The sequence below is a fragment of the Pezoporus occidentalis genome, unplaced genomic scaffold, assembly GCF_034315485.1.
Source record: "Pezoporus occidentalis ecotype Australia unplaced genomic scaffold, CSIRO_AGI_Poc_V1 ctg206, whole genome shotgun sequence".
NCBI classification, from domain to species: domain Eukaryota; kingdom Metazoa; phylum Chordata; class Aves; order Psittaciformes; family Psittacidae; genus Pezoporus; species Pezoporus occidentalis.
This window is the reverse complement of record NW_026913921.1, coordinates 409,640-481,728: the sequence shown is the minus strand read 5'-3', so window position 1 is coordinate 481,728 and position 72,089 is coordinate 409,640. Positions and strand designations below refer to the sequence as shown.

General features: G+C 40.0%; 1 long non-coding RNA gene across 1 annotated transcript; it reads left to right on the top strand.

Annotated features, from left to right (window-relative positions):
* Positions 1 to 19,218: 19,218 nt before the first annotated feature.
* Positions 19,219 to 67,227, top strand: LOC134163753 (uncharacterized). Its single transcript, XR_009964834.1, has 3 exons — positions 19,219 to 19,404; positions 23,520 to 23,596; positions 66,899 to 67,227. It is a non-coding gene; the product is annotated as an uncharacterized LOC134163753 (long non-coding RNA).
* Positions 67,228 to 72,089: the final 4,862 nt, after the last annotated feature.

Here is a 72,089-nt window from a genome sequence, read left to right as displayed (position 1 = left end):
GTTTTCTATAAATAAACTGTTGAGTTTTCAACACCAGGCAGAGGTGCTCTCCAAACGTGACTAGGCTGAGGCGACAGAGGAGGTGAGCTACCCTGCAGTGATTGTGCTCAGGTCCTTCACTTGAGGATAGCTATGTAGTAGTAATAAATACAGTCTACTTTTTGAACAGCATCTTTAAAAGGGTTTGCTAATAGTGTTATTCTGAATACTGTATGTACTCCTTTGTTCTGGGCATAGAAATGAGTGTCATTCAGAGACTATAAGCTACTTTCTTTGAAAGCTTGCTGGAGTTATTGATAACTGTTTGAGTTTTTATGTATGTGCTCTAAGGTTAATATTTTATGAAAATACAGATCAGGTCTTGATCTTCAGAAAAGAGTTAAAACAAATTCAGAAGAAAAAGAGTAGTGAAGTAAGTTTTTACATATTATACAACACTGCATATACATTCTTTCTTATGCTCGTGATGACATTGGTGTTACTGTTCCATAGAGCAGGAAAACCTGGGAGAGTATCTGGAAGGTGAGATGCAGGCAGGGGCTGCTCTGGCATCTCAGCCCATCTCATTTTCTATTTCCCCAATGTCAATGGCAGGGTAGCTACTCCTAACCCTTTATTTTCTGACTCATGCCTGCATCTGCACTGTGTTCTGTGCAGTGATGTTTTTGTGAACTGACACAAGTTACTAAAAAACCTTATTTGAATTGCTCTCCCAAGGGCTTAGATTGAGCTGCCAGAGACAGGTTCTGCACAAGCAGTGGTGATGCTGAATGTGGAAGCACAGCTATTGCCTGTCGATGGGTGTGCTGAAAAAAAACAGCCAGAGACCTCTTTAATCTATTGGCAGGATACTATTACTGATGAAAGCATGAAAATCAGCCCTCTTTGTTAAATTCTGCTCTTTGGGTGCAAAGCTGCTTCTACCTTTCATGTGTAAAGTCAGGCACAAAACATGGAAACTATTTGGTAGAAAATCTGCCCCTATGCTAATCTTTTCTCCGTTTAGAGATTCAACTTGATCCGTGTTTATTTGCTGCTCTGGAGAGATATTGTCCTCTCTTCCACACAGTCACATGCAGTTCTGTTAAGGGCTCATTCTGCCACTGACTGGGCAGTGGGGCTTAAATTCACTGCACAGTTAAATTAACACAGATTGGGAACAACTGGGTTGATGCTGATAGCACTGAACTTAAATTCTGTCTTGCTGCTTGAAGTAAAACTGCAAGCAGATACAGAAATTCTGGGCTTGTTTGGTTTTGTTTGTTTGTTTCCTTTAAAATTTCTTAATGAGATTTTTAAGTGTCCTGGGGAAAAAAAAAAACAACAACAGATTTTTTAAGGGAGTATTAAATTCATTTTACTTTTTAGCATAAAATGGAAATTTAAATTGGCTTTGCTGCTGGAAAAGGGCAATACTCTTTACGTCTCTGATCTTGCATACTTTGCTCAAGTTACACTTCTCCTTGATTGTGCTTTTGGGTAAGGAGTCTACTGTCTGGATCTCAGTAATTACATGATGCAAAAAGCATCTGTTCAGAGTCTTGAGTCCTGAAACATTCTAGAAGATGTCTGTATTCTTTTGATTTCAATAGGCATTGGGGACACCTAGACTTGAGTTACTGCAAGCTCTCTGGGGAAAGTCAACCATTTCAAAAGATCTTATTAAAATCGAAGATGAAATTGATCAGACTGAAATAAACAACATGATCTACTTCTCTTGGCTTACAGAATTACCTTGATTCTATAGCTGTTATATATGCTCTTAAAAAGAATATTAAAAGCAGCTGTCACATATTTTTTTCCATCAAGATGTATGAATTTTAAATAGCTCTTGCTATGAAAGCTAAGTCAATATTCTATGCCGGAATGAAGAAATAAGTCTACGTGTAAAGCAAAAGATAATAAGGATAATTTAAATATGTGTTTCCTAGGGAAAAAAATATGTTTTAATATGTATTTTATTTCTCTGGTAATAAGAAATGGCAGATAGGTAAAATCTGGCAAAAAGGAGTATCCCTGATGTGTTGCATCCAGTCTATATAAAACCCCTTGTATCAATAACAAGGCATTTCTTTCTGTTGAATTGCAGACATTGTTGAAAACGCACATCTCCTTTTCTAGTATACCTAGGTTTAGCATGTTAGTATTCAATGAAGCCTTCCCAAGCATGGATGCCAGACTGTTTGCTCATTTAATCTAGGATTCAGATTAAAGATCAGACTCTGGTTTTATTCTACTTAAATTGAGCTGTTCACCAGCTTCTTTGAGTGTGTTTGGGCTTTGTTCCCATTACCCTCAGTACTGCTTCAGATCCTGTCCTGATCACTATAGTTTCTGACCACAATCCAGTTGTGCACAATGAGACATGACTAATGGCTGTCATGTATAGTCTGGTTTGGTTTTCTTCTTGGTCTTCCCTTGGATTGTTGCAGGTCCTTATCATTTCAGCAAATCCTTCCATTTTTAGGAAGCCTCACCTTTTGTATTCTTCTGACTGTGTCACATCATAAATGAGGTATCATATCTGCATATGCTGACAGCAGTATCTAACATGCAAGATGCAAAATTTTGGATGCAGATTACTTAGTACAAAAATCTAAAATGCATGTGATATACCAAGTGTCTCAAAATCTGGCTCTGCAAGTGGAATTATCTCCAGACACTGGTAGAAGTGCCTCTTCTCATGCCAAAGGCAAAACCACCTTTAGAATCTTATAACTACTGGAGGAAGCACATTGCCAGCAGACTTGGGCACAGGGATCTAATAAGTTCTTAATTCATTTCTTCTAAGTCTCTGATGTGATACAATTTTCAGAATAAGAACAAAAATTAAATGGTGCAGTGAGGAACTTGTCTATTAACGCAAGAGAGCAGTTTGCTACAAACGGTGCAATAAGAAGGGAGGATTGGACCAGATGACCTCTGGAAGTCACTTCCAACATAAATTATCTGTAAGCCTATATTCTTTTTCAGTATCATTTGGCTGCCAGAATCTTTGTTTCCCTATATACTAAAGATTTTCTGATGTCTATGAGGTACCTGGGTCCATTCACACTTTGTCATTTGTATTTCAGAGCCAACTTATGATCACTGCAGCAGCACTATCTCTTTTTTCTGTTAAAAGTTAGCGCCAGCTGCAAAGCACTTCAGTATAATAAACAGCTCAAGGGTGATGGGGAGAACAACCGTACAAAACTGAGTAATTTGCCCACGTTCATAGAAAAGCTCTATAGCCAAGGTGGAAATATATTTTTTCTAATTCATGGATACTGCTCTGTAATCTGTGTTCACTCCTGACTATTTTGTCTCCAAATAAATTTAGGCCTAAAATTATTTTTGAAGCCAAATATCTAATTTTACAGCCAAAATCGTATGCCAAACAGTAGACTGTAAGCTATGTGATACTGTTGCAGACATAGGCACATTTTAAGAGGAAAGTTTTTGTTTGGCAAAAGAAATGAATTGCAATTGCACTGAATTGCCTATGCCTCTTCTTCCACTCATGTGTGATACAACTGCTGAAGGCAAATTGGCAAGATTTTTAGATTCTAGCACATTGTTAGGTTAAGAAAAGAGAAGTCAGACCACTTAAACCCATCTCCTTCCTGACATGGTCTATATATAGACAAATGGAAGTCCAGCACTTGGGGCAGGAGCAGCAGTACATGCAGGAGACTGGCTGGCAGGTGTTTCAGCACTGATCTGTAATGGTCCCACCTGCTTCTATGTGATGTCAGATGTTCTCACCATGATTCCTATTACCTGGAAGACTGCGTACACATTGGTAGCCAGATGTTGGCACAGGGTGCAAATCAAGTCAACCCACATTGATACCATGTTATACCTTTTCAGTGGTTTCAGATACTGTTCTGTGACTTGCTGATCCATGCCTGTGTGAAACCTCATCACACTCAGGTCTTGTTTGCACTGCCTTGCTGTCTGCAGTTCATTATTTTTAGGCACTCAGCCTTTGATCAAGGCAATGTTGTAATGCTCCCATGACACATTCATTTGCAACAGTGAGGGCAAACTCTCCTGGGCTGCATTAGCAACAGTATATCCTGAAGATCAAGGGATGTGATTATACCATTTGGCACTTGTTAGGCCATACCTGAACTATGATGTCTAGTTGGACTTCCTCCACTTCAAGAGACTCAAAAAAATTAAACAGTTCTACAAAGGGCCAGCAAAAGGATTAGAGGGCTTGTGAACTTGACATATGAAGAAAGGCTGAAGGAATAGGGTTCAGACAGAGAAGAGGAGCTGCCAGGGGAATCTAATAATGGTCCCCCAATGACTGAAATATAGTTATGTGGAAGATGGAAGTGCTCACTTCACAAGGATGCATGGTGGCAGGACAAGAAGCAACAGGCACAAGTTGCTTTAGGGGTGTCATGATTTAAGCCCTGTCAGCAGATATGTACCACGCAGCTGCTCATTCACTGCACTCCCTCCCTGGGTGTAATGGGGACAAGAACTGGAAGAAGATAAAACAAAGGGTTTGATATAAGTACAGTTTAGTAATTGAAATTAAGTCAAATATAATAGTGATAAAAATTATAACAACAATAACAATATGGAAATTAAAATAGGTGAAAAAAAGGTGCGATGAAAATTTAGGAAACATAAGTGATTCACAATACAATTGCTCACCACCCACTGATCGATACCCTGAGCAGAAGTCGGTCCCTTCTGGCCAGCTACCCCAGTTTATATACTGGGCATGACATGCTGTGGTATGGAATACCCCTTTGGTTAGTTTGGGTCAGGTATCCTGTCTGCTCTCTCCCAGCTTCTTGTGCCCCTCTGCCCTGGCAGAGCATGAGAGACTGAAAAGTCATTGATCAGGGTAAGCATTACTGAGCAACAACTAAAACAACGGTGTTATCAGCATTGTTCTCAGACTAAAGCCAAAACACAGCACTGCACCAGCTACTGGGAAGAAAAATAACTTTATCCCAGCTGAAACCAGGACTAGTGGAAATTCTGTAAGGAGATAAGAATCAAATTCATCCTAGGGACAATTTAATATGGGAGTCATGGAATCTGTCTTGCGGGAAACCTTCAAGACTTGGCTTGACAGGGCCCTGAATAAACCAGGCTAAAGGCTGCTTTCAGTAGAACGTTGGACCAGATCATTTTCAAAGATTCCTTTCCACTCAGACACTTGTACTATGCTATGATTATTTTATTCTCTGCATATTCATAAACCCTAAAATTGCTTGTTGCAGCAAATAATATCTTTTAGGAAATCACAGATTTATTCTGCTGTTAGCTTGATGACACTAGCAACTGACAAAAACTTATTTTAATTTTGTGACTTCTATTAATTACTCAGTAACCCTGCAAAAATTCCCATCGGCCTTTCCTGTATTGAAATCTCTTACATAAACTGGTTGGATCTTGCAGATTTTTTTTTACCTAGTACCTTACTATCCAATTAGAAAGATAAATAGACAGTGGAAAAATCAATTAAAGCAGAAAAGTTGTAATGTGTTAAACTAGAATTGATTCTGACCTGGAAGAATTTGGGTCATTATCTAAATATTCCCATGTCTTGGAATTACTTTCATCCTGTGGTTGAGCTCTGGTCCCACTGTACTTCTTAAGAAGATTAATCTAAATTTTATTTTAAAGTAGGAGTTCTGAAGAGTTTGAATTTTGCTATATTTACAACATCAAACAATATAGAGGCAAAAATGAATGACTTTATGCTTCTATTCAGACTTGTGAAATTATGAGGTCATGGAAAGAGAAGGGTTCTCTTGTTAACTATTTCCATAATTAACATTCATTTGGCTACTTGAGGTTTAACATGCTATTTCATTAAAATAATGCATTTGCAGATAGAGAAAAAAGTTTTGAAAGTATAATTGGTTTTCATTGTCAATATAACTTAAAATCCCATTAGCCACAAAATTTCAGGATTGTTTTCCTAATGACTTGCATAATTGGATCATTAAATTTCTCTCCTTTAAAAAAAAAAAAAAAAACAACAAAACAGCCCTCACTTGGTGGTTTTAAAGGTTATTATTTGCGTGAATTTTTCCCCCTCAGTGTTTCTGTTTCCACCAATGCTGACAGGTCAGAAACCTAGTGAGTTAAGTGAAATCAACTAGAGCTGTTACTTCACCCTCTCTCTGTTTTTTTGAGATACTGACAACTACTGGCAAATGCATGCATGTTGCTTTGATTTGAGATACTTGTCTACCTCAACCCATTAAGACAATTCAGAGAACTTATCCAGGTCTTCCATGGTGCTGTTCTCTCTTTTAAATGTGCCTGTGGTTAGTTTTGTCACTTCCTTACAAGAATTCCAGTGCACTCTTTCTTGACTTAAATGGAGACCATTTTGGAGACATTGAAAATGCAAAGTGTAACGAAGAGATATGGACAGTCATATCAATGTTTTCCAGAAGTACTCATTCATATCAGTAAACTAGATCTGCCATACATATTACTAGAAAAAATCCATTCTTATATTTCATGTGTCAGTGTTATCACAGGGGTTGTGCACATAAAGAAATCATGGAGAAATCACATTTCTGGAGGAGATTTTGAGAAATTGGCCAGTACAAACTCTTGCCCCAGGGCATGTTCAGCTCTACCTAAGCAGATGTTCCACTTACAGATCTTAAAAATCTCCAGTGTTGAAAAGTCCATCTTTTCTCTAGGCACATTAATCAAGTGTTTAACAATATTTACCATTCTTTCCTCTACTATAGATAAGTTAGATAACTTAGTGTCCTAGTTTCATCTGAGGTAGAGTTCATTTTCTTCCTAGCAGCTTGTACAGAGCTGTGTTTTGGCTTTAGTCTGAGAACAATGCTGATAACACACCAATGTTTTAGTTGTTGCTCAGTAATGCTTACCACAGATCAAAGACTTTTCAGTCTCACATGCTCTACCAGTGAAGAGGGGCAGAAGAAGCTGGGAGGGAGCAGGGACAGGATACCTGACCCAAACTAGCCAAAGAGGGTATTCCATACCATAGAACTTCATGCTTGGTATGTAAACTGAGGACAGTTGGCTGGAAGGGGTAGTTTTGCTGCTCAGAAATGAGCTGGGCATTGGTCAGCAGATGGTGAGCAATTGTACAGTGCTTCACTTGTGATTATTGTTTTTTATTCCTCACATTATTATCATCATCATCATCACCATCATCTTCATTATTATTATATTTTACTTTATTTCAATTATTAAACTGCTCCTATATCAACCTGTGGGTTTTATATTCTTCTTCTTATCCTCCCCATCCTACCTGTGGGTGGAGTGGGGAGTGAGTGAGCAGCTGCATGGTATTTAGTTGTCAACTGGTATTAAACCATGATACTTAGATCTGTATTGCTGTATTTTAGACTAACTGATTTGTGCCTTTCCTTTGTGAATTTCTCCTGTCCTCTGTGCAGTAATCTTTTAAAATTTTTGAAGACCATTCAAAGGCTCTTCAAATGCCACTTACCTACACTAAGCAACCCAACAACTCATTTTGGTTTGTCTGCAAATGTGATTTATAACCCTTTGATTTTTCTTGGCTTTTTAGTTGGTGTCCTGGCTTCAGCAGTAGCAGTCATTTTTTCTCCTCCTGAGTAGCTGGTGCAGTGCTGTGTTTTTGACTTTCGGCCTGGGAACAGTGCTGATAACACCGATGTTTTTACTTACTGCGCAAATATTTAGCCTGACCAAGGACTTTCTGAGTCTCATGCTCTGCCAGGGAGGAGGAGAAGCTGGGAGGAAGCAGAGACAGGACACCTGACCCAAACTAGCCAAAGAGGTATTCCATACCACAGCACATCATGCCCAGTATATAAGCTGGGGGCAGTTACCCACAAGGGCTAGTGCACTGCTTGGTTCAGGCTGGGCATTATCGGTCGGTTGTATTCTCTTCCCTTGTTATTTCCCTTATCCTTATTATTATTGGTGGCAGCAGTAGTGATTTGTGTTATACCTTAGTTACTGGACTGTTCTTACCTCAACCCATGGGAGTTACATTCTTTCAATTCTCCTCCCCATCCCTCCAGGAGCAGGGGGAGGAAGAACCGGGGGGAGTGAGTGAGCGGCTGTGTGATTTACAGCTGAGCTTAAACCACGACAGTTGGTCAGCATCTTTCCTGAAGATATCCTAAACCTAGACTTAAGATGAGTGGCAGAAAGTTTTTTTCCTATAACTTCTAAATGATTCTTTTGTTTATACCTTCCAGGCTAAAGCTTCCCTTTTGTCTTTGAAATAGCCTAGCAGTGCTGACTCATGCTCAATTTATGATCCACTATAGCCCATGCATCTTTTTTTCAGAAGAACTGTTGTTATCCCTCATTCTATAGTTGTGTAGACGTTTACTCTTAGCTAAGTGTCAGCTTTTGATTTTTTGCCCTTATTAAGCTGCATCCCAGTCACTTCAGACCATTTCTCTGATTTATAATGATCTGTTTGAATTCTAACCTCATCATCCACATGCTTTTGCAGCTTGTCCCAGCTTTGAATAATCTGCAAATATAGCAAGTATATTCCCTACTCCATCATGCAGTTTTTATTATTGGAAGTGTTCCATAGACCTAGACTTCAAATCAGTCCCCAGTGGACCTCATTGTTAGATCCTTCCAGCTGAACAGTATCCTTTTATGCACAGTATCCCAATCAGTTATGTCCCTACCTTATGGCAGTTACAGGAAGACTCTAGATAGCATAAAAAATGTCATAAAAGACACTGTCAAAAGCTTTACTAAAGTAAAGATATTTTTCTTTTCAATACACAGGCCTGTCACCATGTCATAGGAGAAAACTAGGCTGCTGTGACATGATTTGTTCTTGACAAATCCACATTGGCTAGTTCATATCCCCTTGTTACCATCCAGATGTTTGAATATTTGAACCAGTACTTTTATTTTTTTCTTTTGGTAATTAGATTGACTGATCTCCACTTCTTTTCAGTTTTTTTAAAGATAAGAACTATGATTGCCTTTTCTGTTTTCTGAAACTTTACCTGTCCTCACTCTCTTCTCAAAATAATTGCTAAGGCCTCTGAGATCACTTCAGCCAGTTCTCTAAGCACTCTCAGGTGAATGTCATCAGGACCAGCTAGTTCAAAAACATCCAGCTTCTAAAAGTAGAATTAAATCTCTGCTTTACCTTTTCCATCCTGAGTTCTTAACCTCTTGTCATTGATGCTAATTATGTTGGACATCTAATCACAGCCACTGTATCAAGACAGAAACAGCCTACATTCTACTCTTTGGCCATCTGTGCACCATTGAGCCGTCTCGTACTTGGGAACCTCTGAAATGTTTTGATAATCTCTACTTTTCATAGTGGAAGTGAAGAGTCTAATTTGAGCCAGCCATATGGGTGAGATTCATCTCATTCATTTTGAGAAATAAAAAAAAATTATATCTAATTTCAACATGCTCTTTAAGTGTCCCTCTGTAGTCAGTGGAAGACAGAAAGTGACTTCAAGGATCAGGGCTTCTGCTCTCTTTCCAGATACCTGTGTTAGATGAAACCCAACCTGTCAAGAACACATGATGATGCCAATGCAAGCAGACTTTGGGGACTGCAGTTTGGTGCTTGGAAAGTCTTTGTTGCATTTGATGGCCAGTGACTGTGAGTAAATGGCCAAGTTACATCATAAACCTTAAGACTGCATTGCCTTAGCCCCATCATTTATGAAAGTCACGATTTAGATTCTGATTCTCAAGATGTTTAATTTTGTGCACAGCATTGTGTTTGACACACCACTGGTTTTACTTTTTTAGTTAGGAATCTGAATTATGCAGGAATTATTCATGACTGTATGTATGTATATTGGTGAAAATAATCTCTTTCAAAATAATCTCTAAGAAAGGAAGTTGCCAGCAGGCATATATTGGCTACATCTCACTTCTTCTTGTGCCTGAAAAATAACTGTCAAGTCTAGGAAAAGATGTATTCCAGCCAGGTTTAAAATGGCTTCTGAAAGATGATTTTTTAAATAGTTTGGCTTATAGCACAGTATCAGTTTCAGGCAGCTTGACTTTGTATCATGTAACCATTTTAGTGACATCGTGAAACCAAGTCTGTTTTACAGGGCTAAATATTTTTGTATCACCAATGTAGTCAAACAGTCCAGCTTATCGCCTCAGTTTCCCCACTTTTGGAGGCTTGTTTATTCTGGGGCTCATTGCAGAATTTACATCTTCCTTTCCTTTCTTTTCCTGTACCTGACTAGAATTTGATGTAAGCACTGTGCATTATGCAAGTCTCTTTAGCTTGGCTACGTTATAATATGACTGTGTGTGTGTGTCAGTGTGTGTATATGTCTGTGTGTATGCATGGGCACACATACATGTGTGATAGGTCCCTGAAAAAAATAAAAACAGAGGAGGTTATCCTTTCATGCCAATTTGAATGCTTACCCCTACTTCATAAAGTCTGGCACATACCTTGGTGTTTCATATGAACTGTCACAATAACCTGACTATAATGCAGATCCCTGCCCCAGCCTCAGAAGGTTTGTGATAAGTCTCCTTATTCCATTAGCACTTTGTCATTTGCCCCTCTGATGCCACTGTTATATGGAGAAGGGGTTTATGGTGAGGTTCTCAATAGTGTTGAAGTCTTTTTGTATTGTACTCACTCTGTCTCTCTCACTCTCAGTTTGCACAATGCCTATTTATATGTTTCTGCTTATCTCATCAACTGATGTCTTGCATGAAGCTTCTGCAGCCTTATTGTGGAGGCTTATGAATTTAAATGTTTGGGGTTTATTTTGAACATGATATATAGTATAATAACAAGGCTGTTATCTGTTCAGTTCTGCGTAGTTCCTTATCAGTGTTTCAGAGAAGGACACTTCCTCTGACATGACAGTAAGAATTGGCTGAATGAGTTTCTGGAATGTCTATAAAGGAGGGATTTTAGCCACAGATTTCCTTCTGGGCTGGTGATCTCATTTCTGTGTGGGGTTTTTTTGTGCGATTCCTAATAAAGTCCATCTATTTCAGCCTGTCCCTACAAAGAAGGTAACAGGAGTGACTGAAACAGAGGAGTAAAAAACACAAAGCAGAAAGGAACTGCACAGTATTTCCTTCTTTTGGTTCACATAATTTTAAAGATATGCAAGACGTTCCTGTATTGAACTTCTATACCTCTATTAGGCAGCTATATTTAATCATAGTTAATGTTAATATTTATTATTACTGGTGACATCATATAAATATCATTTATATTACTTATATAAAATGACCATAAGCATATAATTTTTACTCTACATGCCAGTAATAAGATATTGCATATAAGGATGATGTAATATTTTTATAATTGCAGTGCAAATAAAGTTGATTAGAAAGACTTTGCCAAAGCATAGGAACAGGAGCCAGAAAAACATTACTCGAACTTTCTTTTCTCTACAGCTTAGTGCAAATAACTTCACTGCTCTGCCGCAATTTTCTGATGTCTAAATTGGGGACAGTAGCTGAGTGTTAGTCCTTGGCAAATGACTTAGACAAGACTACATTTCTGTGACTGAAATATAAGATATATTTGGAGATATTTTTGTTTTCTGTTGAATTTCTTCTTTTATTTTTCACATAATTTATTTCAATTTGCTAAATAACTACTTGGTTTTCAGCTTTTAAGGCTATATTGAATTATATTTATTTTTCTGATTGTATTTGAACTGGAACCCTTATCAACACAGGAAAAAAGGTTCAGATTGTAATTTGATGTAGTTGTGAATTTGTATGTGGCATTGTTAGTGCAACATGCCCAGTATCTTTGTCTGTGGAGGTTTGAAAAGCAAGTTGGAAGAAGCACCTTGTAGGACAGATTTAAGTTTAGTTTTGCTCCAACTGTGGAGACATAGCTAAAAATTAAATGCTCTGCTTTCTACCCCATTTTGTTACTGTAAGGCTTGTTTCACACACGGTGATGAGTGGTTTCCTACATGGTCTGAAAAGACGAGTCTGTTTACAAAACTGGAATAAATTCACTAGTTCTTTTCTCACAGATTTTTGGCTCAGTTGCATGGGGTCAGAGGGTTTCCTTGTAGAATAATTCACAATTTTGCTACATTTTATCTGTTTTGTTACATCTGTCTGTTGGAGGGACAACACAGGAGGGCATAAGCAATTGATGAGGTTCTTCAAGAGACAGACAGGAGCCAGTGTGTTGTGCTGGATGTTTTTCTCACAAACAAGAAAGATAGGGGAATGGCTTTAAACTGAAAGAGGGAAGATTTAGGTCAGATATAAGGGAGAAATTCTTTCCTGTGAGGTTGGTGAGGCACTGGCACAGGTTGCCATGAGAAGCTGTGGCTGTCCCATCCCTGGCAGTGTTCAAGGCCAGGTTGGACGGGGCTCAGAGCAACCTGGTCTAGTGGAAGGTTCCTTCCAACCCAAAGCATTCAATGATTCTATGATTAGGCAAAGCATAGGTACATGGTAAAGCCCTGGTATATACTGCATGGTTTATACCAATGTGCACCTAATGCATTAGTTCTCAGATACAACCTATCACTTTGTCTAGATATATTCTGTACAACAGAATGTTTAAAACTGATTCTTTCCCCACTGTAAAACTGTCCCTTGTTGGAAGAGATGATGGACAGTGCCCAAGCTCAAAGACAGAGTTAGTGGTGGATGCCAATGGTCCATACTTCTGCTAAAGCAGACGTGGTGTCAGTGGAAGCTTGATGTGGCTTAATCATGTTGTATTCCTCCATTGTTATTGTGAGAATCACAGCCTCAGACTCTGCTGGCATGGTAATAGGGTGACAGCTGCCATTTTAGTTGTCATTTGAGATTTAGTCCAGGAACATTTTGAACTTAAAACCAGAAGTATCTGCAGCTTGAGCTGAAAAGAAAGTGTCTGTAACCAAAAGAGTAATAGTTTTATATCCCTTTGGTAGACTGGGAACCTGTAGAGAGGTTCATGGGGTCACCAAGAATAGCTGTAACCCCAGTCTAAGTGGAATGTATACATGGTGGTGTCAGGCAATCTGGTAGTGCTTATCCCCATGCTTAGTGGCATAGCACTGTGGGAATTGGGAAGGTAAATGCATATTTGTCTGACTATACCCTTTTGGTAAATCTAGAGTGAACATATATTAGGAGTAGATTGCAGAACTTATAGTTGCCAATTCTTTTCTGTTAATCAGCATACAAACACCCAAACCTTTCAGCAATTAGAAAACTTGCAGAAAGTAATGCTACTAGTGGTGTCTATAGCTCAAGAGCAAATAAACAATCATTAAAACATTAAAATTCTTCCACAGTAACAGAATCAGATAGTGACTCAGAAGCAAGTGACTCAGAACAAGTCCAGAGGGCCACGAGGATGATCAGGGGACTGGAGCACCTCCCATATGAAGACAGGCTGAGGAATTTGGGGCTGTTCAGCCTGGAGAAGAGAAGGCTGCGTGGAGACCTCATAGCAGCCTTCCAGTATCTGAAGGGGGCCTATAGGGATGCTGGGGAGGGACTCTTCATTAGAGACTGTAGTGATAGGACAAGGGGTAACGGGTTAAAACTTAAACAGGAGAAGTTTAGATTGGATATAAGAAGGAAATTCTTTCCTGTTAGGGTGGTGAGGCACTGGAACAGGTTGCCCAGGGAGTTTGTGAATGCTCCATCCCTGGCAGTGTTCAAGACCAGGTTGGATGAAGCCTTGGGTGATATGATTTAGCGTAAGGTGTCCCTGCCCACGGCAGGGGGGTTGGAACTAGATGATCTTAAGGTCCTTTCCATCCCTAACGATTCTCTGATTCTAAGCAGTAAGCGAGAATAGATCATTTAGCTCCCTAATGAAGAAGGATTTATGCCAGCTAATAATTTTCTGTTTCTTTCCAAAAATAAGTCCAAGTATCCTGGGTTGCAGGGTGGGTAACTAATGTGAGCTGAATCACCTGTGTTCCGAACTTGATGCACGGCCAAATCCAAATGACAGTTTCTTTAATTACTGACATAGTCACCCCCACATATGTTTTTGGAATCCATGTTGACATTAATGGGAAAGGTAATTCTATGCGTACATGTAAGGCAAACATAGAGTCAAAAACTTTTCACATCTTTCCATCCTTGTTAGGCAGAGATGGAAAAAAGTTCCTATTGCTAGGTCCTCACACAGATTAAGACAAAAATGTGCTGCTTTTTCTCCCATCACATATAATCCTGGCTGAATGCAGGATGTTGGTTATGATGAATTATATAAATATTTCAGGTCTCTCTGGAAAACTCTGGAATGGCTCATTCATATCATACCATGCTAATATATTATTCTGTACCAACATATTTTGTTTTTCAACAGGAAATCTGATGTATCAGATGTAACTGAAGTTGTATCTGAAAGTTGCATGCTTTTTATTCAGCTGGATTTAAATGTTCCCAGTGAAGAGCTTTGAAAGAGCTGGCTGCATCTTTCTCTTGGAATACTTTAGCTTATTTTCCATAAATCTTGGAAAACTTAGCCTGAAAAAAACCCTCACAACCAAACCCCAGAAAGAGGTTTGAAAGAAAATAAATGCACACTATTGATAATTATGAGCCTGTTTACCTGACATTGATCTGAGGGACAGTAGTGAAATTGTTGATGCCGTTCAAATTAATAGAGTTAAAAGGGTTACCTCAATTATTGCCAAGCAACAACAGTATATCCTAATAGGATTTTTTAATCTCTGAGGCATTTGATTTGGTACAGAAATTAAGTAGAAAGAATGGTGCAAAATCATTCAATGGATTAATAAGTATGGAATAAAACTGGAACAAAAAATACAGTTGTGTACTGAGTCTGTCTGTGATGGATTTAACTTTTCCTTTGGCAGCACCCCATAGTGCTTTGTACTGGTAGCTAGAAAAGTGTTGATAATACACCAGTGTTTCAGCTATTGCTGAGCAGTGCCTACACAGCATCAAGGCTGTCTTTCCACTTTCCCCCACCAAAGGCCAATAGGCTGGGTGGGATGGGTGGGAGGTTGGAGGGGACAGGCTCACCAAGACTGACCAAATGGATATTCAATACCCTATGTTGTCATGCTCAGCAATAAAAGCTATGAAAAAGGAGTAAGGGGGCATTCATGATTAAGGCTTTTGTCTTCTGAAGCAGCACTGTGCATATCGAAGCCCTGCTTCCCAGGATATGGCTGAACATCATTTCCTGATGGGAAGCAGAAAATAAATCTTTATTTTTTTGCTTCCAGAAGCAGCATTTGCTTTCTTTCATTGGACTACCTATATCTCAGCCCACTAGGTTTTCATTTTATTTTCTCCCTCTGTCCTGCTGAGGAGGGGATATGAGAGAGTGGCTTGGTGAACACCTGTCACCAGCCAAGTTCAACCCAACACAAATTGTAAATGGGAATTATTAGGAAGCAGACGTTGTCTGAGGGAAGCTGCAGTAGGATCCATTCTTTACATGCATTGTCACAATTTGGAAAATAGAGAACTGTACCAAGAAAAATTGTACCGAGAAAAATACAGGGGATGAGGAAAAAAATGAAGAAAATAGGTCACTAAAATGTAGACAACTTGATTGCTTGGAACTGAGGCACTGTAGATTATTTCCCAGTATTGTCCAATACATAGTCACAGGGCAACTAAAAAAAAAATCAGTTATACATAGAGGACTGGAAATGTATTCTTGGGAGCAGAGAGTGTGAAAAGGACTTAGAGGTCATGGGAGTTAATCTGATGAAAATGAGCTGCTAAAGATAACACTGTGGCAAAAAGGTTAATGAGACCACTCCATGAATTCACAAGAGGATATGAGAAGTTATAGAGAAATTAAATTACTGTATTGTTGAGTTTTCCACTGACTCCTCTTTATTAGGATCATTTCTGATATCAAGTGAAGAGTGTTATAAAATGGGAGAAGATTTAGAGAAGGGGTATGAGAATGATTAATCATCTGGAAAACATGTTGTACTGAAGGACTATATTAGTTCCATGTATTTAGTTTATCAAAAAGATTAAGGAGTCAATGTCTGGTAAGCAAGCTGCAATAGTGCATTCTTAAATCTAACCAACAAAATATAACTTGAATATTCATCTGGACTTGAAGTTAGACATGTTAAGACTGGAAGTGTGAACATGTCTTTCAGAGAAGAATTGTTTGGTTTTAGCGCAGGTTACCAAGGGATTCTTCTTCAATGGTAAATTTAAAATCAGGATTGGGGTTTGTTTTCTAAAAGCTGTCTTCTTGTTGAGATACATCTTCTCATCTGAATCAAGAATTCACACAGGAATAAAGTCTGTGAGAAACTTAACAGTTGACCACAAAAGTATCTTTTGGCCTCATCATATAAAAATCTGACTCTGAAATGGGTGATTCCTTTAAAAGACTATAATTGATTAGTGCCTCTTGGTCGAAGACTGTAATCAGAATTGGTAGGACAAATTATTGATCTTTTTAAGTGCAAAAAGAATTTCTTTCCATGCTTGATTTCCTGACACTGTTCTATTTTTTCTGTATTTTTATTATCTTCATTTTTAATTACGTAGAATCACTGTTGAATGCTAATGAATCAGCACCCTTAAAAACATGAATATGGCATTCATTTACAACTTTCTGATACGTTGGTCCAAGAACATCATGAGAAGTACAGATGGTATTATTTGCTCCACAGCTCATCTCCTTGACATGTTCTGGATCTGTGCTCTGTCTCACTGATGAGTGTCTTTGTGGGAAGGTTATGTTCTGCCAGCATATTTGCAAATGCCCCCTTTGCCTTCACACTTAACTGAAAATTGATTAGTATGGTGAACTACTGTGCTCACTTCAGCTCACTAGTCCTAATCACAGAATGTCAGGCAAGGTTATGCCCTTTGCCACTATTATGGTTCCACAGACTTGTGGAATAGGGCCGGGGTGGGGGAATATGGGAGGATTTTTTTTTATATATATATTTTTCCATAAGAAAAGAAAATCAAAAAGTTCAAAAGACTGGGAAAAAAATGTTTTCACATTGTGTTCAATCTGCACTTCTGTCTTTGTTCTCCAAGATGTCTTCAGTACAACAGTATATAAATGGAAAGACAAGGAGATAAAACAGATCAGGACAAAACATTGAGCTAGGTAGAGAAAAAAAAAAAAAGAAAAGGTGTGATATGAATCAGATTGCAGTCAGCCAAGAAAAAAATCTTTTTTTTCCTACCAAAACCATGTTTCTGAATCTCAGTCTTCCATATTGTGCTGTCATCTCCCATAAGACAAGTATATTAGCAAAAAGGCTCTTTACCTATTCCATTTTTCAATTTGCAGAGTAGAACTTATGACCACTTGGTGGTGAGTGAAAAAATAAAGCTTCCAAAGCAATGGCATACGCCAGAAATCACACATAGTGACAGGGCACTGGCCGGAAAAGGAACAGTTGCAGTTATTGCTTGATGTTGCACAAGGAGAATCTCTGTCAATTCATTGAAGACATTAGAAGTCCTGTCATATACAATGCACATACATGCACAGTTGTCCATTACATGCTTGGAACTCAACCCCCCGAACTTCTATATGATTCTACTATAGAAAAAAGTGTCTATGTTTAGAAACATCTTATCCTTCAATAGTTGTATTTTTTAGGGAAATAATGAACCCTGTTTAGTGCTTTTAAGGAACATCTTAAGAAGATCCTCGCCCTGAAATGTCACTCTGCTATTTTGTTCTGCAAATTCTGTCTTTTTAAAACTTAAGAAGAAGACATGAGGAGGGAAGAACCATCCCCTCATTAATTTGTTTATGGAAGAACTCTAGTTTAGTAACGTGTTTTGCCTATTCTACTTTCTAATTTACCAGTCAAAATCCTACCACAGTTTCTGTCTTGAACTATAAGGCTGTCTGACTTTCATGAAACTTTTGCCTACTTCCCACATTTATTTTCAAAATGAGAATGTAGTTATAGGCCCCGGTTATTTAATAGATGCCTAAAAATGTAAGCAGCGCCTCTCATGCCCTGAGCCCAGGAAGCCTTAACCTCCACAGTCTGATTGCATTTGCATCCATTTTTTCCAATATTGCATGTTCTTACAAATTAAACTCAGTTTGAATTGAATTTCTTATTTCACTAGTGAGAATTTTTATTTCGTCCCTCCCTCCTTTTTTCTCTTTCCTGTTCTCTCTTCCCTGACCTTCGCCCTCCCTCTCTCTCCCTCCTTCACCTTCTCCTCCCTTTCCCCTCTCCTCCCATCTCTATCTCTCATCTCAATTTTTAGGAAACATAGGAGACTCTACATATGTTAGTGCTAACCCTTTTGATTGTGAATACAGAGCATAGGTTTTTTGAAGAGGCAACAGATAAACCTTAGGATGGAGGCTGCACATTCCTGATTCCCATGGTGCCACTGGAAATGACAACTGTCTTTTTAAAATTGAATAGACCTGGATGGGTGTAGAGGCGTAGGACATCAGGGATTAACTCAAAAGGTAGGGTCAGAGAAAAGAAAAGATAAGGTTTATAAAACATACAGATTAAAAAGAAAAGAATAAGATTAAGGGGAGAGACACTCTTATAAATCAGTACAGTCAGGAGTGAGACTACTGCATTCTCCTCACCAAAAAGCTAAAACTCCCTTTATTTAGAAATGTTCAGAAGTAATAAACAGTGCCTTGAATTCCTCTAGCCTCCTTTCTTTTAACCTTATCCTTCTAGTAAACCCTATGTTATGTCCACCAACGAGATCTTTGGCTCTTTCAAAAGCAAGTGGCTCAATTAGAAAAGAAGCAGCATTTGCTACACAGCCCAATGACTACCTCAGCCTCCTTTAATCCAATCTAAACTGAAAGCATTCATTTATGTCTGCTCTGTCACAATGGAACATATTGATTATCAATACAGGGACCACATAGTCAAGTCAGCTATAGGGTTCACTGTGTACAATTGTGACATGGTTTTGAAAAGATCCCTGCTTTGCGACATTTATGGACAGGCTCTCAATAGCTATTGTTTCCAGGGTTTTGTTACCTTTACTGGACCCCCTTTACTTTTCTGGCCCAAAGGGCAGTGGGACTGAGGTTTTCTTAATACCTAGGAACTGTCTTCTGTCATTTCATTAGCATACTGGGGTTGTAATCCATGAGAAAGCTGCTAATAACACTGTGGTAACGGAAGTACGTATAAACAGACAAAGGAAACAAAAAATATTGCTAATTCTTAATTAATCAAAAAATGTTTATACGTATTACTTTTAAATTCTATTCTGAAGATCCATTTCTAACTTGAACTGTCAAACCCAGGGTATTTGGGAGGCTTTTAGGTTTAGATTGCAAAATTTGTTATGTATGTTCAGCATTCCTGCCATAGCAGTTACTCCATTGAGCCATTTAATCGTATTTCTCTAACTCAAAATGACTTTTCCCTCCCTGTAGCCAAGAGGAAGTCTTGTCATTGTGGAAAGATCCAAAGAACCAAAATCTACCAATGATTGCTTCAACTGCTTTTCTGCAAGGTGTGTAATTTCCTCTGCATTTTCTTAATGGTCTGCCCATAGTTACATAAGTGCCTTATAGAAAATTAGAATCAAGGACATGAATGTTTTATTGGTGACCTTCAGAAACATGGTCATTTGTTTTGTCATGGGTTCTTTAACTGATATCTAGTTTCAAAGACTGTTCTATATGCTGTACTTAACAAATCTTCTTAATCAGCACTATCACTGATTTAACAAAACAAGCATAAATTGCACTGAGTCCCTTTAAGGGTAAGGCTGTAGTCTAAAGTGAGACCTGTTCCAATTTTGAAAAAAAAAAAATAAAATATACAAACAAAAAAAAAACAAGGACGTGAACCTGATTGTCTTTTTCCAAACTTCCCAAATTTTACTCCTGGACAAAATACTTTACTAGCGAAACAAACTTAAGGGAAAAAGAAAAAAAAAAAAAGCATTTCCAAAATATGAATATGAAGCAATTATTTGTATTTTAGTCTTTTCCTTTTGCCATATTTGGTGGCTCCTGGAGCACTTCTGGGTATTGTAGAATTAAGCAATTATTGACAGAGATAATTTTAGGCAAGGAAGAAGGGTTAATATTTGAGATAGTTTGAAGCACAGTAATGTGATTTTATACCTTTATGTTAGTAATTTGATGACGTAGTAGTAGCTGTGTGAAGCAATATGAATGCTTTCACACTTCTCTGTTGCTTCATTTTATCTTGGTTTAAGGATTTGGCCTCATGCTTCTGTTTTTACTGAATGAAAATCTTCATTTCTACCTGAGTTTCTGTGGCTCAGACAAGAACAACAGACACTTGCATGGGTCTGCTTTCAATCTGTCCCTAACTTAGTAAGAGTTTGTGTCACCTGGCATCTGGAGGGATTCCATTTCTAATTCAGATGCCTTATTCTAGATTTCTAAAAATGCTCTAGATGTCTAAGTTGATGGTCATGGCCACCTATGCTGTGATAAGTGCTTAGTTCACTGATCAGTTCAACGTGTCAGTCTTTGAAGCACCTGCTGATCAAGAGTGCGTTCCAAATGACTGGGTTCTCGTGTCTAGTGAAGAAATGGATGAGGAAGTATTTGGGAACCTTTGCAAAAGAGATAATTTAGAGATATCTCAATGCAAGATGGATTCTTCTTATGTAACTTCAATTGTCTGCATTTTGGCACCCGTTTAAGTCATTTAGCTAGACTTCTGGAATCAATGGGATAATAAATAGCTCTACAGTGTGACAAACATAGGTGTCTAAGAAAGCTGGGACAAGTAAGATGGATCCCATACGTGATTGCAAAATTTTCTTACTTTATCTTACCTGTTACTGTAGCCCTAAAAAGTCCTCAAGAGCTAAAAGGTTTCCATGTGAATTTAGAAATAAAATTCTAATTAGAAAATTTAGAATTAAAAAGATTGGGGTGTTTTTCATTCTCTGAAAGTTGATGATTTGTTGTTTATTGCAGGATTCAGAGGCTGTTTAGAACAAAGCAAAGTAATTGATTTTATACACATACCCCTTAGTTCCAGAGTCCTATTCCTTAATTATAAAATGGATGCTCCAAAAGAAAAACCACTAACACCAAAAATGAGTGGAAAATTACTTCAGACAAAAGTATGGCTGATAGGTGAGGGAAGTTTTAAAAAGTTGTGTTGGATACCTGAAGAAATTGCCTTTTGCAAGCACAAAAGTTATTTTCTTCATCTAAAAACCAATTCTGGCTAAGAGGGAGGTGAAGTCTGTGATAAAAAATAATGGAAAAAATATAGAGCCTGATAGCAATGAATAAAATCAGTATTAGATAATGGAGAGAACTGATAAAGAAAACTAAAGGAATCAGTTGAAAATCTATGGGTAATAGGGCAAAGATAACAAGAAGTTCTTTAAGCAGGAACAAAAATGCTTAGAGTATTCTAGAACTATTGATGGCAAAATTGTTAATCCTGGTAAAGAAAATGCAGTATTAAGTAAATATGTCTGTTTTCTAAAAGAAGAATGAAACATTTTATTTTCTCTTGCTTCTGAGGAAGAGTGCTGAACAGCAACACTAAATATTTTTAAATCTACAGAATTAGATAATTCACTGTCAAGCATATGACTTGCCTGAATTAAACACTTTTTTTTTTGGTCATGAATCTAAATATTCTGAGGAACTTCTAGAATCTTGAAGAAAAGTAGTCATGGCCCAACATTAACAAACAGCAAATTCATGGGCCTTGTGAACAATTTTCTAGTTAACCCAAACTTTACTTAGGAAAAAAATCTTATATGAGTTAACGAAGATATAATTGTAACTGATGCCACTAATACTGCACTATGGAAAAGATGTTGAGGTTTTTTTTTTATAAATGATCCTGTGTCTTGATGAGATCATATGATATTTTCATGAAGTAACTGTCCTCATGGAACATACCTACATGTTTTCAGAGACATTGCGTGCAACTGGCAGATGTGATATGGTATCCACTGTCACAGTGTCAGCTAGCAGCCAGGTGTGATGCCTGAGGTGTCTGAAATTGCATAGAACATCTATGTCTAGACAGCTGGATTGTCCCCTGGTGCCTACATTGAGTGGGTATTCATCTGCCTCACTAAAGGCATCTGAAAATTAAGATGCCTGAGTTGGAACTCTATAACTTTTAAAGTCAACAGAGAAAACAGGCACCTTTCCATGTGCTTCAGCTGACCTAGCTGAAATGCCTTTCTCAGGATAAGGTGAAACATCACTGTAAGGTGCTGAATTTCCATCTGTCAACTGTGGGGGGAGGTAAATCTGAAATTAGATTATATCAACCCAATGCAGTACAAAAAAGAATATTGACAATCTGGAAAGAGTTTGGAAAAGATCTGTAAAAGCATTTCAGTTTTTGGAAAAGGTGCTTTGTGGTGTGTAACTAAATAAATACAATCAGTTTTGTTTGTCTAGAAAGGTTAAGAGCTTGCAACCTATGATTACATGTGAAGCAGAAGTATTTGATAGTAGCAGGCTCTTTAATCTTAAAAAAAAAAAAACAACCCCCCTCCAACAAGAAAACTCCCCCCCCCCCACCATAACATTCAACAGCTAAAAGCTTAAGCTAGCACAAAGTAAGTGCAGAAATTAAAGTGCATATTATTCACAATGGAAGAAGCTGTGTGACCGTCGCAGCTAGTGACTGTAAAAGCTTATTGCATGTGCTACCGTGCAAAGTGAAGAGATGAGCTTGGTTAAATTCCTGGTGAGGTTTTTTTGGCCCCAGGATGCACCAAACAACAAACTGAAGACTCAAGATTTTGAAAGCTATGAATTTCAAAACCTGTTTTCATAGGGTAGAGAAGAAGCATTGTACATTTATCAGTGTTGTTTCAAGTTTCCAAAGAGGCCTGGGAGAAATGACTAATGAAGGCAAAAAGGAAGTTGAAAATTGGAGGAAATGATGAAGAGGGAAAATGAAAAATAATTACATAGAATTTTCATTCCAACTGCCATCTATTTAGTTAAGACAATTTTAATTCGGTTTTGGATCTGAAATTTATGTTTTATTTCCAATTTATTTTTTAAAGTTTTGTGAATGTATTTGTATTAATATATATTTTCATTTACCTGCCATTTTCTCTTTGATGAAAAGGGAGGGCAATTTAAATTAACCAAAAAAATTATTTCTCTGGAAATTAACTGAAAGCCACATTTTCCTTTTCCTTCATGACATTCACACAGAAAAGAAATTACATGGTACAATGACTTTTTTCCTAAACTTAATGGACTTTGAAAAACTTCTTAACACTCCTAAATAAATAGAAACGGATGTCCTAGTATTTAACGTTTTAATGATTCTTACGATACCTGTGTGCTTTTACCTTATTTCCAGTTGTCCTGGGTTCAGTGCTTAGAAAAATATTTACCATAGGTATCTACAAAGAATCAAGCTGTTTCTATACATCTTTATACAGCAGCAGCTGCTGAAACGATTTAATAAATTAGACCACTTTATAAAAGCATCTTAAGAGGAGACTCTTCTGTTTAGCTAGCTGGGAGTGCAGGTGGCCTTAACCCACTTGCTATTATGTCTTGCACTTCGATACATATATTTTGCTTGCTGTTTGCAGCATTTTTTAATAATGTGCCTTTTTTTTTTTTTTTTTTTTTTCAGTGCGCAGGTTTGTGGAGCAAGCAGCTGTTCATTTGTTTTGTCAATAATAGAAAGAAGACTGGAAGAGCTGATGACAGGTAATTTGGGCTGATGTTCAAGTTCTTATAATAGAACTGTGTAGAAAGATATCACTTTATCTTGCAGTGTCTGTATATGTGTGACAAGAGTTTCAGAAAAGAAGAAATTCGCACTTCACAGAGTAAATAATAAAACATGAGAAAGTAGACAGTAGTGTTAAGAATGACGTATAGAAAAACTACACACAGGAAGCCATTTCTGTTGCAGAACAAGATGTTTTGCTGGTCCTATGCTGCTGGAATTTTTTATAAGGGTTCATGACTGTCATACGCTGGCACCTCTTCTATCAGTTTTTAATACACATCTGGAGCATGCTCAGAGCATTTGTATTCCTCTATTGGAAAATGAGTAATGTTACCTAACTGTAAGGTTTCAGGAATTCCAGGCAAATTTAGCACACTTGCATTTTGTCCAGTTGGAGCATCATTTCCATTTGTCATTCACACTCTGGAGATTTCTCTTCTGATATATTTCCTGGCAGTTCTTTGAAAGCTCCTGAGTGTTTCCAGTAAATCATACCCATACGTTCATGGCTGTCCTCTGTTCCAGACCTATTTTCATACAGGAATTTATATTTCCATCATTCCTCAAGGGAAGCTGTTCCTTCATGGCTTCCTGAAAATGGCAGTTACAGTAATTACAGTTGTCCTCTACCCATCCCTGTCCTCTGCTGCTTTTCTCTGTCACTGCCTGTCCTATGCAGAGTTCAGGGAGTTCCCTGTTACTTCTGTTACAGCAGTATTCGGCTCCCCGCTGCCACTTTTTAATTTGTTCTGTCAGCTTTCCTACCACTGCTGGCTTCAAAAGTTTATTTGCTGTAGGCAACAGAGAGTTTATTTGCTGTAGGCAACAGAGAGTCCACATATGGAGTGCTTGTCCTGGCTGCTGCCAATGCCTTCTGTTAATGTATGTCTCCAGTTGTTCAGTTGCTTCTTAGCTTGCTCATGAAGCTGTGAAAAAGCTCTTTTTCATAGATATCCCATGTATTTGCATTGCAGATGGAGTGTCGGTCATCACTCAGTGGTTTTGCTTAGCATCACAAAAAATTTAAACAGAAAATATGCTGTGAAGAGTTCAAGTGATAGTACAATCTTCAGAAGCCATATGCCAAGAACTGGCAAAAGCTATTTTTTTTAGCCAGATATAGAGACTATGTAGCATACTCCTTACCATTACTTAATAGGAGGTAATTACTAAGTAGTTGGATACACAGAAATATATTCTGTAGCTAGTCATGGCACTTGAAAGCTTGCCTTTTTAAGCAAACCTTGTATGTGTCGGTACTTGTGAATTACTTATTTGTTCTGCTCTTCTCTGTTGCTCCCTCTTTCCAATTTAAGTTTGGCCTCATTGTGTTACACGGTGTGACTGAAAGGTCATTTTGTAACCTGGTGCATCCCCTGGTTGTCACTAGACTCCTTCTGGTACTGTGTCTCCATGTAGCAATTGGATTAAGAAAGGATCATACAGCTTAATGATCTGGAATAGGGATGTGATTCTTGGAATGCAAAACAAAGGGGAAAAAACTCAATATGAGTTAATGAAAAACTGAGGACATAAAATAGATACAAATAAAAAGTGAAAGGTAGGGTAGTATGTAAATGGCCAATAGACAAGTCAATAATTAAGAATAATAAAACCCACCTACCTCAGAAGCACAAGGCCTATTTTTTTTTTTCATTGAAGTTCCTCATACTGAACATTCTAAATTAATAAAAAAAGTTCTTGGGTGTTTTTGTCCTTGGTAATCATCAACATGCCAATTGCTACCATAGCAAGAAGAATTTGTCAATATTCAGGCAAATATTGAAGTTCTTACTTCTAAGCATAAAGGAATATTAAAGCTATCTAGGTACATTTATTTTTTGATGCACTGCTGTTGATTTGATGCTGTGTTTTTATTTAATCTTTAGCAAATTGCCCTTTCAATTTTAAACTCACACAAAGCAACCTCAAAAATTGAAGAACTCTGTATTTTAGTCCCTGTAAATTGGACTGTACAATTAATAATACATACAGTGTGTTATTTCTGAGGAACAGAGAGTCAGTTATATGTGTTTTGTAAGCTGTATTAGGATTTAGCCACCTACCTTCCATTCACATTAATGGGACTCAAGGAGATAAATTGCCTTCGACAATGTAAGTTTTCACCCTTTGGTTTCAAGCTAGGCCTTCAATTACAACCTAGAGAACCAAACACACCCTGCAGTTATGAGTATGCCTGGTCATTCAGCATAAAGAGGAAAATATCAAAATAAGGTTATTTGGCAGGAACTGGGGACAAAAATGTTATTTTATAAATGCAGACAGGACAGATGGAACTAAAAGTCATGCAGCTGAGAGAAGGATCAAAGAAGAACAGCTATTTCCTTGATGCAGGGAAGAGAAAGCAACAACAAAGCGTGCAGTACAGCATGTGCTCCTGACATGGCCAGGTCGGCCAGCAGCTTAGAGAAGCATCTGAGCAGGGTACAAGGGACTAGAGTCAGGAAGAGGGAAATGCATGCATATCTTGACAAGATAGAATGAAAAAATGTCATTTTAAAGTTCCCTCCCTGTAAAGTTGCCAACCCTTAGTCTTTCTTTACTATTAAGAAATATATTAAATTATTTTAGTATTAAGGTGCTTGTACCAGTGTATGTGGTGATGATTATTTTCTAAAGGAAAAAACCCCAAACAAATCTAGTGAACAAAATTTTGAGAAAAATGAACCTTCAGCCTAAACAACTAGAGTGTTTCTATATATGTGGGAGGGTGGTGTATAGGGAAAGAGAGGAAGAGAGACACAGGGGGCAAGGAAGAGACACAAATACATTTTAATCTACCTTTAAATAATTATTAATTCAATCCTATGATTTTTATAACCTGACTTTTTCAATGTCAGGGCTGTATTTTGGTTACAGAGTCTTATGTTCAATCTTTTGTTTTGATTTGGTTTTCTTTTAGTATTTTTAAATTACATTAAAAATTGTATTAGAGAACTGAGCAGGGTGGCAAATCCCCAGGTTTTTCAGATACTCACTTCCTGTCCAGGGCACATAACATGGGACTCAGGTCTGGATGTACTGACCCAGATATTACAATACAGCTGTGTACATGCCCCACTTGGTGTGAATCAGCCTGCTATAAAGCCCCATTGTGAACTCCACTACTCCGTCCCCCACTGATGATCCACCTGGTCCATCTGGTGATCATTCTACAAGAGAATGGCTGTGAACCTGGGATCTACTAGGTTCTTAAGTGCTTATTACCAGGAAATAGTGAGATGGTAGCTTTAGTCTCCAAGATTAAATGTGTTTAGAAATGGTCCCTAGAGAACTGTTTCCTCAAGATATATGTTTTAGGCAGTGCTTCACAGCTGCATGGATTTTTTTGAGAGAAAGAAGACTTTTAAAATAGATTTGTTTACATTTCTTTTCAACTCAAATGCTATTCAAAAGATAAATTATAGCTTGAGTGTAGTTCCAGAATATAATTTTATTTTATTTTTATTTAAAGTATTTAGTTTGGTAGATAGGTAAATGGTTGTAACCTGAACCTGTTTCTCATTGATGAATGTGTCTGGAAGAATAAAGGAAGAAGAGAGAGCAAGAGGGATGGATATTAAAGTCAGCAATATATTTCAGTGTTTGTCTTGCTGTTCCATTAATGGCACCCATGAGAAGACCCATCTTACATTTCATAGCAGTTCTTTTCTCCCATTTCCTCTTCCCTCTTGAGCATCATTTACAGAAAAAGTATATTCCTAATATTTTCTATAGTCTTTGACTTGGCAATTTATTATTTGCCACAAACTATTTTTTTCTGGGGGGTGTTTCTGGAGTTTTATTTGTATGTTTACTGTCTGTGGGCTTGACGCACAAATAATATATTCATTGATAGTAGTGCGTTTTACAATGTAAATCTTGATTCCTTCTGCCAGTTCTCCTTTCAAATGACTTGGATTATTCAGGTAAAATAATAATTATCTTCCAACAATTAAAATAATCTGTACTATTTGTCACTGCTAACTGTTGGCTAACAGGATAAGGTCAAATGAGCATTTTTAGTTTGTTGCTGTCTTGGTAATTTGCAGCTAGTATTGCATCTCTGTGATTTTTCATCTCTTATGGTTCAAGAATTCTGACATTTGTAACTGCCTCCTATGTTACCCCCTACACTCATCTGTGCACTTCTTATGCTGAAGTGAATACAATAAGAATACAAATTGAACAACAACAAAACTGCTCAAGAACATTTGGTCTTTGGAGGAAAAGCACTTTTCACATAATCCTATTGGGGCTGAACGAGCAGGAAGGCTTTCCACTGGCATCAATAGCAGTTGGAGCAGATTCAAATGTGGTTTTAGTGGAATGGTGAGGGAAAAGTGCTCTGGTGATTCTTCCCCATAGTTTACAGTATCCACTCTTCCAAAGTGTGTTGCAGTATAATGGCTATGCAACCTCAACAGGGCTGATTCCAAGGATCTGTATATGTACCTGCATCATTATCGCTGGGTGAACTTGGAAAATCCCAAACCTACAAATCTCTTCCCAGTCTATTTCAGATACTTTACAGTTTTGTGGGTGTTTATACCAAAGTGGTGTGACGCCTTGTTAGCAATGAAGTAGCTATGTACTAAGAATTATAATCAGTCTGGAATCCAAATTGCACACGATGTTGTGTAATTCATATCTAATACTGTGGCCTAGGCTGGTATCATATGGCAGTTTGCTATTATGGAAATTATCTCAGACTGGTGATAATGTTAAATGTCTGCTCATATGTTCAGCTTATGTGGGAATTTCTTTGTTCCCAAAACCAAGAATGTGCAGAGAAGAGCAAACTGAGTCTGCTTAACACCTCTCACTAACAGTGAACATGGTGCTGTGTGGGTGACAGTCTGCGTAAGTCATTTGAAAAGAGGAGATTTAAGGTAGGTTTTAATAAATTCAGTTATCATGTTTCTAACTTGTTTTATGACTTTTTGCCCAGCTGCAATAGGTAGAACATAATCTGTAAATGCTGCAATATATAATTTTTCACTGACGCCTTAGCAGTGTAAGATGGACCTTACCCAAAGTTGTGCGTAAAGAACTGTGAAATGTGGCGCTTCAATCTCTCAAAGAAACAGTTTTCGTCACTGAATATGGATGCTGAAAATCAATTATATGTAGATTGGCTATGAGAGAGACAAGCTGTTCTGTTGATTTAGGCATGACCTGTGTGGTGATGCTTCATCTCCCACTGAACTAAATATTCTTTCAAATGACATATTAATGGGAGGGCATCCAAAATACTTGCTAGGCAAACGAATGTGTAATAGCCAGATGGTTTATTTGGATTTTCAGTAATACTCAGAGGATCAGAAAAGGGATTTATTTAGGATTCAGTAAGTTATGGCATGCAGTTACCTGTGTTAAAATGTCTTGAAATAGACTAGGTTATAATTGCATATCCTTTCTGTTCTTTTCTTATTCTGCCACATTTGTAAAGCACTGTGGAAAATGTCAGCCAACTTTACATGGCGTGGTAGGAGCACAGGTGGGGGACATTTAAGAAACAGGGTTGTAAAAGAGATGGTGAAGCAAATTACCCAATAATCCCTTCTGCTGTTCTTAGGACTATTCAAAACTTTCATCCCACATCAAATTCTTTCTATTCAAAATTTAGCATAAAGACCATAGCACATGTCTCAGAAGGTGGAATAAAGCCTACCTCCTGAGTCTACCTACATAACTCTTTTTAATACTTGAAATGTATTTTGGAATGTCTCCTCTTAACTTGAACATACTAGGCTGAGACAGAAACGTTCAATACAATACTATACAGGCGTGCTGTTCATGCTTTTAGCTCTGTACATGTCTGTTCAAATGTCCTTAGCATATGCACACCTTCAGCAGCTGGGAGAGTGAGCCACAAATGTTACATTCATATAAAGGCTGGCTTTTCTCCACCTGGTTCTCTAGTACACAGATACTTTTTTTTCCCTCCATGAGCACGAATGGGTCTGTTTGATGCTACTGTCTATTCTGCATGGAGGGGAAAAGGAAACTGAGTTTCAATGAGTGTTGGGTTTTGTCTGGAACACATTTCTGCTGGGGAAAATTGAACTGGTTTGTAGCATTTCAGAAATTCATGTCTCTTGTAAACCAGTAGGTGCTGCCACTGTTTTCCACTGGCAGCAATATTGGACCAGAATGATTCCTGTCTATGGTACAGTTAGGAAACCAGCAAAACACAAACCAAATGTGTCACTTGAGAAAAATGATGAAGTATAAATTCTGTAGAATTCAGGAAAAACCTCTCCAAGGTTGATGGTCATTGTATTTGTCTCAGCTATTACAAGCTTTTTGGGAAAACCTTGCCACAAACGTACAAAGTTCTGCTACTGGGAATTTACAGCAGGATCACCTATTTGCTGTGCTCGATGCTTAGGAAATCTCTCTCCTGAGTAATTCAGAAAACAACTATTCATACACCTAGGGTATCTCTAGAGCCCAGTTTGTTACCTGATTGTATTGAGTTTTATTAAAACTTGTGTAATGATGTAAGGGCTTGACAGTAAAAGTACACTAATTTAATTTGTTTTTCACAATAACAGATACTGGATAGTCTAAGGAGAAGACAGATGATAGGATTTTTCTCCTACTGACTTTTAAATCCTAGATGTAAGTCTTGGCTTTTCTTTTGTTTTCTTCTACATGACTTAGCTCTTACAGGTAGACTCCTTATCAAGTATCTGGATATTCTTGGAAGACAGGAGTTATCTGCTTGTTCTCCCACAGGCTGGAGATAGCCTAATCGCTAGCTTTTGTAATTGAAGGCCAAATCCTTTAATGACTGACTAGGCAGAGGTAGAGCTACAGGTCTGTGCTCAGAATTGTGTTCAGGTTCTGCATCCGAGACTCATAGAAATGCCAAGTGGCTGCCCTGAGCTACTTTCCTTGCTGGCAGACCCTGTGGGCTGGCTCTGACATCCCTGTGCTTGATAATTCTCCCAGTCGTGAGCCACATCTGGGGGGACTAACTCACCTCCTTAGTGTCCATAGAGATACCTGGAGGCTTCAGCTAACACCAGGACTTCCTTACCTATCTCTGGGCACCTGAATTTAAGGTGGGACTTTGATAATCCTCACTATGTAGACCTTCTGTTAGAAGCCGGCATGTGGAGGGAGGCCATCCATCATTAGTCTTATGATGTATTACCCTCATTTTCTATGCAGTCACTTCTAGTGCTCCAGTCTGTAATCAGTGTTGTCCAGAATACCAGTGGCCTATGTAGGCATCTTTGTGAACCAGGACATAAAAACGTCTAACAGTCTGTGAATTTAGAAAGTAGTCTTTCCACCATTTGTCATCACTCAGTTTCACTGTGAGCAATGTCTCTGCATGAAATGTGAGCATAGCTATAAATCTGATATTAGTGAAAAAGTAGATTATCCCTAATTTAGCATTCCTTGTGATTCAATTTTCATACATGATAGGCACTACTGTTCAACAAGTGGCCTTGTCAGTGGTCAGCATTTCATTTAAACAAACATTTTGAGACCTTAAACTAGAGAGGCGCTTGGTCAAACAATTGATCAGTGGGTAGATGAAAGTAGTAATATAAACATGCTATAAGTAACATAAAAATGTGATATAAACATGTTACGAGGAGCAGCACTGGGAAAGCAGATGTATGTTTGAAGCCAGCAATTTTGATTTGCATGAGTAAAGAAGAACATTTCTGAAAGCAATAAAGATTAAAGGTGCTGAGAGAAAATAAAATCATTTTTTAAACAAAAGGGACAGTTTGGGAATGTGTGTGATCATTTTTATTAGCTTAATCTTGGCTTGTCAGCATTTGATCTCAAAATTAATTTTATGGATTAAGGAATAAAATCTAACATTAACTATTGCAGCTTCTGCTTTAGTGGGGAGTTATTTTTCCAATTATTTTAAAAGGTAATAAATATGCAGTATAAGTGAAAGTCTCCAGATGTCAATAGGGTTTGCTGTAGTTATCATGAGAAAAAAGGATTTACGGTGAGTAGAGAAAACAGAATCCACTATATCATTTTATGGTTTCATAAGAGATTTTATATGCAGACATATATATATGTACATACACATGAAAAAAAATCACATTGAATATTTTAGATTGGATATAAGGAGGAAGTTCTTTACTGTAAGGGTGGTGAGGCACTGGAATGGGTTGGCCAGGGAAGCTGTGAATACTCCATCCCTGGCAGTGTTCAAGGCCAGGTTGGACAGAGCCTTGGGTGACATGGTTTAGTGTGAAGTGTCCCTGCCCATGGCAGGGGGGTTGGAACTAGATGTTCTTAAGGTCCTTTCCAACCCTAACTCCCTAACTATTCTATGATTCTATGATTCACACACACATACAAAGATAATAATAATATGTTTCAGACAAAAACATTTCCTGTATGTATGACCTTCCAGTGTATTTAGGAAAGGTACAAAGAATTCAGCTGAAGAAAGTAAAGAGAGAGAGAAAAAATTGCTTTCTCCAGAGTAAATTAAGTCAATTGTCATATGTTTCCATCCACCACAAGAAAACTCCATGGTATATGGAAAAATTACTGTCAGACTGAGAAATGGTGTCAGTTCCTGACATCACTCAAGCCTGTGACAAACCTCCCATTGGCTTGCCTGAAAATGGAATTACATTGATTATGTTTTTTCACATGGCAAAGCATACCTACAGCAAAATAAGCTTTCAGAGCCCTAGTCCCTCTCCTTTTGATTATCATTACTTACTCTGCCTTACTGTAGTGAAATCCTTAAAAAATCTGTTATCCTTCATCTCAAGAGGGAAAACTCGTATGTTTCTTTAGAATAAATGTGTTGTCTTGCACCATATGATCAGTAGGGGTCCTGAAGGAGAAGTTTTCCCTGAAGCCTAGCCCAGCATTAAGTAGAGGTTGGTTTAGACCATTCAGTAAAGCTACTTTCAGGAACTTCTATGGACAGATTCTATTTTTAATAAATCCTATATAAATCTGTGCAATGACAGTGTTTTTTTTTTTTTTTCTTTTACAATTTTCTCATACTGAAGACTTTAAAATATAATAGTTAGAAATAAAGGCTTGTTCTGTGACTTCCTTTGTTGGTTTCACAAAAAGTACTATAGAGACAAATTTCAGGAGCCAATCTTCAGTAGGGAAGACAGTTTGTTACTGTTTTGAAAATGCAGTGTTTTCAGTACTGTTAAAAAGTAAGCATGTGTCTAAACTAAGTACTCAGTGTACTTGGAATACTACAATTTCCCCAGGAAAGCTGGTCTGCACCTGGTGCGATTGGAAGCTATGGTCAAATACTTGACGAAATTCTCAGCTGGTTTAAATAGATGTAATGACCCTGACTTCAACTGATAGCTGGCACAGAGGAGAATTTACTCTGTTAACTTTTTGAAAGCAACCATTTTATTTATTCTTCAGCTCTGAGGATTTATGTTCCAGCTGGTCTCAAAAATCACACACTGGAAGTTGTAAAGACATGCTGAGGAAAAAGAAAAAAGTGGCAGGAAACTTGGCAGGAGAAGAAACACTGAAAACTTGAAGCAGAAACTATGGCAACCTGAATCACTCCTTGTATGAAATGTGCAGCATTTTCTGTCAGTGACACCTGGAGGACGAGGGTTTCACCTCAGCAGTGCTGTCTTGCAGTGAGAGAAACAATTCTCCCCTTTGATTTGGCGTGTGTGAGATGGCAACCCAGAGAGCATCCACACATGTGCTCTTGGGAACACTCCAATAAAAGAAGCACGTGGACAAACTGAAGTGAGTCCAGCGGAGGATACCGTGAGTCAAGAGGCTGGAGCACAACGTGTATGAGGGGTGTCTAAAGGGTATGAGGTGTGTTCAGCTGACAGTGTAGGAGGCTCTGGGGTATCCTCTTGGGTGTATGCTATAGGATGGGAAGGACAGGTGAGTAGCTAGAACACAGGGCATTAAGATTAGACAGGAGGAATGATTTTTTTTCATCATGGGGGTTGTCAAAGACTGGAAGAGAGGTTGTTGATGCTCTCTAAAGATATTCACAGCTCAATTGGACAAAGCCCTCATCTAAATGTGGCATTGCCTTGAGCAAAATGACCTCCAGAGGTCCCTCACAACCTGAATTATTCTGTGTTTTTATGATACTGTTCAGTTTACTTAAATTGATTTTCTTTGGTTTCAAAGAGAAGTGACAGTTTCAGAAATGATACAGCTGCTGATTATATACTTCAGGGGGCAGTGTTAATGGAGGAGCTGCAGCTCTTTTAGCCCCCTGGTAAATTCAGGCCTCAGTTTTTATTGTTTTCTACCTTCAGCTATTGTGTAGCATTGCTGAGCTCATAAAACAGATGCTGTGAGTGGTGTGAAAAGTAATTGATGCATATACTTCATAGAGCTTGTAAAATGATTTGGAAATTACTATAAAGAAGTGAGCTGCTATTTTTTATCACTACAGAAAACCTCAAGATGGCAGATCACTAGATCAGCTATATGTACATCCATATATAAATATACATATGGATCTCAACTGTCCTTTATGTGTCCTCCTTGCCTCAGCTTCTATTTCTTCTCTCTACTTTTTAGACAAGAATGTCCATGTATCTCACAGGGTGTGTCTAAACTTTTATTAATTAAACTTTAGAGACCTTTGAAGATGAAAAAGAGGAATATTATTATCAAGGATTATTTAAACTACATTTTTGTGAGGTTGAAATACAGTCCAGCTGAGAACTACATGTCACTGCCTTAGTGAGAATAGTCAACTAGTGAGTTTTCAGCCAGTACTATGTCAAATTAAAATTAGACTTTGCAACAGTAAATTCTGTGCTGAAAAATCCATGTGGCTTAAATGTAGGAAGCTGAAAAAATAAACACCTATTTTTCTTATTCATATAATTTGCCTTCCTGTTAGGATTTTATTTTAGAAGAATCCAACCCTGAAATCTGTACACAGCGATATAAACAACTGCATAGGGAAAAACGAATCCAGTACTTACCAGCAGTGAAGTTTGTCCAAGGATTACCACAGTGAAAAAAAAACAACTTCCCTTTTAAAAGCTGAGTGTACTATTTTGGGAATGTGACCCCTTTTCATGAATAAATGACGTGGTGACATTTACAGATAAAGCAAGATTTAACTGCTATGAAAGGAGATGACAAATGTCAGGATGTCAGTAATGATCTGTGAACATAATGGTCTCTAACCAGAGCACTGAGTAGATATATAATGTAACTGTCGCCTGCTAATGCTGCCATGGAAGAAGAGAAGCAAAGCAATATGAGGAAGATCAAAAACCTCTTTGGAATCAACCTTAAAGTCTGATTGATAGGCATTGGTACAACATAGCTAATAAATTATACTGCTAATGACTTAAGGTTTTTACCATGTGCATATTACTATTACACACTGTGAAATTCCTGTGTAACTTACAAGTGTATTGTGAGAGAGGATGAAGTGTTGGCCATCAAAATGGCTTTCTGACAGTTTCTTTATCCCTGCTTTACTGCCAGGGCTCGGCTGTTGCAAAGGTCTTTCTGGAGCTGAATAGATTTACAGCTGCTAGAATTGGTTCCTGGAGCCCAGGTTGCTAAAGAGCAGGGTAGGATTTTCCCTTGACATGAATCGGCTGTGGGAAAGATCATCAAGACCTCCTACCCACATCAGGATTGTCCTCTTCAGGTATTCTCAAGTGTTATGTCTCTCAGTTTTTCACACCCTGGCATACTGCATATAGGCACAGCCTTGTGATTGCTGTCAAACTCGCCTTGATGACTTCCTTTGGAAACTTAGAAATATGCTAGGGAAAAAAAGCTTGCATTATTTATGCAGTTGTCATCTCAAGTTGTCTCAGGCAACTGCCTCCCACCCCTGGGCTCCAAACCAAATCCCCCATTTGTCTCACATATTGAATGCTTTCTCCAGCTGACAGTTAAATTGATTCTCGTTTGCTATTTAAAGTGAGAAGAGCTTTTGGAAATGTGAAGGTTTAAAAATCCTGAGACCTAAGCACATTGTGGCATGGAAGGCAGGGAGTTTCTTTGCATGAGCTCCCAAGCCTCCTGGCAACTTCACAGCTCTCAGCTGTGTGCAGTGGGTTTTGCTTTCTTTGTGCTTTGCTTCGACAGTTAGTCGACCTTTTCTCTGAATAGGTTAGCCTGCCACAGGGCTTGTGTTACCCAGAAGACCAAGGATGTTTTCAGAGAGGTGGTGAAACTGTAATTGAAAGCCAGATATAGTCAGGCTCTGGTTCAATCAGCCAGGAAGCATTTGGCTGGTAGTTTGTTTATGAGAAGAAATACCACGGATAAAATATGAACATTAATGCAATAAAAATGCCAAGCTCCAGAACATTGTGAAGATGATGCTGAGCAGTCAATAGATGTATTTTTTTTAGAAAATAGTCTGAGTTAAAGCTCCTGTTAATAGCACACAAGTATATCTTTAACACTACTTGTATAGATACAGTAATCACAGTATCTCAGACAAATCCACATTACAAAGGAAACTCATTCCAATCTTCTGTATCTTTTGATCTGCACTTTACAGTCAGTCATCTATGACAGTGGAGATGGAGGTGGCATTCCGGATAAGACAGCCAGCATTGTAGCAATCATATATTGACATCCAGCAAGGATTCACCTTGATTAACATTATCCATCTAAAAGTTAGATGTCTTCTCTAATTGAATTCTTTTAAGCTTACTGTAAAGTCAATGGAGAGATGTAGGCATTGCAGAGGGCAATTGACCCTATCCTGAGACAAGTATTGTAAGATAAATTGTGCCTATTTCTTGCTATTCACTGTAGAGGGGGACCAACCCTCCAGAATAAATGCCTGCTTTTGAGGTGGCTACACTTAGGTGTGACATTTTGGAGGGGGAGGGAGTAAAAGAAGTGCTGTTCTAATTTCCATGGAATCAGCTGATCCGAAGGGTCAGCTGCTTTAACACAACCTTGTTACTGTGCAGCATTAAACTATTAAATCTGATTAGGGATTTATAGTGAGGATACCTTCAACCACCATATCTTGCACAGAGGCACGAAAATTAATACTGAAGAAATACATTTTCTAAAATAGAAAACACGTAATTAAAAAGTGCAGGAAAGATGACTTAAGCAAAAAAAAAAAAAAAAAGAAACTTATGAAAGCATTGAGCTAATTAATCAATGTCTATGTGTGTCCATTTTTAAAAGATGCTCAGATAAAGAGAAGTAGTAGATAGTTCCAATGTTGAATCTTGCAATATTAATGTAAAACTCTGCTTTCTGATGAGAAAGACACAGCATTTGGAGAAGCAATACAATCATTCTGATAGTAACGTCAATGCTCTCAGGATATAAGACAAAATGGATTCCCGTTTGTATCATTCTGCCATTCCTGCTGATGCAGTAGGGAACATTCAGTGCATTTGTATTGACATGAATGTCTCAGTGAGTAAAGGTTTTCAGTTAAATCCAGGTTTTGTGATGAGAAGTAATTTTAGAAGCCGCATATTTGATCATTTTAGTCCACAAAGCCTTTTCTTGAAAATGTTAAAAGGTAGTTTCTGGGCGGACTAACTAGGGTTTGATCACTGCTTAGGTCTAATGTTTAGCCATCCATCTTGATTCAGAGATTCCTAAGGTCACATGTTTCCAGCTTGTTAGATGTATATTCTAGTGTTAGTGAACCATTTCTGTTTGAGCTAGTTGGGATTTTTCAGTGTAGTTGTTTTTGCTTGATTTGTTGCAATATTTAATTAACTCTTAAATTGGGTGGATTTCTAGGTTACAGTTATTGGACTATTATTTAGGTCTGTTGGTGAAAAGACGTACAAAATGTGTTAACAATTCTGCTCGCAGAAAACCTGGGAGAGAGTTTTGCTTTTTTATTTCCAAAACACTGAGTTTTAATCTGTGCTTTTAATGCCTTGTACACTCATCAGCTAGAGAAGGACACTAGCGGTTATCTCAGCCCTGATGCTTACTAACAAAGACTGACAACTGCTGACACAACAACCTGCCTTGAATTATTTTTGGGTAGGGGGTGGAATGGGTTGGCTTAACACAAACATGTAATTTCAGTAAACCACCATTTTCAGAAAGCAACATTATTTCAAATTTCCTTTGCTGACAGGGAGATGCATTTTTTTCCCCGGACCTCTAAAAAAAAATTATGCAGAGGTTTGAATAGGAAATTGGTGCTGAAAGGAGAATCACAATACGTACCCAGTGTCAGTCAAAATCTTCCATTTTAATTTCTATTCCGAGTTCTACTCAAGTATAAATATGTATACAAATTCTTATCCTTAATTAACTGTAGAGCTTGCAAAAAGCATTTATTGCTTTCCATTTCTTTCTTATCCCTCCCCTTATCTCCCCTGAGAAGAACTACATGTTGAGTAGACACACTATAACCCCATAATTTGAAGCTACTACTATAGCATCAATTCTTCTGGATGATACCACACCTTGCCAGTCAAAAGTGATTTGAGCTTAAATTGTCAGTTAAAGATGCTCTTCGTTTTTATTGTCCTGAACTTGCAGGCAGTCTATTGGATGAAGTGAATTTGTTGTTGAAAATGCTTGTGATTTTGAGTGAAGGACACAATCAGAATACACAATATTTTTTCCCCTTTGCATTTCACAACCTGCTCTGCTCCTTTGCCACTCAAGCATATTACAAAATTGCTGACATCTAAGATGATCAATCAAACCCTTTGCAGTTCTGTAAATGATCAAGCTTGACTGTCTGTGGAGCTGTTATTTGGCAGTGCTCCATCTGGAAAATAAAATACAAACATCAAAAGAAGTTCAGCTAGGTTTATATTTCAGAGGGTGGGTTGTTTTTTTTGATAGCTTGTCTGTTATGTAACAGAGTCTATTGGATCAAATTAGAAAGCAGACCTTTGTCTTTTCATAAATATCTGATCCTTGAGTTAGCCAGATGACAGTAGAGACACCTAAGCAGTTGTTGGTGTTGTGCTGCTACTCCGCACCCTAATGTGCATAGCCTCCCAGAAAAACATGAGATATATACAGGAGTATTATACAGGAACTAGGGAAAGCTGAAGTAGCCCTATGGTTTATAGGATTAGGAGGTAGGTGCTTTCAGCAATGGATCTGTTACCTGCTCCTCAGTTCTACACAAGTCTCTACCAAGTTTAAACCACGGCACACTAGGGCTGGGTTAGTTGCCTTTAAAATTGCCACTACTGATCCAATGCAGCTGTGCTATAGAGAATTCTGTGTATATTAGATTAGTCTCAATACAGAAAAAATAAAATACCAATGTTCGTAAATTGTTTCCCTTCTTCATACTCTATCCTTGCATTTAAATTATGGCCTTCCCCTCAATTTTATGAATTCAGCTAAACTGATGATACAACTTGACCCAAACACATTAAACAAATGTACCCAACTGAAGAAGGAACACAACATGCATGAATAGTTTGTTATCTAGAGGTGAGTATGTGCCACTATCCCTTGCCATAGATACAGAGAAGTGGGCAGAGAATTGATGGTCTGGTAACTGCAGGAAGTAATTTGCCAGAGCTGGAGAGAGACAGCAAATCTCCGGACACGTTATGCTGTGATTGGTCATGCCCAAAAGGTGTAACAGCCAACTTGAACAGATCAGCGAAGTTCTCATTAGCCAAATTCAGAGCTAACCTTTCTACTCACTGACTGCACAGAGGGCAAAACAGTAATCACAGTGGAAAAGGTGTCCTTAGCAGTCTAAAAAGAAACTATCAGGCAGTAAACATTGTTGATCAAACACAAAATTGGATAGAGGAAATGAATCAAATGCTTCTCTTACTGGACAAAACAGAGGTGAAATGTAGTTATGAGCAAGAATACTTTGCATGGTGTGATGGACATACTACCAGTTGATCTTGGTCAACTAAAGTGTTTTTTGGCGTAATGTGAAGAATATTGTTCCCTCAAAGGACCATGAAGGAAATGAAGTGCCCAGTTTCTTTGCCAGTTTTTTACTCTCAGACTTGTGTAAAAATTCCAGCCAGAAAGAACTGACAGGGAAAAGAAAATAATAGCAAGAAGAACAAAACAGTGTCATACAAGTTGAAACATATTTAAGAAGTTTTTTTATATTATTTGTCTTTGTGATGTGATTTTGCATTGCATTTTATACACAAATTTTAAGCCTTTTAACCAAACCTACAATATTCATTTAGAAAATAGATTTTTTTTTTTTTTTAATCTCAGCAGAAATTAGAATTGCTGCATTTAGAATCACATCCCATTTCTATCAAATACACGCCTTTTCCCCTGCAGCTTTTTTTATGTTAGTCAATATCTTTTAATGTTATCTGATGGTTTCCTAGGAGATGCCCTAAATGCCCAAACTCACTAGTTTGATGCTGGTGTCGGATAATATCTATATGCACTAAACATCTGTTTTGTTCACTGAAGTCTGCTCTGCCCTTTTTCCACTGGTCATTATGTTTCCCCTGTGTGTTTCTAATGGCTGCTAATGAGATAAGAAAAAAGCTCCATGTACACTTCCATCTTCTCTGATGGTGTGTGATCAGAAGTCTGTGCTCTTTGTTAGAAGCAATGACTTCAAAATCATTGTTAGTATTTCTTTGCACAGTAGTTTGAATGCAAATTTTACACTTAAGGACTAAAGTGCCTTTTACAAATCTGTAAGAAGCAATTAGAAAGAGAAAGATCACCACATTACAGGGTAAAGAGTTCTATTTGTGGAAGGGTGGGCTCAGTGTTGATTCATGTTTTTCAGATGGTACAGTACAGGTTGCATCGTTAATAGAAGATTAAGATGCCAAATGGGGAAATTTTACCTTCTGTTTCTGAGTCTTTCACTGTAGGAAATCACCCAGATATGACTAGAGGTTGATTTTATGTAACATGATGATCAGACAGAGTGTTCCTCAAATTTAACAGAGCCTGGTGTTACTGTGGGAGGAGGGGCTGACAACTTGGGTAGTATCCATACAAAGCTATAATTTCTAATCTGTCAAAATCACTTCCCTTTAGAAAGCCTGATTTCATTAGCATGCTCTTTGTCAGATGTGATTGTCTCCCTTAGCGGCTTTCCTTTTACAGCTGTCACAAAAGCCAATCATATTATACCAAGGGTAGGAAATAAATGTGTCTTTTTGTTGTAAATTAATTTAGGCAAGAATATATCACATATGGCTAGATTTATTTCCTACTTTTTGAGGTATGAAATTTCAGCAAGAGCTCAAAGAGCAGATATTGGCAAAAATCTGGTTACAAACTGTTTCTTCTGGTACTCTAGTGGTGGATATAGAAAATATACTTACATATAACTTATGCCTCATAAATAGCAAACCAAGTTTTCAGCTAAACTGAGAATATTGGTAAAACTGATGTATTAACTATCTTGGACAGGGAAGCCAAGTTAAGCTTTTCTCAGATTCTGTCTGTCCTTCAGTCTTTTGGGGTAATTCTAACCCAAACACTGAGATTCCACTTAGGTTCATTTTCTTCAAATTAGATCTGCCCTATTCAGTTTAGTAGTATAGGGTCCACTGCCATACCATTCCAGTCTGAGATTTTAGTGCATCTTGCTGTGCTCTGCTACTGAGGAGTCTTGCCCTGGGTTCAGCAGTAGCAGTCATTTTTCTCCTTCTTAGTAGCTGGTGCAGTGCTGTGTTTTTGGGCTTAAACCATGACAAGTCTCCAGACCTGAAGCTTGCTTGTTCCTCTTGCTTTGGACGTGAGCATGTAAGGTAAGAAGGAGGAGGCAGGTGTTTTATGGAGAACTATTTATCTGCTTGATTTGGCTCTCCGTGATTTGGGTCTATATTACAGCTTCAGAAATTTGTAAGGAAAAAAGTATCAGATGTTACTCTTTTTAAAAAGTATTTCACTCTGGAGAGTAAGACAAAGGACAGTCCCTGAGAAGAGTTGTCTCATTTGGCTGCTAATGTTGAAAAAACAGCATTCTCAGAAGTCTTTAGTTGTCCTGGGTTCAGCAGTAGCAGTCATGTTTCTCCTTCGTGGTAGCTGGTGCAGTGCAGTGTTTTGACTTCCAGCCTGGGAACAGTGCTGGTGATACCGATGTTTTCGGTTGTTGCTAAGTGATGTTTACCCTGACCAAGGACTTTGTGAGGCTCATGCTCTGCCAGAGAGGAGGGGAAGCTGTGAGGAAGCAGAGATGGGGCGCCTGACCCAGGCTAGCCAAGGAGGTATTCCATACCACAGCACGTCATGCCCAGGGTGGGGGGTAACTGGGAGTTACCCGGAAGGACATGGGCTTCCGGGTCGGACTCCTTTCTTGGCCGGTGGTATCGTATTCTCTTCCCTTGTTATTTTCTCTTATCGTTGTTGTTGGTAGTAGCGGTGGTGATTTGTGTTGTACATTGGTTGCTGGACTGTTCTTGTCTCAACCCGTAGGAGTTGCACCCTTTTGATCCTCCTCCCCATTCCTCCGGGAGCGGGGAAGGGGAGAGCCCCAGTGGCGGGGGGGGGGGCCTCGATTGTTGTCAGCCCGGCACCACTCACTGGGAGTGAGTGAACAAGCTGTCTGGCTAGGGTTTAAACCACGACATTAGTATACAGACTAATGATGTGATGGGTGTTACAGAAGGAGGCTACTCGGTGTGTCATCTGACTAGTCCATCTTTTCCCAGGCTGTTTGCAACAAGGGACAGCATGAGTTGATAGCAAACCTCATCAGTTCATCTGTACCTTTACTTTTCAGTCACTGTGACCTATCTGGAGAACAGATGAAGCTGTAATTTTTTTTTGTAATGAATCTTTCTATACAGGTGCAGAGAAACATTCTAGAAGAAGTCAAAGCATATACCTATGGTGCTGTATGATTAGTTTGGCTAAGAATTTCCTTTATCTGAAATTATTTAAATCAGAAATCTTGCTCAGTGTTCACTTTTGTACAATCTATTACTTCTTAGAAATAGGTAGCAAGCACTATGTGGATCAGTCACTGTTTTTCCTACAGGTACTAAATAGTTGTATTACTTGAACAGGTACAATTCATATTGTCCAAGTCTTTTCATTGTGCCTTGAAATAAAGGTGGAAGAGCCCATAGTCATTACTACTTGTATCCAGTGTCTTTCCCTTCTACAAAATAATTGGGCTTCCAGCTTCCAGTCTTGGCAGCTCTGTATTTCTAAAGGCTCATTAACCATTTTTCTCTCTTTTTTTTTAATTTTTCAGAGCTAAGAGAATCTTCTGCTTCTTAAAAAGTTCTTCCACTTCTTTTACTATTTGCAATAGTCTAGATTTTTTCTCTTCCTTTTTGCCAGTTCCATCTGGAGATTTAAAAAACAGTAAAAAGCATTAATTCTGTGTCTTTCCGTGTGCTTCATATCTTCTGCAACACCAGTCTCTGAAAGTATTTGATCTGGTTTATGATTACCCTTCATCTGTTGCTGGCTCTTTTCCTGTATGCTGGTAATGGCTTTGATCACCTCTTGGCCAGGATCTCTGGCTTCTCATCATTCCTTCGGGAAAGATTCTTTTTTTTTCTTTTAATTACTTTTTACCATTACCTGGCTAGCATCCACTGCATGTTGTCTGGTTGTTAATTTTTGCCACTGTGGAAGCTAATAGGACTCTTCTGCATTGGGACATTTAGGAAAGTCAATCCAAATTAAATGTTAAAGTTCACACTTCAGCTGCGTTAAATCCCTGTGTTGACAGCCTTGTTAGAAGAAAAGACCTTAATTTTGTTTAATTTAATACAGGCTGGAAATGAATTAAGTCAAATTTAACCACTTCACTTTTGAACAAATGTGTCTACACAAGGTTTGTGAGATTTAACAAATCCATTTTAGCTTCATAGTTTTTATTAATGTTTTCAATTTCCTAAGTTTCTTGTAGACAAGACCTCGATTTTCTTTTCCATAGGAATAACCTTTTTATTCCAGCCATATTTTTTTCTTCCTGTCCTTTTCTTGATGTTTGACTGTCACTGCGCTGCTCTGCTCATTACTTTCTGGAGGGTAAGGAAGATTTATAGAACATAGTTGTTCCTGTTATTAAATTATAGCAAGCTAAATATCTGCATTAAGTTTGGGGTCATGCTAAGGTGGATGATGTAAACACATTCATACATACAATGGAGTTCATCTCACATAACCTTACTGGGAAAAGGCAGGCAGATAGAGTGTACCCTCAGCAAGTTTGTGGATGATCAAAACTAAGGGGACTGGGTGGTATATCAGATGGGTGTGCCACCTTCAGAGAGACCTTGACAGGCTGGAGAAATGGGCAGAGAGAAAACCTTATAGTTCAACACAACGTAATGCAAAGCCCGGCATCTCAAGAGGGTCAGCCCCATACACCAGTACATGCTGACTGGCTGGAAGACAGGTTGCTGAACAAAATCTTTACATCCTGGTGCACAGCAAGATGACCATGATCTAGCAAAGCACCCTTACAGCAGAAGGTTGAGATGTGTGATCCTTCATCTCTCCTTAGCACTGGTGAGGCAGCAGCAGGAGTTCTGCGTCCGGTTCTGGGCTCCTCAGCAGAAGAGAGGCATCAACATCCTGCAGTGAGTCCAGCACAGGGCCACAAAGATTATTATGGGACAGAAATATTTTTCATATGAGGAAAAGCTGAGAGAGCTGGGACTGTTCATCCTGCAGAAGAAGGCTCAGGCATATTACCAACATGTGTGAATACCTGACAGGAAGGAATAAGGCCAAGGGAGCCAGGCTCTTCCCAGTTAGTGCCCAGTGACATGAAAAGAGGAAATGGACACAAATTAAAACACATTAAATCACATATGAATACATGATTTATTTTTTTCTCCTTTTTATTTTTTAATTTTAAATTGTGAGTATGGTCAGTCACGGAAACATGTTACCCAGTGTCCTGGGTTCAGCAGTCGCAGTCATTTTTCCCCTTCTTGGTAGCTGGTGTAGTGCAGTGTTTTGACTTTCAGCTCGGGAACAGAGCTGATAACAAGCGATGTTTTGGTTTGGCCAAGGACTTTGTGAGCCTCATGCTCTGCCAGGGAGGAGGGGAAGCCAGGAGGAAGCAGAGACAGGACACCTGACCCAAACTGACCAAAGAGGTATTCCATACCACAGCACGTCATGCCCAGGATGTAACTGGGAGTGAGCCGGAAGGGCTGGGGGACTGCAGGGTTGGAGGAGGTATCGGTCAGAGCTTGGTTGGGCCTGGGGGGCGAGTTATCGGTCAGCTGGTGGTGAGATGATGTATTCTCTTCCCTTGTTATTTCCTTTATCATTATTATCATTGGTGGTAGCAGTAGTGATGTGTGTTATACCTTAGTTACTAAACTGTTCTTATCTCAACCTGTGGGAGTTGCATTCTTTTCGATTCTCCTCTCCGTCCCTCCGAGAGCAGGGGGAGGGCAAGAAAGGGGGGGAAGTGAGCGAACGAATTACCTGACTGGGTTTAAACCACGACAGTTCTTTTTGGCGCCCAACGTGGGGCACGAAGGGTTGAGATAACGACAGATCTGACCGAATTAATAGTCATTCGTCACAATGCTGATTTATTGGCTCTCAGAGTTGTTCTTGTTGATCTCACAGCTTCAGAATGTTGTAACTTACGTAGAGCCGGTATTTGCTGTGATAGTGTTTATCAAGTGCGGGGCCTGGGCTAAGGTTCTTGTCTCACTGTGCTTTATGGCAATGGCTTGTAATACGGGCGGGCTCCAGCAGCAGGGCGGGACGGACGTGGCCGTGGACTTGTACCTGGCCGTCCGGCTGCTCTTCACCGTCCTGGCCCTCACCCTACTCTCCATCTTCGTGAGGCTGCGGGGAGCCGAGGGGGAGCGGCCCCGGGAGCCGGCGGCTGCTGAAGCGGCCCGGGAGAGCGGCCCCGGGGACCAAGCGGCGGCGGGAGCGGGGCCGGAGGCCGCGAGGGGACGGCTGCCGGTGGAGGAGGTCGGGGCGGTCGAGGAGCAGAAGGAAGGGGCTGCCGAGCAGCGGGAGAAGGCGGCGGAGGAGCCGAGCCCCGCGGAGGAGCCGAGCCCCGCGGCCGAGCCCAGCCCCGCGACGGCCGAGAGCGTTTCCCGGAAGCCGCCCGCCGAGCCCCAGGAGGATGCAGGAGACCACGCAGCATTTCCCAGCAAGGCAGAGGAGGAAGAGCTGGACTCAGAGAAGCTGGCGGTGGGAGAGCCGGCAAGCACAGCAGCTACACCAGCCCCAGTGACAAGTACAGCAGCTACACCAGCCCCAGTGACAAGTACAGCAGCATCGTGTGAGAGTTCTGAAGGTTTTGAATGGCCTTTGGGCATCCTTGGGACCTGCCTGCTGATTGTGATGGGGATCAGCATGTTGGCACACACACAGGCTGTGTTCTACCCACCACCATTTTGTCTGATCTCAAAAGTTAAGCAGAGTCAGGTTTGGGTCTTGTCTGGGGTTAGACGAGGATATAGGGGGACCAAAAGGTTTTGTCCAAGGCTGGACAGTCATGAGTGGCAGGGTGTGTGTGACAGTATGGGCAAGTATCTAGTCCACTGGGCCCCTCCAGTGCTTTGGAAGCATCGGAGATGGAAGGCAGCTGTATGGAGTCCCCAGCAACAAGCTGCAGAAACTGCTTAAGGGGACAGTGAATTATTTTAAGCCTGGTGGGCCCATGGCACTTCAGGCCATCAGAGCAGAGACGCAACACAGAGATGGACTCATGATCGAGGGGTGGACTTAGCAATGGACAATATTGCCCAGGTTATTCACAAGTGTGAGCACTGCACACAGTCTCTCCTGCTCTGGAAGACTGTTACAAGAGATGGAGCCTGACATCATGGACCAGATGGACTCAGCAGCTTTATAGGGACTGGTCCATGCACTAAGATAAGAGTGCACCGAGATAAGAGTGATGGTATATTGAAAATGTGGGATCTGAGCATGACGTGAATGGTATGGAATAAGGGGTGGATAATGTCCTGGGTTCAGCAGTCGCAGTCATTTTTCCCCTTCTTGGTAGCTGGTGTAGTGCAGTGTTTTGACTTTCAGCTCGGGAACAGAGCTGATAACAAGCGATGTTTTGGTTTGGCCAAGGACTTTGTGAGCCTCATGCTCTGCCAGGGAGGAGGGGAAGCCAGGAGGAAGCAGAGACAGGACACCTGACCCAAACTGACCAAAGAGGTATTCCATACCACAGCACGTCATGCCCAGGATGTAACTGGGAGTGAGCCGGAAGGGCTGGGGGACTGCAGGGTTGGAGGAGGTATCGGTCAGAGCTTGGTTGGGCCTGGGGGGCGAGTTATCGGTCAGCTGGTGGTGAGATGATGTATTCTCTTCCCTTGTTATTTCCTTTATCATTATTATCATTGGTGGTAGCAGTAGTGATGTGTGTTATACCTTAGTTACTAAACTGTTCTTATCTCAACCTGTGGGAGTTGCATTCTTTTCGATTCTCCTCTCCGTCCCTCCGAGAGCAGGGGGAGGGCAAGAAAGGGGGGGGAAGTGAGCGAACGAATTACCTGACTGGGTTTAAACCACGACACCCAGACAGTCTGAGGAGTCTCTGTCCTTGGAGTCATAATCCAGCTGGACAGAATGCTGCTTTAGCTTATTCTGCCTGATGTGGCAGGTGGAGTAGGCAATGTCAAGATTTTCTTGCCAACCTCAACCATCCTGTGATGCAACACCTACAATATTATACCTAAACAGAGAATCATAGAATCATAGAATAGTTAGGGTTGGAAAGCACCTTAAGATCATCAAGTCCCAAGCCCCTGCCATGGGTAGGGACACCTCACACTAAACCATATCACCCAAGGCTTCATCCAACCTGGTCCTGAACACTGCCAGGGATGGAGCATTCACAACCTCCCTGGGCAACCTATTCCAGTGCCTCACCACCCTAACAGGAAAGAATTTCCTTCTTATATCCAATCTAAACTTCCCCTGTGTAAGTTTTAACGCGATACCCCTTGTCCTATCACTACAGTCCCTAATGAAGAGTCCCTCCCCAGCATCCCTATAGGCCACCTTCAGATACTGGAAGGATGCTATGAGGTCTCCACACAGCCTTCTCTTCTCCAGGCTGAACAGCCCCAAATTCCTCAGCCTGTCTTCATACGGGAGGTGCTCCAGCCCCCTGATCATCCTCATGGCCCTTCGCTGGACTTGTTCCAACAGTTCCATGTCCTTTTTATGTTGAAGACACCAGAACTGCACACAATACTCCAGGTGAGGTCTCACAAGAGCAGAGTAGAGAGGCAGGATCACCTCCTTAGACCTGCTGGTCACGATCCTTTTGATGCAGCCCAGGATGCAGTTGGCTTTCTGGGCTGCAAGTGCACACTGAAGCCGGCTCATGTTCATTTTCTCATCAACCAACACCCCCAAGTCCTTCTCCGCAGGGCTGCTCTGAATCTCTTCTCTGCCCAACCTGTAGCTGTGCCTGGGATTGCTCCAACCCAGGTGTAGGACCTTGCACTTGTTATGGTTAAACTTCATGAGGTTGCCATCAGCCCACCTCACAAGTGTGTCAAGGTCCCTCTGGATGGCATTCCTTCCCTCCAGCATATCAACTGAACCACACAGCTTGAAGTCATTGGGAAACTTGCTGAGGGCGCACTCAATCCCACTGTCCATGTCAGCAGCAAAAATGTTAAACAAGACCGGTCCCAACACCAACCCCTGAGGGACACCACTCGTTACTGGTCTCCAGCCGGACACTGAGCCATTGACCACAACTCTTTGTGTGCGGCCATCCAGACGATACAGTTATAACAACATCCAGGGCAAATTGTGCAGCCAACATCACAGTGTGTCACTTTCAGATTTGTCCCATGTGCTCCAGCTGCTCCCCTGCCTTCTGAAATTTCATACATTTTAATTCATCCTTCCAGAGGTAACCCAAGCCTTTAAGATGACTGAATGCACATAGCCTGGCACTGAAACAGGACACCAGAAATCTCAATGTATATAGTGTATAGCTTCATAAACAGGTCATTTTTTTCCAGAGAAATGCTTGTTCTTGTGTACTGTAAGTTCCAAACATTGGACTCTGAGCCCCACAGCTTTGTTGCTAGCTCTTCCTGTGTGCTGCTGGTCTGAAGGTGAAGTTAATGACCTAAAGGCTCTGATTCTGTGATTTTAATAAGGCAAGTTTAATAAGTATACTGACTTTAAAACTAGTATGAATCCAGCAACTCCTAGTGATGGTAATGAAGAAGAATTATCTTCATAATTTTTAAAAATTTATTGTTCTGGGGGGAGGAGGAGATACAACCATGTGAGACCTGTAATGGAAAAACGATGAACTCATGCTACTGTATCTATCCTTATGCTGTCTGTTAAAATTTTTCCCAGTAAGATTGTCTCAGCAGCAGACAGAGAAACACCCCCATTTAAATCCCCTCCTGTCTGATAGGTAGAGATTTGCAAGTCAAAAAAGAATCACCCTCCTTACTTCTCAAACATATGGTCTTCCTTTCAGATAATAAGTACTTTCCCAACCTTGTCAGGTGAGGCAGTGCTTGAAAGCTTTTTAGTACTTACACTTTTGTATAGCAAGTTATCTCAGTAGGAGACATTGCAGCAGTCTTTAACCCTTTCTGTATTCTCATTCTATCTTAGAAATGTCTCATGCAAGCTAATAAATTCCTTGAAGTCTCTCTCTTTTCCACAACATTAATCTCCCATCAACTAGTAATGAGCTTTGGTAGGTTCCTTGTGAGAATCTGAGCGACCACATTAATTCCTTAAAACTTCTTTGACAATAGCAAACCTATTAGCAAATGGTTTAGGAATGTCTGATCCATACATTTAGCCTTAGGGGCTTTTGGTGGCCTACATTTACTGTGCCCTGAAATTCCTAAAGGCTTAGGAAGATACTGCAAATTCTAAGTGCATCAATTTCTGCTAAACTGCCTCTGGATACTGTCTTATGCACCGAACTGGAACTCTGCTGCTAAAATCATGCTTTTTCATGATTCTTTCTTGAGCTGAATGATTCTTCTTGAAAAATTAATGTAATCAAATACAAAGCTTATTTAGATTGCTGCATGTTTTAGAACACATGAAATGACTGCTGCTTCTTTAGCATACTGATTCTCCCCATAATACATACCACATACCAGGCAACATGGCTGTGAAGGAGCTCAGTCTTTAATTTTATCAGTCTAGAGAAAAATAAGTCCCCTTGAAGGTTTAAAAGGAAGTTCCTGTTGCTTAAGCTTAGGTTTCTAAATTAGATGCCCAAGACCCTACTTACCTGGTAAGTAGGTAATAATACCAATTATTTTCAGAAATTTCATATTTTATAAACACTTTAGACAAAGTTTGGCTTCCCATTAGCCTTACTTCCACATTCATGTCAATTAAAACACTAAACAAATCCGTAAGTAGGGAATCAAAGCTGAAAATTGAGAGAAAAAGAAACAGGACTGTAGATCCACATAAGAGACCTGTGTGTTTGAGACATTTTTCTATGTATAACTGACATTACAGTCTGCACTCATTTCAACTCAACTCTGCCTTGCTAAAGGGAGAAAAGATGCCCATCAAATCAACCCACTCATTTCTCTTTCTTTTCACCATCAAATTTTCAGTGAATTATTTCCTCCTATAGCAGCTCTGTCATGCTGTTGTGGTATTTTTTTCTCAGTCTTTTTCCTGGTACCACTGTTTTATAGAATCATAGAATAGTTTGGGTTGGAAAGCACCTTAAGATCATCAAGTTCCACCCCCTCCCCGCCATGGGCAGGGACACCTCACACTAAACCATCTCACCCAAGGCTTCGTCCAACCTGGTCCTGAACACTGCCAGGGATGGAGCATTCACAACCTCCCTGGGCAACCTATTCCAGTGCCTCACCACCCTAACAGGAAAGAATTCCCTCCTTATATCCAATCTAAACTTCCCCTGTTTAAGTTTTAACCCGATACCCCTTGTCCTATCACTACAGTCCCTAATGAAGAGTCCCTCCCCAGCATCCCTATAGGCCCCCTTCAGATACTGGAAGGATGCTATGAGATCTCCACACAGCCTTCTCTTCTCCAGGCTGAACAGCCCCAACTTTCTCAGCCTGTCTTCATACGGGAGGTGCTCCAGTCCCCTGATCATCCTCGGGCCCTCCTCTGGACTTGTTCCAACAGTTCCATGTCCTTTTTATGTTGAGGACACCAGAACTGCACACAATACTCCAGATGAGGTCTCACAAGAGCAAAGAGGCAGGATCACCTCCTTCCACCTGCTGGTCACGCTCCTTTTAATGCAGCCCAGGATGCAGTTGGCTTTCTGGGCTGCAAGCGCACACTGCCTGCTCATATTCCTTTTCTCATCAACCAACACCCCCAAGTCCTTCTCCACAGGGCTGCTCTGAATCTCTTCTTTGCCCAGCCTGTAGCTGTGCCTGGGATTGCTCCAACCCAGGTGTAGGACCTTGCACTTGTTATGGTGAAACTTCATGAGGTTGGCATCAGCCCACTTCACAAGCATGTTGAGGTCCCTCTGGATGGCATTCCTTCCCTCCAGCGTATCAACTGAACCACACAGGTTGGTGTCATCGGCAAACTTGCTGATAGTGCACTCAATCCCACTGTCCAAAATGCCATTTTTATCTTTGCTTTGTTTCCTTGTGATATGCAATGAAACCCTCAACGCATACCTACATACACTCATTCTGCCCTATGTCTTTTTATAAAACCACTTTTTGTGAATACAAAACAAAAAGTCAAGTATACAAAACTTGAAGTATATTTTTACAATTTCCTTCATTCCCTCAGAATGTGTGGAAGCCTGATAGCCCTAACAAAATAGTATTTAAACAGACTTCACATATGCATATATATTGTTTGCAGAGAATCAATTCTGTTATAAAAGAAAGCAAGTTTTCATTGTAGCTTGAACTAAATTCAGTATCATAAAATCCTCTGTGAAATCTTCTCTAAAACCATAATCTGAACTGAAATCTGCTTCTAAACCTCAAGAAGGATTATTGATTGGGAGAATCTATATGCAAAAGGCTTTTGGTTTGGATGAAACCAGGTTTTAATCTATATTACAATAATACTTCCAAGTTGCATATATTGCTAGAGAAGAAATAATGCAAAGGCCATTCCTGAAACTGTAACATGAATAGACAGCCCAATACATTTATTATTTAACCATGGCAAAAGAATTACAATAATATATTTTTTCTCTGAAATGAGGGGAAGAAAGAGAGGAAGCCATGACTGGCAAGTGTGAGACAAACAACTTAAAGGTCTTCAAAAGGCTCTTAGGTAAAGAGGGCTGGCTAAACATCCGTCCCAGTGTGATTAGAGAGGTTGGGTCCACAGGTGCATGCTCATTGCACTGGCTTGCTGGTTTGGTGTTGTCCTGGGTTCAGCAGTAGCAGTCATTTTTCTCCTCCTTGGTAGCTGGTGCAGTGCAGTGTTTTGACTTTCGGCCTGGGAACAGAGCTGATAGCGATGTTTTGGTTTGGCCAAGGACTTTGTGAGCCTCATGCTCTGCCAGGGAGGAGGGGAAGCCGGGAGGAAGCAGAGACAGGACACCTGACCCAAACTGACCAAAGAGGTATTCCATACCACAGCACGTCATGCCCAGGATGTAACTGGGAGTTACCCGGAAGGACTGGTAGACTGTGGGGTTGGAGGAGGTATGGGTCAGAGCTTGGTTGGGCTTGGGGGATGAGTTATCGGTCGGCTGGTGGTCAGATGTTGTATTCTCTTCCCTTGTTATTTCCTTTATCATTATTATTCTTGGTGGTAGCAGTAGTGATTTGTGTTATGCCTTAGTTACTAAACTGTTCTTATCTCAACCCATGGGAGTTGCATTCTTTTTGACTCTCCTCTCCATCCCTCCGGGAGCAGGGGGAGGGCAAGAAGGGGGGGAAGGGAGTGAACGAGTTACCTGACTGGGTTTAAACCACGACAGGTGTTCAGGAGGTTCAGATCATTTTTCCTCCTTAAACACAAGGCATTTTTTAATTGATTGCCCCAAATCCTTGTTTATTTTTGAAAGCTGAGTTTCACTTTTTAGGTTGGTTCATTTGAACTTTCTTAAAGTAACTTAGATTGCTGAACAGATTTCCAGTCCATTGAGATTATGATGTCTGATACAAACTCACAGGATGAAAGGACTAACAAGGGAAAATTAAATTTGAAAACTCTTTTCCAGCAACTTCTCTTTTTGAATCTCTATTTCAGAAACAATGCTTGTTTTGTTGTCTTTCCTAAGTACTTATAGGGGAGTCTAAGCAATGAGTATATGTAATGTATAAATCAGGTTTTCCTGCACTAATATTTTATATTTTAACCTTCTCCATCTTGGAGACTGCATCTCAGAGTAGGATAGATATTCCATGCTAGAGTACAAGGCTCTTTTGTGTCAGCTCTGTGGACAGAAGCAATTACATTTAATGAGCTGGGTTATTGTTTGATTATTAAATTTCTGTTTTTCCAAAGTATGAACATCTTAGTCACCTGGCTGTCAGTCCTTTCTCCGTCAGGAAATACAGTAAACTCTCTAGAAGTCTATGATGTCTGGTCATAAAGATAGTGTAAGTATGATGCAAATTGTTCTAAATAAGCTTTTTTAGAAAAGAGCTCTGGAGTCTTCACATTGAAAAGGGTGTGCATGTAAAACAGGAAAGCTGCTGGCTTTATTTTCCATAATTGCCCATCTCTGTCTAGTAATGCTAGTTATTTTTAACTACTGTGGCTATTACCTTTTAGCAAGAGAATGTCTGGTGATGTGAGTTACTGTACCTTAACAAAACAAAAAAAGTTATTTTCTGTCCAGGATGATGCAATGTTTATTTCCTTGGCTGTACTTTTTATGACTTTACACCCCTGAATCACTGTGTATGCATACAATTTACTTTGTTTCTGTAGCAAATGTGTATGTGGATTTGGATTTAGGAGATGATAGCTTTAAATACTGTCTTCATGTGATCTCATTTGAAATGGTCCTTACACATTTTTCCACCTGGCTGAAGAAACAACAAAAGCTATTGCTAATTTCACTTTTAATTAATTGTGCATCATGGATTGTTGACGTGGCACGGATAAGGGTCAACTAAATAGATTTGCCTCGGGTTAATAGAAGTTTTCAATCTCCTCTGTTTCTGGTGCTTGAAATATTCTCCCCTCATTACAAAAGAGATATTAAGTTGCTGTAGCAGGTCCAGAGAAGGGCAACGAAACTGGTGAAGGGTCTGGAGAACAAGTCTTATGAGAAATGGCTGAGGGAACTGGGGTTGTTTGGTCTGGAGAAGAGAATGCTCAAGGGGGACCTTATTGCTCCCTACAACTACCTGAAAGGAGGATGGAATGAGGAGGTGGCTGGTCTCTTCTCCCACGTAACAAGCAATAGGACAAGAGCTAATGGCCTCAGGCTGTGCCAGGGGAGGTTTAGACTGGATATTAGGAAAAATTTCTTCACAGAGATGGTGATCAGGCATTGGAACAGGCTGCCCAGGGAAGTGGTGGAATCATCGTCCTTGGAAGTGTTCAAAAAATGTGTAGATGAGGCCCTCAATGAATACGGCTTAGTGATGGATTTGGCAGTCCTGGGGTAAAGGCTGGACTTGATGATCTTAAAGGTCTTTTCCAACCTGTTTGATTCTATGATTTTATGATTCTCAACAACCTAAAGTTTATGAATGAGTGCACAAAATGCTCACAATCTACCTGTCAGCCTTTAACCAAAGCTACCACCACCCTTTGTATTAATCTGCTGTGTAGCTCCCCTTACTGGTAGGAGGCCTGTGAAATGCTTGGAAACAATTTTATGAATAAAATCATTTCAGGTGCTAAACTCCACATTGTATAAATTAATATAATGTCTTTTGGACTTTTCCTAAAACACTATATCCTCTACTCATCCACAGAGAAGCTTTCTTTTACTGTTATTACTGTGATGACACATAATTAAGTCAGATTACATTTTTAGAGAGAGAGAATAGCTAAGACAAAGTTCTAAATTACTCATCAATAAGTTTCACAAAAGAAAGCAAAAGATAAAAATTTAAAATGTGCTCTCTGTTGTTTTATTTTCCTAAAATTAGATAATTTTATAATGGTATATTGAACAAATAAGTCCCTGTCTTCCTTCCCATGAGAGAATAAGAGACTTCATTTAATGCCACATGTCATTGTGCTTATCCGCTGATTACTGTATTACTTTGATTTGGATGGGAGACTGTAAACTCTTGTAGGATTATGGAAAGATTTCTTTCCCCAGGCTGAACCAGTGAGATTTTCAGCATCATGAAGCCAGAGATGAGTAGGAAAGAAGCAGATTGGTTATTATAACTCTATGTATTTTTTACCCACTGGTTCATCTCATTTTTATCACTGCAGAGTCAGCACGAAAACTGACTGAGTTAATACACCTCCCCAACGTCGTCACACCACTAAGCTTTAATGTCTCTTCATATTCTCAACATGCTTAGTGAAAATGTGAATTGCTTAAATGGGGTAGACATAAAAAAGAGGAGGAGTAGGCATAGATATGCTTTGATTCAGCTAGCTAAAATACTCCTTTTGTTTAGGAATGGATACTGTGTGATGAAGCAAAGTGCTGATGTTCTAAACATCAGGGGTTTGTTACATACAATTCTTTCTTTCTGATTTTAGACAGGCTTATCTGAATTTGCAAGACGATTTATTTGGCATATTAAACTAAGTATTTCCTTGTAGAAAATAAAAGCAGCAGTAATGAATGAGGAAGTTTAGACTAGAAGAAGGACAAATAACGTCCTATAGAGCTAAAAAAAAAAAAAGAATTTATCTACTGTATGTATCTCTGTGCTGTATGTGTAATTCAGACTAGAAAAAGAGAATTAATTTGAACAGAAATAGAAATTTAAGATATGTAATGGGGACAGATAATCAAAGGTTTTCTGATATACTGAAAGGCCATGGGGAAACACCACTAGCAGCTTAATGGTCAAGACTAGACAGAAAATGTGGGTTCACTTTGCTTCTCTGCTGCTGGGCTTTAAAATGTCAGAGAAGTAGCTTTATCTCCTGTTTTCTGAAATAAAAACAACTACACTCAACTCCTTTGTAACTGGGAAAAATGGACCTGGAATTCTGTATTAAATCCTTGTCAATCACATCCAAGATTGACTAAACTTATGAAGAAAAAAGAATATTAGGTGAAAAGAAGGGGAGTAAAGCGTAAGGCTAGATATACAGTTTTCACAGTGCAAAGAAATTGTCAGTACAAAGAGAGAACTTTGGTAGGATCTGTATTGTTCATCATGGATATAAATTACTAGGAAAATGTGGGAAAATGTGGGAAATTAGAGACCACTTTCCCCCAATCCCCCAAAGTTATATTATAATGCTAAGGAAACCTTAGGGTTAAATGCAGGTGCTACTTCCAGGATGGGATGGGGTTGACATGCATGGAATCTACCTGGTAGTAGTTCCCCAGGCAACCCTACAACCTTGACATAAGCTAAGAGAAACTGAATGGAGGGTGGAGCAGAGCAAAGGCCCCACGGCCAGGCTCTGTTATACTCCCTGCAGGAGTGGGAACTTGAAGTCACCATGTACTGATAAACTTCACAGAAGCTGCCAAAAAGGAAACTATATTTGTATTTTAAAAAGCAAATGGAGAGGATTTCACACCCATTAGTAACAAAGTATGACTAGAATCACTCAGGTTTTGTAGGCATATAGTTAAAAAGTAGAAACCTGTGTTACTATGGGGAAGCCTGGACAGATACAAGGGCCTCCTACAAGGTCAGGATGAGCAACACTGACAAACATAGAACTGATACTGGGAGAGGAGGCTTTGCCTTTGTGTAGGCAGCTTAAGAAACAGAGCTAATGAATCTCTAATCAGGAAAGACCATCCTTGAAGCCTAGTACAGCACATGGACATCATCAACATACGGCTTCACGCATCAGCAAAATATGACTAGGATGTTCTGATGAAAATGGCATAATCTTATACAAATTAACTGACCACTTTGTAAATTGGCGGGAGCTACTGACCTGAATCAAATTGTATAAATATGTGAAATTAGGAAAGGGAAAGCAGGGACGACTCCACCATAACTTCTGGTAAGAACTTTATCTTATCTGTGCTAACTCATGCTAGTTGTTACTAGTGATTATGGTCTGCTTGTGTGTCACTGCAAGTTTGTTTTTGCAGACAGTCCCTATCACTGGATATCTCTGAACCTTAATTTGTCATGATTTTATATTAATAAAGAGTACTATTCTGTAAACTGTTAGCACTAATCCATTGTGGGCGCCAGCAGAGACTGGCAATGGGTAACATAAAGCAGGAAGATGACTGAGGGTCCCCCCTTATGCTGCTGGTGCGTTTCGCTGAATAAGTCAGTTGAATCACCTTCCAATGCAGCAGGACTGTTCAGTGAAGGGTCCCTGTAACAGGACGCTGACATACTGGTTGGCCACAAGGGTCTCAGCTTCCCTGGGTTGCTGATAGACAAATCAAACACTAGGTTGAGAAAATCTTCCCCCTTTCACATGACAGAAAAGCAGATGCTTAATGAGGTGACCAAATTTGCTGATACTAAAGAATTCTCGAAGCTGACAGACGCTAACATCGACAACAAGAGTGCAAAAAGATCTTGTGATTTTGAGTGGTTGGAGGTAAAACAGGAGACGAAATTCAGTGCTGAGTAATGAAAAGTAATAGACGCAAGACAGCATAATCCTTTGGGGAGAAAAAAATGACTGTGGGACAAAAATACAGCATATATAAAATAATAAATAGCACAGAGTAGATGAACTGCCATGTTTATTATTAACAATGTATGAAAAACTGAAGGCCAGCTGATGAAATTATCATGCTGCTAACTTAAAGTAAACATAAGGAAGCACTTTTTGCACACAGCATATTTCAATGCTGGAACTCGTCAGAAGAGTTTTGTAGTGCCCAAAGGATAAAGTAGATTTTAAAAGGTTACAGGAAAATAGCCAGAATAAAACACCATCAATGATTATCCCATAAAATAGTGAGACTGTTTTGATTCATATAAAAGAGGGATATTTCTTATGCTTCTTATAAAAAAACTGAGCAATTTTACAATACACCAGGGGATGGTTTACTGGGTCCGATGAAACAGATTTTTACCCACTGCGAAATATCCTGTGTTACAGAACTGAACCCAGTTCACAGAGGGTGCACTGTGACATTCAAAGTGAATTTCCATGAAAGAAAAGTAAATATAAAGAATGGCTAATTTAATCTAGCTCATTTAAAATATGAAAGAAAGTGACCTTATTATTTGTGAGTCGATCAGAGGATAAACACATTAGAAGGAAAAAATCCTTAGACTAAATGACAGTAAAAGTGTGTTCTGGGAGGGGTTTTTAAGACATAAACTTAGTGTGGGATCACTTATGCCAAATTCACAACCAAGTCCTGCATATTATCTATGATTAAATCCATTTGGAAGTGTGGCTTTATGGCTCTCTGACCCCCGATCCTAATTGGAAGGGCATCTTGGAACTGAGGCATCCCAGCACCATGGGTGGCCCAGATGAAAAAGGTTTGGAATGAGCGTGTTTGTGGAGTGCTTTTTACAGCCCCAGTGTCCCTGGAGCTGTAGGCTTTGTGGCTTTCTGAACCCTAACCCTAGCCCTAATTAGAAAGATACCTTGGAGCTGAGGCTGAGATCCCCAGCACCATGGACTGCCCAGATGAGAAAGGTTTGGAAGAAGCAATGATGGTGAGTGCCATGCTCCCCTTGGCATGCTATATATGCCAATGTTAGTAATAGGTGAAATTGCGTGTTGAAACAATAATACAAAGAGAAAAGATGATTATATTTGAAAATCTGTTAATCAGTAGAGGGTTTCTTTTGTATTAAGAACAAGTTGAAATTCTGCTATTGTGTATCTTAGTTACTTTATAACTAAATATTACAATGGTAGATATAATGATAAGCAATTAACATAGCCATATATGGGGAAGGGTATATGGGTGGATCCAGAGGAGTATTGTGAAACTCTACCGAAGCAGAACTCACGAAGGTACCAGGAGTAGTCAAGTGAAAATAAGAGAATGCTGGTGTCCACATAATGACTGGGACATGTCCAAGGAACAGAAAAGTGAACAGGATGACCTGAGGAAGACTTCTTACTTCATCCAAGGAAGACTCCTTACTTCATCAGGACGACCACCAGAGGGGGGCTGCGCAAGCGCAGAAGAGGCTGATATCGTAATAGACTGATGTGGCAATCCTTGATGCATATGTATTAGTCAATGATGTAATCTGTGTTGAATATGTATTAGTGACGACATTTTTAGTGTATAAATTGCGAGCGCGATGTGACGGGGTTGAAGCCAGATTTGGGCGCGTGCCCCTGGTTTCCCAGCGCTGCAATAAAGCACCTCATATAACCATTTTGGTGGTTATGTGTCAGCTCTTACGCTAACAACAATACTGCCAAAGTTTTTGCAATGAAAATTTTGACTGATGTTTAAAGATGCAGCTGAGGGAAGTGAGGGCTTGAGGGAGACAGGGCGATTTTTTCTTGTCATTTTTACATCAGTCTGAATCTTGCATGCAGCATCAAATTGCCTTCTCTTAGTACGGAGCCTGAGATGAGCTGGCATGCCCTGAGGTGGATCTGGAGTGCTGGCCTGCTTCCCAAGGACTGCAAGAGCTACTATGCTGAAATTCAAACTTTACGGACTAATGATTTTCCTCCTTTAGTGCCAGCATGTTTAAACACTCTGGGTTGTCTGGCTGCAAGTTGTCTGTCTAAATGTAAGTAATGTCTCTGTCCAAGTATTCCTTACCCCTCAGGGTTAAAGAATATGTGCTTCAAAATTTGAGGCTTCATGGTGCCATATTTTATCAATGTTTTCTCATTTACCGAGCCCCCAGGAAACCCAGTTCTTTCCAGTGTGCCAAAATGCACTCTAAAGGACTCTTTTTCAAGATCTCTCCACTCTGCTGATTTCCTAGTATCAGTCTCACGTTCACACACACACACGGGATCCCACAGACACACTCCACACAGTTACAGCACTCGAGACAGAGATTAACATTGTATCAAACTAACAATTAAGAGTTATAAAAGTCTGTCACCAACACCAAAATCACAAGAACGGAAAAGTCTGTTACCAAAATCACAAGAACAAAATCTTACTACACTTGAAACAAAGACAACAATTAAGAATGCATTTATAAAGGTCTGTCACCAATACCAAAATCACAAGACCAAAGTCATAAGTATAACAAGCCACAACATAAGCCCTATACCAGTAAAATCCAAAACCTTTTCTACAAGATGCCCACTGCATCTTGTCAGACCCAAACCACAAGATGCCCCCTGCTTCTTGTGCATATAATAAACCGTGAAACCTTTAGTGCAAGACGCCCACTGTGTCTTGTTGGACCCAAACCACAAGATGCCCTCTGCTTCTTGTGTGTATAATAAACCGTAAAACCTTTAGTGCAAGACGCCCACTGCGTCTTGTCGGACCCAAACCACAAGATGCCCTCTGCTTCTTGTGACTGTATACCGGTAAAACCAAAACCTTTTCTACAAGACAACCCACTGTGTCTTGCAGGACCCAAACCACAAGATGCCCTCTGCTTCTTGTGATTGTATACCGTAAAACCAAAACCTTTTCTACAAGACAACCCACTGTGCCTTGCAGGACCCAAACCACAAGATGCCCCCTGCTTCTTGTGGGTGTATACCAAACGGACGCTAGCAGCCAGGTATACGCCTTTACCCACAAGATCTCCTATCTCGATTTACGGAAGGCTTCCACACCATGCGTACGCTTACCAAACCAATTTACCAAACCAAGATGCCCCATGCATCTTAAAGACTACATAAAAGAAAAGAATATCTTTTGTGAGATGGTCCTTGTCTGCTCCCGCAGTGATACGAATGAGTCGAGGGGTCCCTCAGGGAAAAACTCCCGCGGGCCCTAGGGAGCCCTGTCCCCAGCAGGTCCTTCAGCCAAGCAGAGAGGGTCTCATCTGGGGTGCCAAACTGATTCGGAGAAAACTCCAGGAACAAACTCGCCAACAGAGTTTCAAGTTGACAAGCAGGTATTCTTTATTGCGGTGCCGGGAGACACGGGGGATAGCTCCTCCTAACGTGTGTCCCCGAATTGCTATACGGGTCATCCTTATGTGGTCACTGAGCATATTACATCATTTTTCAAAAAGTTTCCGGCATGCATACAAAAATGTGGTGGTCTTTAAGGGTCGTTTACTTTTCCCAACAAGCTTAATTAACATTACAGACATAGCAATCATCTTGGCCTTCTACTTATCAGTTAGTTTAACTGCTCTCATCCTGGACATCTGCTAGTCCCATACGCCCTAGTAGATGCTTACACCAGCTTAATGGGTTTATTAACACCTCAAGCTTAGCAATCATCCTGTCCTTTTACTTATCCGCTAGTTTATCTGTGCCCACCCTGGACATCTGCTTGTCCCAGATACTCCCCATCCCCAGGTCCTGTCCTTCTGTTCTGGTTTTCTCACACCTTTTGTACTGAGGTCCTGAAACTATGTCAGTTACCTTTAAACACCGCAGTTATTTTCCATTACAAAGCCATCAAACTTAACATCACTTAGAACTGATTACATTTTGTACTTTTGTGCCTCCTTGTTTCACATGGCAGTGAATTAACTTAAAATATGGAACCATGTAAAGTGTAAAATATGTTAGATGTATAGAGCTAAGTTGAGCTGAAACATCTGAATGCAAGTTGTGATCTGAACTCTCTCCCAGGAGCAAGAGCTTTGGGTCCGGTGTTACTGTTCAAGACTATTTCCAAGCAAATGACTGTGCCTTTTTATAACACAAGCCTTGTTACACTTTGATTTCTTCCTCTGTCCTGGTCTGAATTATGTTACTTTTGTTGATATGAATTCACAGCCACTAGCCAATGACCATAAAAGTCATTTTATACCACATATTGACTTGAAAGATTTAGGTCCCCAGTATAAAAGGATGGCACTTTATCCACTCAGCCAGACCAGACCCTTGATTTTACATTGCTGTTTTCTCTCTGAGATTCAGAAGACCTTTTAATATTTCAGAACCATGCCAGTGATTTCATAAACTTTCCAAAGGGTGAACAGTACTAGTTGTATTCCAGCTGCTGCTGAACCTGCTGTGTTTGTTCAGCCCTGAAATGATCTTTTAAGATGTGAAAATAAAATGTTTCACTAGGTACTGAGCCATAAACGCAAAACTGACCAGGGATGCTATGTGCCCAACAAAAACTACCTATTATTTATTAGAACCAATTTTTTTCCAGCTTTCTGCACAGAGACCTGATTCTGATTTAACCTGGTTTTTGGTTTTTCTTTGGGTTTTTTTTTTTGGTGTTCTGGGGTCTTGTTTTTTGTTGTTTGTTTTTGTTTTGTTTTGTTTTGTTTTGTTTTGTTGGGGGGGGGGTTTGTTTGTTTTGTGGGTTTTTTTTTTTTTTGCAGAGCAGGTAAAAGAATGTTTTTCTTTTCTTTTTTTTTTTAAAGTTTTGAGAGCTGTTACTTTACCTTTAGCCACACTATGAAGCCTATTGCAAAGGCTTTTCTTTCTCATGGAAAGCAAGAAAACCTTATTTACTTATTACAGAAGTATTTCTCTGAATGATCTAAGTAGTCTGACTCACAAAACTGCATACCTGTAAGATTGATCTTCTGATTACTTTTGTAGATATTTCCTTAATTTAAATTATTTATTTGAATGTGTGAAAATCATACGCTTGTATGTATGCAGTAGATACTTTCAGATTTTCTTAATAATGCAAGCAAATGAGTTGCCAGTACAAGGAGCTCTAAAATTCAAGTCTGAATTAATGTTTAATGCTAATAGAACTCACAAATTGCAATATGAACTCTCAGCAGAAATCATAAAACTCTCAAACTATTTTTTTTCACTCCCTTTCCCTTTATCAAGCACTTAGTAGGGAAAAAAAAACCAAAACCCACAACAAAACAAACCTTCATTCATTACAATAAATGCCCAACTCAGGCAGTTATAGACCAGACTCCAGGAGAAATTTTCAACTACCACTAAAGATTGTTTTTCTCAGCCATATCCTCTCTTTGCCCTCTAGGTATCTGTCTAGGTGGGACTTAAAGTCTGAATTTTACAGTTCTACATCAAACCCCAAAGTTGAGTGAGAGGTGCACTAGAACAAGGATGGAGGGCAGGCTCAGTTGAGGAGATGATTAACCTGTACTTGACATCACTGGGAAATGACTGTCAAAGTGAACAGGGTGGAGCAAATATAGAAGGTGGAATGGATGGAAATGAAGACTAAACTGGGACCAGAGCAGGAACTGTGGTGCTGGATTGGGAATAATGAGGATGTCTGGGATTCATGAGAGAGGTGAATGAGAAGCATTCAAAGAAGTATATCTCTATATGTGTTGATGAAGACAGGGATGCTTAGGGTGGGAAGATTATGGATCTCCAGGACCCAAAAGGCTTTAGGACTGGAAGGTTTGAGGGAATAGGAATTCTCAGCTGTTTGCAGAACAGCTATGTATAAGAATGTTAATGTTGCACGTTGTGGGTAACCGGACAGAAATAGTTAACAAAATGGATCCAGGTGTTATTGCCCTGGTGGGGCTTAAGCCTTGGGAACAACGAAGGGTAAAGATCAGTTAGCAAAACAAAGCAGGCAGTTTGCAAGATAAAGCAGGATGTGCAACTCAAAAACAGACCAAATGATGTAGATATTTGTAACCCTTAGTGGTTTTCTGAATCAGGATGACAAGGAAGTAAGAGAGTGGAAAATTACTGCTTAGCACTTAGTGGACTATGTAAAAGGGATGCCAGACACGCAATAAAGGTCTTCAGATTTCATCAGAACTGGAGTCTTTGGTAAGCCACAGCACTTCAGTCAAAGCCACAGCACTTAAGTCAACAAAAAGGAGGATAGTGCAAGACGCCTAAACACCTAGTGAATAGTCACCTCTTGTCACCTCACACAACTGCCCTCAAGTACCTGTTCTGTTAGCCTCTTGAATGGAATAGTATGCATAGCAACATAGGCTTTATAGATAGGCAGGTACTGTCATTTAGGCTGTTAAGCCATCTTCTATACTTGTAAAATACATCATGCTCAAGGCTGAATACTGTCCAGATTCTCTCACAATCTGAAATCCTGCAGACACACAGAAATTACCTTGGCCAAAATCAAAATTATCTCTAACCTAAATAATACAGATGTTTCAAATCTAGTGCCTATACCCTGCAAGTTAATATACTGATATAGCTGTAAACCATATAAGACTTGTATCTTTAATTTTAATCAAAAATCCATAGTCCATCAGGATATTTAATGTACTTATTTTAGATGTGAAGTCTCTTCTGGAAGCGTGGGCAAGGTCTTACGTCTAATATCCCTATCCCTTATTTGGTATTGTGTTATGAATCCTATTCTGGGTTCCACAAGCAAGCTTGTAGGTCAAAAGTGCATTAAAAATGTGCTGAAGTCTTAACTGGTCCTATACTACCTTCTGTCAACATTTAAGAAGCTGCTCAGGTCTTGACTTCTGTGGAAGTACTGAAAGAATAATCTCGAATAGCTCTTCTCTCTTTAAAGGTCTTTCCTAGTTGGCAAATGGCACCATAACCTGATGCACGGATTGACTCCACAACTCATTAAAGTTGTAATGTAGGTATGCTTTTTATTCAGCACTGAGAGACACGGGGATAATTCCTCAAAGGCATGCCTGCCTCAGTGTTGTTTCCCTCTACATTTATTCTCTAAAGTTATATATATTCATAAGGTTGCACAATACGCCTATACATATTCATGTCCTATCCCCGCTTTGTATTATAATGAGTTAGAAGGTCCTTTGCACCTGTGCAGTGCCCCCTCTGGTCATGGGCAGGGGTCTCAAGATGAAGTAACTGAGTCTTCCTCCTGTGGGTAGGGGTCTTCAAGGTGAAGTAAATGAGTCTTCCTCTTCTTGAACTTTTCACCTTTTAGTCTTCAGGTATGGCCTTAGGGTTTGGTCATTGTCCCAGCCATAAACCATCTGCTTCTCCCCCTTCAGGGGTCTGCTTTTCCTTATCAATAGCTGCTTATCAGTAGAATCAGGCCTCTGCTTTTCCTTGTCAATAGAACCAGGTGTCTGCTTTTCCTTATCAGTGGTTAGTGCCTTTGTTCTGCTTAGTAGGCATGATAGGTACAGACAATACTTTTGTTTAAGCAAGCAAATTCCTCTAACCCCCTTGTACACCCCCCTTGTACAACCCCCTGTACATTGGTTAACCCTGTATCAAACCCAAGAGAAATGTATGACAGACATGTTATTTCTGTGGGAATTATCAAGAGTTTTCAGAGTCAGAAGAGTTCTAAATATTATATATACAGCTTAATTTATTAGTAGAACTACTTCTATGCCAGAGAAGGAAAGCTACTTTTTTCTGCCTTCAGAAACAGCTTTCTGGATTTAGCATATATTTACTTTGAATGATAGAAAAGTTTTATATCTACTGGTACAGAACAGAATTTGATAAGAAAGAACAGCATTGTTAGGTGTGGCTTTATTTACATGCTTGTATTGTAGGTTCAACAGCTATTTGTTAGTGCAAGAGGCAAAGCTGGAAGAGCAGTGTGTGCAGTTTTGATGTCATTGATGTTTCATTTGCGCGCAGTTGCTTCAGCTGTTCCTTCTAATGGCCAGTTCATGCCGATAGTGAACCCAAGCAATTGGGGTCTTAAAAGACTTTAGAAAAACACACAAAGCATCAATACATACTGAATTTTTAATGTTACTGCAGTGTTTTAAAAGGTCTTCTTCTTATTTCCCTATACCTCCATGTCCAAATGCAGTCATATAGCATAGGGGTGGAAGCACTCACCATCTTATCCTGAGAACAGCAGCTCAGCAGTTGCCAAGTACAAGTTAGATAGAAGACAACTAAAGAAATTCTGTTCCACTTTTCCAGTACTACCAGTCTGTGCGAGATGTGCTTCTATGCCCAAGTCATGCTTTGGTAACTGTTCAGCACTGCCTTCCCTTTGTATTTGAGTTGTCCTCCACATCTTATCAGTGCTGTGTCACAAGTTCTGAGTCTTAAACTAGATGAAATGGCCAAAGCAGTGACATTGTGTTAACCTTTATCTAGTTAAGCACTGCCAGCTCCCTAACTGCTTGTCTAGTACTTCCTGAGAAAAAAACTGAATGCATGGCTCTCATAGTTTCTGAACCCTGTGTAGAGTACACAGTTCATTGAATCTAAGGGATGTTGGACTTGAATGTCTGCAAATGAAGATGGGTGCAAGGATAAGTTTTAAAGAGCCCCTGCATATGTCTGATACCATTCAAAATCCCTTTTTGAGGAGTATTATCCTCAAAATAATTGATGAACTTCCTATTGAAGAAGTTCGTCCCTGGATTTTTAAGCATGTCTTCTTTATTTCATTAGCTACTTACATTGCTAATAGACAATCCTGAGGACTTTTAATATACCAATAGAAGAAACCTACTTGGCAAAATCAGAGAAGATAAATCTAAGGGAAAGTTCTGTCCCGACTGTTTATCGTTACGAAGAAATCCCTTATAAAAAGTAAACTTTGCAGTGAAGCTCTTGGAAATCCTACTGAGAGGCTGGAAATTGTCTCCTAATGGAGCTTACAATAGAATAGATACTACAGGGATTTTATTTTCCAGTGATGAATAACAGATTAGGAATCCTAAACCACTAGTTGTACATTTTCTAACAGATGCAGTAAAAGAGATGCAGTTACCAGAAGGTCTTACGATTATGCTGTATATTCAATCTTTTATTAGCCTATAACACTCAGGACAGCATGTTAATTAATGCTTGGTCTCAAAGGGTCCTGGTTTAACCTAAAAACTTACAGAAAGCTGTTATATTTAGATGCATTGATAACGTCTGTAAAAAGAAAAAAAAAATCCCCAAAATACAAATGAACATTATCACATATTTTCTTAGAGATTTGTTGGCAAAGTTAGCTTTCATGCTAGTCAGCTGGGGTCTTGGGTTTCTGTATGAAAACAGTAGCTCATCTATGTCTTGAGGCTAATACTGAAAAGGTCATAAGATTCTCTTTCATGAAAGGAATGAAAGTAAGCTGAAAAGTACAGGAAAACGTAACATTCAGTATAAATGATAGAACTGATTTAGTTCTATGCATTTCTCTATGTATAGAAAATGACATTGGAATACATTTGTATTTAGATTTAGGGAGCAACTTTCTGCCTTTTCACCAGTTTATTATTTATTTCCAAACCTTATTATTTTAAAATGCTATAGCACCCAGAATATGCTAGACCATTTCTAAACACAATCACATAATGGATTTTTCCTATGATGAGAAAAGCAGCCATTTGAAGTTCATTCATTGAGACCCTTTGGCCTTTAGAGCATTTAGTGAAGGGTTTGTTTTGTTTATTTTACAGTTCAGTGGAATGGAAAACAATTTTTCTTAAGCATTACTGGAGGCCATCAAACAACGAGAAGGAATAATTTTTCTGCTGCTGCATGTTCAGCAGAATTTAAAGGTATCTATTAAAAAAAAACCAAACAAACCAAAAAACAGGTGTAATGATAAACCTAGATTTCCCCCCTTTTTTGAAAAAGTGTAATTACACTCATCAGACATAATCATCTGCTATTTTCCCCATCTTGCTATTGCTCAGAGTGTAATGAGAAAAGTTTGCTGGTGCTGGGTGGGCTTGATTATTCCCTGTTTCTTCTTGCTTATTTTCTACCAAAAAAGAAAATAGACCATCCCTGCCCCCCGGGAAAAAAAAAATAAAAAATAAAAGGAACCCACAACCAAATTAACTTGTTTACTTATTCATGGAGTGTGATTTGGATGTGCAGTTTATACATGGAAATAAAGTAATTGAAAACATACTTTTCTCAGCCTGTTGCCATAGAACTATTTAGATTCAGATTTTGATTACTTGGAGAGGCAATAGGAGGTCCTGTTTTCATTCCTTGGTTTGTGTTTTTCAAAAACTAATTTTCATAAGACATTGCAAATATTATTAAATGGAGGCAGGAAACAAATAAAACTGTTTGAACAATAACGAAGTAAACTGAGAAATCAAGTGATTGATTATACTGTCATTTAGTTCACGCAAGTTGAAAAACTGGAGCCTAAAGGCCTGTTAAAGTCAATAGTAAAAGTCTACCTGCATAGCAACCGGCAATTACAGCTTCTTAAGACAACACTTCATGGAAGTTATTCTGACTTTACAACCATGTAGCTACAAGCTGCATCTGAATCCAAATTTCATTAAAAATGACAGTCTTAGGAAGCAGCTTCTAGAGCTGAACTCCTGTCTCTCCCCAGTACATTCAAGGAAATAAATGAATTTGACCTTTAAGGAGGTTTGGGAAAGAACTCTGGAAAACATCAAAACTTGTTTTTGAGTTTGGCACACAGGCAGGGCAGTTCCATTGAATACTGGCAGGACTTGATATTCAGGTATCTCTTTTAGATACTTAAAATGTTAATGTCTGTCCCCATAGAATGACTCAGGCAAGGTGAGTTAGGATCTCAGACCCTTTTCCCACTAATAATACACAGGCATCAAAGAGAGGTATCTTGGCACTTATCCTGGAGGCTCAGACATGGTATGGTCATGACAAGCTGACCAGACTTCATTCTTCAGAAAGCAGTTACATTATTCTTCATTATACTAGTCACAAGAATACTTGGTATGGAGGTAAACCAGTGGATTGAAAACTGCTTCATCCTTTTCCCACAGGGGCATCCTAACCATGCTGATATTGAGTAACTATGTTGGGGCTGCCTGCTTTTTTTACCCCTCCCTAATGCCTTGCAGAACTGGAAAGCTTCAGAGACAGGCTTCCTCTTGTTTGCTGTCCTTCAGTCTCATGACTGTTGTTGCTGGCTAAAGTGTATGTCCAGCTCTCCAAGCACGTTTTAGAACAGAATGTAGTATTGCAATTGCAAGGGACCTACAACGATCATCTAGTCCAGCTGCCTGACCGCTTAAGGGCTGACCATAAGCTACAGCCATGTTATTAAGGGCACTGTCCAAATGCCTATAAATACCAGCAGGCTTGGGACATCTCTTAGATGCTTTTTTAGGAAGCCTGTTTGAGTGTTCCACCACCCTCTTGCTAAAGGAATGTTTCCTACTGTCAAGTCTGAAGCTATCCTGATGCAGCTTTGAATGACTCCCCATCCCTGGCAGTGTTTAAGACCAGGCTGGATGGGGCTTTGAGCAACCTGGTCTAGTGGAATGTATCCTTGTCCATAGTGGGGGGATCGGAACTAGATGATCTTAACATCATTCCCAACCCAAACCATCCTATAACTCCAATTCTCCCACAGTGGGTGGTTCTTAATTCTCCTAATCCCTTTGCCTTCCTCGACTTGGGCAATGTGGCTCTCTAACTCCTCAGACTCCCTGATGGTCTGCAGCCCTCTCACCACTTCATGTAGCTCAGCCATCTGCTACAGGAGGTCCTCCACATGGCACAGCCTTTGCAGGCCAGTCTGCTACCTGTCCCTGCCCGGGGAGAAAGGTCCCGCGGCCCGAGGTCTGCCCTGCAGCTCCTCCCTTCACAGCTCCTTCTGGGTGAGGCATCGGCCACCGCTGGAGTAGACAGCGGAGGCGCAGTGTTTGCTCCCCGATGAGCGCGCTCCATCCCGCCAGCAGGGCCCACACACCCCCCCGGCCTGCCGTCCGTGGGAGCGCGGGGTGCGGGGGGGACGACTGTTGCGCTCGGCCCCGCCTGCGCTGCTGCAGCTTCTCTCGCGAGTTCTGCCGGCTCCAGGGGGTGTCAGAGCTCCGCTGTGCGAGTATTCCCCCGACTGTGAAGTGTGGCTCAGCACGGCGCACGGTACTGACCTGGGGCCGCACCAACGCTGATTACACCGGGATAATTACCTCCTTAGACCAGCAGCCTATACTGTATTTGATGCAACCGGGATGCAGTCTGCTCTCCTGGCTGCCAGTGCTCATCACTGACCCGTACTGAGCCTGCAGCAACCAGCACCCTACATCTCTTTGCAGGGATGCTCTCCAGCCACTCCTCTCCCAGTTTATGTTGTGAATGGCATTGCTCCACCCCAGGTGCACAATCCATCATTCATTCTTGTTAAATTTCATCCCATTGCCCAGTGCTCCAATCTATCTAGATCCCTCCGTGAGGTATCTTGTGCCTCAAGAGAGTCAGCAGCACCTCCCCATTTGGTATCGTCAGCAAGTTTGCCAATGGTACATTCAACTCCTATATCCAGACCATTGCTAAAAGTATTGAACAGAACCAGCCCTAGAATTGAGCCCTGAAGGGCACTGCTGGTGTCTGATGACCAGCCAGATGTAGCTCCATTCACTACAACCCTTGGAGCTCTGGTGTTCAGCCAGTTCTTCACCAAGAACACCATGAACCCGCTTATGCCACAGCTGGGCAACATGTCCAGAAGGGTGCTGTGAGGGACAGTATCAAAAGCCTTATTACAATTCAGAAAAACTACATCCACCGCCTTCCCTTCATCCACAGGGCAGGTGATCTTCTCATGCAAAGATATCAAATTAGCAGTTTCCTTTTGTGAACCCTGATGACTGTGCCTGATGATTGCATTATTCTTTAAATGCCTTTCACTAGTAGCCAGTATAATCTTCTCAGTAATTTTTCCAGGAACTGAGGTTAGACTAACACATCTGTAGCTTCCTTTGTCTTCCTTAATGCCCTCCTTGTATATTGGAAGAACACTGGCTATGGACATGATCTTCTCCATAGTCTTTTTGCCAACTCTAAAATTCCCACTGAGTTTTACTGAGCTGGGTATTAGAAAGGATCTCTGTTTTGACCCAGCGTATATTCAAAACTCCTGGTCTGCTAACACATTTTGTATTTCTTGACACTCGTCAAAAGTCTGGGGTAATGTCAGTCTCAATTCTAGCACCTGAAAGACTCCCCTGACAAAGCCACTGTTTTCCAGAGCAATTTTCCAAACTTCCTTAAATGTCAAAGCCACTACAGTGTGACTGGTGATTTGCTATACGTTATTGTTTTTAAGATAAAGACAAATTTAATGGTTGCTACCATGGATATTGCATTTAGACAGCTGTCGTGGCTTAAGGGCAGTCAGTAACTCAGACCCACACAGCCTGCTCACTCGCTCCCCCCCTTCCTCCTCCCCCCGCTCCCGGAGGGAGGGGGAGAAGAATCAAAAGAATGTAACTTCCACAGGTTGAGATAAGAACAGTCCAGGAATTAAGGTATAACACAACTCACAACTGCTGCCACGGCTGCCACCAATGATAATAATGATAAGGGAAATGACAAGGGAAGAGAATACAACTGCTCACTACCCGCCAATACCCAGCCCGACCGAGAAGTGAACTCGCCCTTCCAGGTAGCTCTCAGTTTATATACTGGGAATGACATGCTGTGGTATGGAATACCCCTTTGGCTAGTTCGGGTCAGATGTCCTGTCTCTGCTTCCTCGTGGCTTCCCCTCCTCCCTGGCAGAGCATGAGACTCAGAAAGTCCTTGGTCAGGATAAACATTTGAGCAGTAAGTAAAAACATCAGTGTTATCAGCACTGTTCCCAGGCCGAAAGTCAAAACCACAGCACTGCACCAGCTACTAAGAAGGAGAAAAAATGACTGCTACTGCTGAACACAGGACAGTATCCACCCCTTATTCCATACCATCCACGTCATGCTCAGATCCCACATTTTCAATATACCATCACTCTTATCTCATATATATGCATATATATAGATACACACACACACACACACATCATTCCTTAGTGCATGGAACAATCCCTATAAAGCTGCTGAGTCCATCTGGTCCATGATGTTGGGCTCCATCTCTTGTAAACAGTCATTCAGAGCAGGAGAGGCTGTGTGCAGTGTTGGATATTGGTTGCTGATGCTGATTGTTCCTTTACCACAGAACTTGTCTGGTTCTATCAAAGTTCATTTTTTGTTGGGATGTTGGCCAGTCAATAGTGATCTGGAGACATTAGTTCCTGGGTTATAAAAGTATTACATAGCAGGCAACAGCATGCAATTGAGCTCATTGGCTGTTTACCCCTAAAATCAAATCCCCTTGAGGTATACATCAGAGTTCCCCATCTTCCTGCATTACCCACCAAGTATATCTGGGTCCCTGAGCAAAAGCAATTCCATGAGTGGGTATGTTTTTACCTGAAGCAGGAATAACCCAGACTGTCTTCCCCAGCAAATTCTTTATGTGCACCACAGGAACTTTGTCCCCCTTTACAGTATGTAAAAGTTCTGACTGGGCTGGACCAGCCCTGTTGGCAGATCCTCTGGTGTTGACCAACCAGGTGGCCTTTGGTAAGTGTGTATCCCAATGCTTGAAAGTTCCCCCACCCATTGCTCTCAGTGTAGTTTTTAACAGCCCACTGTACCGTTCGATTTTCCCAGAGGCTGGTGCATGGTAGGGGATGTGATATACCCACTCAATACAATGATTTTTGGCCCAAGTGCCTATAAGGTTATTCTGGAAATGAGTCCCATTGTCTGACTCAGTTCTCTCTGGAGTGCCGTGTCACCACAAAATCTTTCTCAAGGCCCAGGATAGTGTTCCGGGCAGTGGAGTGGGGCACAGTGTACGTTTCCAGCC